This window comes from Lontra canadensis, unplaced genomic scaffold (assembly GCF_010015895.1).
Source record: "Lontra canadensis isolate GAN:19392208 unplaced genomic scaffold, GSC_riverotter_1.0 scaffold52, whole genome shotgun sequence".
NCBI classification, from domain to species: Eukaryota; Metazoa; Chordata; class Mammalia; order Carnivora; family Mustelidae; genus Lontra; species Lontra canadensis.
Window position 1 is genome coordinate 12,605,717 of NW_022631046.1, and position 72,089 is coordinate 12,677,805.

The following is a 72,089-nucleotide window of genomic DNA, read 5'->3' on the forward strand; positions in this document are numbered from 1 at the left end:
AGAAAAAGAAGAACCCAGAGCTCTTGATGACCTCAGTGAGCTACTAAATCCTCACATCACTTGGGATGGAAGAGAGACTTTCTTCTGTATACACTTTGGTACTTACCGAATTTCATATTTTGTGCACGAATCACCTATGAAAGGTAGCAGAACATGCCACCCCAAAATATGCCACCTTGGCATAAGAATTATTTTGGAAAAATAATTTGGAAAGCAGCAGGTTTTCCTTCCTAAAAGCAGGAGATAAAACTCACATGTGAAAAGTATCCTCCTTACACCAAAAGGAAAGAACTATGCTTATCACCAGAGATGGGGTTTCAAGGCTGAGAGAATTCTGTACAAACAGATCTTGTTGAAATAACTCTTATCTTCCTCTAGCCTCCCCATATATTTTGGTTTCTTGTCCAAAATTGGCTCTCTTTGTTCAAACTGATAATACAAGTATTTAGGTTTTGCCACTTCTTTGAGCCTTCATTTTCCTACGGGGGGGGGGGGCAGGGAGCCACACACACATTTTGTAAAAACTAGATGTTTTTCTCCTGTTAGTCTGTTTTATGTCAGATTAATTCTCAGACCCAGTATAGATCCCTAAGAGAACAGAGGTAAAGTTTTGCCTTCTCAACAGCCATTCAAATAAAGCTTAAAGCCTGGGATCTTGTCAGTTCATAAATATTTAAAACAAAAATATTATTTGCCTATATTGTTTTGCTTTGTGAGGTTTTTTGTTTTTATTGTTTTATTTCTTCAGTGGAAATGTAATTTTTTAAAAACACACAGTTTGATGAAAAATGCAGTATGAATAATTTACAATAGAAAAGGACTTTCAGGGTTGCCTGGCTGGCTCAGAAGAGCACGTGACTCTTGATCTGAGCATTGTGAGTTTGAGCCCCATGTGGGGTGCAGAGATTACTTACATACATGCATGTATACATACATACATAAACAAACAAAAAGGACTTTCAGTATCAACTCTTGTAGTATTGTGATAAACCTAAAAGCGGCAGAAATCATTATCAGGAGTCAAGCTAAAGTCTAAGTATCCAGACCTCTTTCACCTAATGTGTCGGCAATTACTCCAAAGTATTGACTTGCTAGAATTACAGAACTAAATTTGGCTTTCTTAGGTTCAGAAACCAGAAACCTAAGCTGACTACTTTCAGAATAGACTTACTATTAGATCTCTTTTAAATATGCAGATACTGATTTTAAGTGTTTTCTAAAAAATCAATAGCCACACCTATAGTTTCAAAGAGTAAACCTGCCAAGCTTTTTGACGTGTGATATCTTCCTCTAAAATGCCAGACGTTCTCGTCTCCAGGCATCATCATAGGCGGGGAGTGCTGTGTGAAAATGGCCGTGATCTTCGTGGGTCATGTCTAGTTATACCTCACTGGGACACCAGAGGGCGCGCGGAGGGCCGGCTCTTGTTTTTCTTTAAATCCTGAATCAAAATCCTTGTCGAGCACAACAAAAGACTGGGAACGCAGGGGCCGGAAGACAAAGGGACAAGGAAAAAAGGCTGCACACCCAGTTTTACTGACGTTGAAGTTCGCTTCCTCATCCCTTCACGTCCCTACCTTAAGGAAGTAAAACAATTTAAACTGCAAAATGAAATCTTCAACTAACAAGGAAAATCAGAGTAGAATAGGTTTTTATTATAGTTCTAGGGAAGACTATATCACAGGTGTGCATTTACGCTGTTTGCTTTGCTTGGTATTAGTAACCTTTTTTTTAAAATGTTACTGTTTTTCTGGGTTCAAGAATAATATATGCCCAGGGTAGAAAATTTGGAAAATAGAGAAAAGCAAAAAGAATAGGGATCATCAACACACTTTCACCCAGATATAACTACTTTTAATATTTGCACATATTTTTTTCCGGACTTCTTTCAGCATTTATAAATGCAGGGGCTCCTGCCTGTCTCAGTCCAAGGAGCAGGAGGCTCTTGATCTTGGGGGTGGGTGGGAGGTTGTGAGTTTGAGCCCCAGCTTATGTGCAAGGATTACTTAAATAAATAAACTTTTAAAAAAAGATTTAAAAATATTTATAAATGCATAGAAAAATAGTATTCTGCATACTATTTTGTGCTAGTTTTGTTCTCATTTACTGTATTATCAATTTCATTTTTACCAATAAATTCTGATAACCTTGCTAATCACAGGAGTGACTCACAAATAGAAGAAATTTCAAAAGTGTTAGAGGCAGGTTTTTTCCTAAGATGGCAACTTCAATGCCAGACCTGAGTATTTAAGGCAGGAATTTGTTTCTTTGCATTTAGAAGAAGAAAGAGCTAAAGACAAAGTAAAGAAGTAGACACTATTTCATCCCAGCCCAAATAAGGTGAATGAATTTGCCCTTCCTGTGTCTGAAAACTGACCCCAAAACTGATCTCAAAGGGTTAGGAGAGAGTGTGGGTCAACAGGACCCAGTGGTCCTCCCAGTGGGGCCAGTGCTTGCCCCAAGGCCAGACAGATCAGCAAGTGTCATTATTAATACCAGCAAACCAGAGCAGGTGGTCTGCAAGGCACAAAAAGTCAGGAACAGGAAATCAATGACCCTGAAGCTTGTAGCCAATGCCAGCACGTGCCTTCCTCAAAGGAAAAGAAGCTGAGAACAGCCCAAGAAGAGTTATCCACAGGAAAGGTGATGCCAAGATCTGATGCCCTGGATTCCCTTGCATCACTGCAACAAATAAAGGGAAAACGGGTGACATTCTCCACCCTGAGGATTAGGGAAGTCACTGGAGCCCTCTGGGCCTCAGTTTCCTTACCTGTATAAATGAAAGGGTTGAAAAGATCTGTAAGGTTCCTGCCATCTCCTCAAAGTCTGTGATTTTTAACTATCCCCAACTGTGCATTATAATGAGCAGTGATGACATTTCCTGCCTCCCGCAACCCTATCCCAACAGCAGCAGGCCTTCGACTAGGCGTTTCCGAAATCCCACATACTCTTTCACAAGCTCTGAGCCTTTGTTAGTGCTTCCGTGTCTTCGAGAAGTGCTGGAAAGTCTTTTCCCTTCTCTTTCAAACCTCATCATCATCTTTTAAAGATCCAGCTGAAAGTGATTTTCTTTGAAACCCACCCCTCCCCCTGCCCCCGCAGACCCAGTCTTTCCTTTTTTGGAATCCCAGAGTAGTTTACACTACTATGCATAACTTTGTTTCTTTCTTTGACCTTAACCTTCTTGTGCCTCAGTTTCATCATCTGTAAAAGGGGAAGAATTACTGTACCAAATTTACAGGATTGTAACAAACAGTAAATAGTTTTCTTTTTCTTATGTAAAACACTTAAAACAGAGCCTATTCATGGTAGGCTCTCAGGAAGCATGGACCATGTTCCCACCAAGCATTTAACAAACTATCAGCAAGAAGGTCCACCTCCCCCATGGAAACTAAGTTTTTCGAGGGCAGGAAGTGAATATTACTCATATCTTTGTCCCCATTGTCTATCTCCATACCTGGCACAAATACTAGATCAACAAAGTTGGGGTTTTTGTTGTAGTTTGTTGTTTTGGGGGGTTGTTAATGAGAAGGAAAAGACTACAGTGTTGATTGGACTGGGTGGGGGGGAGATTTGCCTCTCAGTTTTAACCCTGGATTATTTAGATAATTAGGCTGGGAGATGGTGAAGTATGAGCATCCTCAACAGAAACTTTTTTTCCTTTAATAATCTAAACTTGTGGGGCACCTGGGTGGTTCAGTGGGTCAAGAGTCCTGGGATCAAGTCCTGCATCGGGCTCTCCGCTCAGCGGGGAGCCTGCTTCCTCCTCCTCTCTCTCTCTCTCTGCCTACTTGTGATCTCTGTCAAATAAATAAGTAAAATCTTTAAAAAAATAATAATACTAATAATAATCTAAACTTGTACCCACCTAAGTCTGTCTTCCAGGCCCAAATCATAAACATTCACCTTTATATTGAATTTTAATGTTTATGGAGGGTTCGTTTCATATTTGCATAGAAGTGTTGCATTTTAATAAATGTAAATCATGTTTCTGTGAATGAATGATTCTAGAATCCAAAAACTACCAGGAGCAATTTAGACTCTTCTATATTTATGGAGGAGGAGGAAAGGGAAAAGAGAATGTTGAGTAGTGAGCTGGCCCAAGCTCTTGTTTACACTGTGTTCAAAGGTTAAGTTGAGGAAGTGAAAATAATACAGAAAAAAAAGGAAGAAACACAAGGTCATTATGCTCTGATAAAATAAAAAATTCTTTACTCTTCACTATAGGAAACAAACTGAGGGCTGCTGGAGGGGAGGTGGGTGAGTGAATGGAGTAACAGGGTGATGGGTATTAAGGAGGGCACGTGATGTGATGAGCCCTGGGTGTTACATGCAACTGATGAATTATTGAGCTCTACATCTGAAACTAATGAGGTACTTACTATATGTTGGCTAATTGAATTTAAATTCAAAAAAAAAAAAAAAGCTATACAAGTTAAAATTTTTAAAAAAATTTTTTAAATTTTAAGAGAGGAGTGCCTGGGTGGCTCAGTGGATTAAGCCTCTGCCTTAGGCTCATGTCATGATCTCAGGGTCCTGGGATCGAGCCCCACATCGGGCTCTCTGCTCAGCAGGGAGCCTGCTTCCCCCCCTCTCTCTCTGCCTGCCTCTCCGCCTGCTTGTGATCTCTCTCTCTGTCAAATAAATAAATAAAATCTTTATTAAAAAAAATTCTTTAAGAGAGTGAAAAAAAACAGGCACAGCTTGAGAGAAAATGCATCTCCCAAGATATATCATATATGCGTTGATATATCCTAAGGTATATATCAGATTTTTTAAAAACAAGTAATCAGAATATACAAAAAAAACTTTCAAAATTCAGTAAGAAAACCACCCAATTGAAAAATACGCTCATTAAATAAACCCATGAAAATATGCTCAACATCATTATTCATTAGGGAAAGACCTATTCACCACACAGAGATTCTACTACACACCTATCAGAATGACTCAAACAAAAACTACTTACAATCTCAAGTGCTAGCAAAGATGGGGAACAACAAGAATGCTCATGTATGGTCAGTGGGAATGCAAAATATTCCAGTTAGTTTGGTAGTTTCTTATAAAGGCAAACTTACGCGCATGCCAAGACCCAACTAGCCTACTCCTAGGTATTGACCCAAGAGAAATAAAGATACAAAAACCTGTGTACTGTTAAAACACAAAACTCAACTGAATAAATGTGAAGACTTAATTGACTTTATTCAATGATTCATAAATCAGGCAGCATCCCATCTTCCAAGTAGAAAGGAGCTGCAGGGAACTGTACCAAATAGAATTTTATAGGCAGAAACAGGAAGATTGCTAGCAAAAGGAAAGATTGTTTCAGGCAAGTTCACCTTTCCCTTAAGGGGCAGAGCAGGTGGTCTTATCATCCAGATTACCTCACAAGTGTGGACGAGGGAATTCCAGACTGATTGGTTTAAAATTTCACTCCTCCAGTGCCTGGGTGGCTCAGTCAGATTGAGCAGCTGCCTTTGGCTCAGGTCATGATCTCAGGGTCCTGGAATCAAGTCCCACATCGGGCTCTCCGCTCAGCAGGGAGCCAGCTTCACCCTCTCCCTCTGCCTGCCGCCCTGCCTGCTTGTGCTCTCTAACTCTCTGTCAAATAAATAAATAATCTTTTTTTAATTAAAAAATAAATAAAATAAAATTTCACTCCTCTCAGAGAGGCTGAAACTGCAAACAGGTCTTGGTGGAGTGTAGCAAAGTGACTCTGTTTTGGTCCTCTGTTTCTTTTTAACAACACTAATGTTTATAATAGCTGTATTTATAATAGTCAAAAACTGGAAACAACTCAAACGTCCATCAGCTATTGAGTGGATAAACATCCATACGGTGGTACACTAATCAGCAATAGGGAAAAAAAAAATCTCGCTGGTATAGGAAACGCTGAAAAGCATCACGCTAACTGAAAGATGCCATATTCAAAAGAATACAAACTGTACCTTTCCATTAATTTGATATTCTGGACATGGAAATCACATCAGTGGTGCCTGGGGCTGGAAGGAAGGGATTGACTGCAAAGGAACTTAAGGAAAGTTTGTGGTGGGAGTGAAAGGAGTGATGGAAATAGTCTATAACTTGATTGTGGTCAAAACTGATAGAACAGTACACCTAAAAAAGAATTAATTTTACTAGATATAAATTATACTTCAGGGGCACCTGGGGGGCTCAATCCGTTAAGTGCCTGCCTTTGGGTCAGGTCATGATCTCAGAGTCCAGAGATCAAGCCCTGTGTCAGGCGCCCTGCTCAGTGGGGAGTTGCTACTCCCTCTCCTTCTACCTGCTTGTGTTCTCTCTTTCTCTCTCTCTCAGATATATAAATAAAATCTTTTTTAAAAAAGTTATTCCTCAATAAACCTAAAAATAGTAAATAAACAAAAAATACATTTATTTTTAAATGAACAAGAGGCCAAGAAAAGGTTAACACAGCTTGAGAGATCCTGCATCGCCCACCCTACTGCCATGGGCCTTTCACCGTCATCTCTCCCATGGTCCTCCTCAGGATCCCCATCCACTTCCACCCTCTTTCAACCCCTCTACTCACCACACTTCCTCAGTTCCTATAACCTCTGCACATACAACTCTATCTACCAAGAAAGCTCTTCCTTCTGAATCTTCTTCTTAGTAACTGTCACGATTGTAATTTTACTTTCTTGTTGTTATTATTCTTTGGTTAATGATATGTGTCTCCTTCGCTTAAATGAAAGTTCCTTGAGATCAGGGTCTTTGTTCTTCCCAGCACCTCCAGCACAGAGCACAATGCATGGCTTATACAATGAGTACTCAACAGTAATGTTCAACCCCCTACTCCATGTCTCAACCTTAACACAACCCAAACTGAAATGCTGATTATCACCCCCCCGCCCCCCGCAAATACTGCTCCACATGCAGAGCTGCCATGTTGTACACTTCCAAGGAGGGCCAACCACAGCATTTGTGTGAGTGGTGCCCTGCCTCCTCCCCAGTGTGCTCTTGTTGGGGGCCAAGGCGAGGCTGCCCCAAAATGGGCCACGTTGACATTAATATTATTTTGAGTTAAAAAGCAATCCAAACCGAGCTGATTCAGAAAAAGCTCATGAGCCAATCCACAGCTGCCTAAAAGAATTGAGATATAAGTAACTACATTACAATATGAGCTAAGTATGGTAGATAGGAAGAAACCTAGCAAGGCCTATTTGGTTAAAGTCCTCTCTTTGTCCCATTGTTTCTGAATAGCCCAGCACACACTCCTTTACAAAGTATTCACTCTTTTTCATTCTTCCTGAAGAACACAGGCCTTCCCTTTGAAGACCAAGACCCTTACCCCTTCTCAGTTCCTAATGACATATATGCCTCATTTTGCCTGTCTTTGGAATTTCCATGTCTGAATGGATTCCCTGTATCTATGTTATTAAATTTTTTTTCCTATTAATATGTCTCATGTCAATTTTTTCCTTTTTTTTAAGAGGGTTGGGGAGGAGCAGAGGGAGAGAGAATCTTAAGCAGGCTCCATGCCCAGCACAGAGCCCAACGTAGGGCTCAATCTCACAACCCTGAAATCTGTCTCATGTCAATTTGATTCTCAGTCCAGCAAAAAGGACCTTCAAGGGGACAGGAATTCTTGCTCCCTTCACAGAAACTATCAATATCGATGATGCCGTCTGAAGTTGTGCACTACTCTTCTCCACTTCAGTTGATAGCAACTTTACGCTTCCAGTCGCTTAAGCCAAAAAATTTGGAAGCATCTTTCATTTCTCTTTTACTCTTACACCTCTCATTCATGCTGTCAGGGAGTTCTGTCAGGAAAGCTCTACCTTCAAAATATCTGAGCACCTCTCACATTCTCCACAACTCTCAGGCTGGCCTGAACCACCTCACCTCCTACGTGGGTTATTACAATAGACCTCATTGATCTCCCTGCTTCTGCTTTTGGCCCTCTATAGTCTATTCTCAACCCAGTAACCCAAAACTCTAAAACATAAATTAGACCAGGTCACCTCTCTGCTCAAAACCCTACAGCAGCTCATTTCCCCTCAGAACAAAAACCAAAGTCTTGGGGCACTTGGGTGGCTCCGCCAGTTGGACAGCTGCCTTCAGCTTGGGTCATGATCCCAGGGTCCTGGGTTTGAGCCTCATGTTGGGCTCTCTGCTCAGTGGAAAGCCTGCTTCTCCCTCTCCCTCTACCTGCTTGTGCTCTCTCTATCTCTCTATCAAATAAATAAATAAAATCTTAAAAAAAAAAAAAGGTCAAAGTCTTTACAATAACCTCTAAAGCCCCACAAATCTTCTAGATAACATATGACCACAGCTTCAAGTCTGTTCAAATGCTACCTTATTAAAATGAGGCCTCTTCGACCATTGTATTTAATTTGCTACTCTCTAAAGCCCCTTATAATGCTACTTTTTTCTATTTCCACTCTTGTCACCATCTGGCATATTCATATATTATATCCCTTGTTTTTTGTCTACCTTCCTTCTATTAGAATATAAGCTCCACAAGAACAAAATGTATCCATTAAAACCTCCCCATGTGTCTAAACCAATGTCTGGCACATTGCAGGTTCAATAGTGAATGAATAACTACAGTGCCTAAGCAATTAGAGACTAGTAAATATTAATACAGGAACGAGTGTGACACAGTATGTTAATACTAGTGATAAAGAATTTTCTCTCCATAACGCATGATTTGTTAATGTACAAGTATGTGGAACTATACAGCAGGGTGAATTCTGTACAGATTTGCAGTGGAGGCTTGGGTGACTCCTGGCCTCTCACCACATCCTATCTGTGTGACTCTACAAGATTCTCTTTCTCCTCCTGTAAAATAGGGATAAAACATCTGCCCTAGTAACCTCCCAGGACTGTGGAGAAGATGAAATGAATGTGAATGGTTCTGCAAGCTGTGATAAGCTAGACAACCAATTACTTAGGTAGAGCAAGATTTGAAACTTTCAATAACGTTGATTGTCACCATGCTATTCACCTCCAAAAAGAGTTCTGTGCCCTCTCTACTGCCAGCCAGATTTTAACCTTTACTTTCACCCAGTGCTGGCAGTGAGGAATCTCTGAGCTCCCTTACCCTCTTCAGGTTAATTATCCTCTCTTCCTTTCCATTTTAGGAAAATGGGCAGCAGGTGGTGTTTCCTGCTCCATGATCTCTGCTGACTCAGGCTTCTTCATTTCCCTAGGGAGGAAAAAAAACCCACATAGAAACACATGTATGAACACTGGCATAGCTTTACCACAGCTTAGGTGGAGAGGACGATGTCTCTTCTGAGGGACGAGGATCAAGCTTCCCCAGTGGGAGTGGGGGAGGGTAAAGACAAGCTGTGTTAAATTAATTTGGGTTCCAACTGCTGTTGGAATTTTGCCAACAGAGACACCTGGGACAAATTCTTTAACTCTTACAAGGAAAAAGAAATCATCATAGTCATCACAGAGCCTTTTAGACTTCATAAGAGTTACTACACAGAAGTAGAAGGAGGCCACAGGACATGGAGTTTTACTGAGGCTTTTGGTGCATTTAAGAGTGAAAATATATGCCAAAACAGGCCTCAAAAATTGCCGTTTTTTAAAGTCTGCATTAAATAATCCCTTTCATCAGATGGAAAACACCATGTAACCCATGATCCCTCCAAATTGTGTTAATTCATTACACTACAAGGAATGGATTCCATAAATTCAAGTTCGACAATGAAAACTTTGAATCATGTCAGTTTGTGACTACAAATTTGCTTATTTAGAGTTAATGTCAAAAGTTAATGTGGGGGGGTCATCCTTGGAACAGGTTTGATCCTGTTTATGAAGAAGCTAACAATGGTACAAATTATTCTATTAGCACACCTCTTTAACCTTCTGTTTAATTAATGGCACATCCTTATTGAGTTATTTAAGTGTATTATTATTTTGCCACTTATGTGTTTATCATTTTCAAGCAAACTGTAGACGCCTCAGGAAAGAGACCTAAATACAGGGGGAAAAAAATCAGCCAACGGAATTGCATTTGGCCAGAGCTGGTCCAATGCATGAGCCCCTTTGTGTCATAAAAGCTTAAGAATTGTTTGAAGAGGCACTGTATTGTGGGACAACCCTGACTGCCCTGGACATCTGGCAACCATATGATACCCTTGAACTTCGACTTCAGAATGAAAATAAGAACTTGCGAAGGTAAAGTTCTGCTTCAAGTCACATCCCCTTGGTCACTATTAAATTAAAAACCTCCCTTCAGAAACCTAAATCATCTGGAAAGCAAAAAGCTCCGGAAAACAATTTTCATTAATTCATCACTACTCAAACTGGAAGAGCATTTTGTTTCACTTATTCTAAATAATTTACCCTTTCCACCTAGGACAAGTCGAAGTGCCCAGAGGGGATAGTGAGAGGAGGAGCGGTCCAAGTGCTCGCATTTTCCACACTTCCGGGTGGTAAGCGGAAAGGAAATGAGCCGGGGAAGGGGGATTTTTTTTTTCTACATTTGAAGGGCTGTTTGGAAGAACACGGAAGCGAATCCTCGTTAGTATAGTGGTTAGTATCCCCGCCTGTCACGCGGGAGACCGGGGTTCAATTCCCCGACGGGGAGATGGTTGCTCACCTTTTACTAATTCAATTGCTCTTTTCCTTATAATTCAACTCCATGGCATCAGACCTGCTGACAAATACAATATGCAGATGTGTGTTTTTACCACGGGTGCCTCTCAAGCTTAATGCTTACCTTGAAATAAAAGACTTCCCTGACATTAAAAGCTCCGTATTGTTGGTGGAAGAGAAAGGGAACCACACACTCCTCCACGCTAGCTACCAGAGGCGAGCTGGCACAGGCGTGCGCCTGCGCAGCGACGCCCGCCAAATTCCAACTTGAGGTCATGAACTTGGCGCCGAACCCGAAGGGGGGGAGGGGAGAGAGAAGGCGGAGTTTCCGCCCCAAAAGGGGCGGCTAAGAACGGAAATTGATGTGGAAGAGGAAGGAGCAGTTTCCCTTGACCCTGGGGACCCGACTGAAAGGGAAACTCAGTTCTCCCGCCTTCGCTGGTCCCGTCTCAAGTTAAGTGGAGGGCTGGCGATCAGTAAAATTTGGGCGCTAAAGTGATCAGTCTCCAGCTTCAACGTGTACCGGGTGGAGGGGCAAGGAAAGAATTGAAAAGAGATGCATGTCCGGAAGAAACGTCATGTTACTTGAGTCCTAAGAAACTGCGCGAGCCAGAGCCCAGCAGGACCTCGTGGCGCAACGGTAGCGCGTCTGACTCCAGATCAGAAGGCTGCGTGTTCGAATCACGTCGGGGTCAAGGGCTTTTATAAGCTTTTTGAAAAAAAAAAAACACTGGCTTCTTGAGATCCAGGAGCATTCCCGCCGTTTTTCGAAAATGCTTTAATTTTAAGATTAAATCTTACTTTTTCAAATGTAATCCTAGTAATCCTTAGGGTGCGAAAAGATAAGGCTGACTTTATATCGCATTCTTAACGCTGATCGTTTTGTACTGTTTGGATTTATAAATTGAGTTTTTTGTCATTTAATGTTCGTAATACATAGAAATGTGGACTATTACTACTGTGCACTAGTGGGCATATCAGTCCAACCCTCCTTCAGAAGAAATATGCAAGTTGTTTTCCCAAAAATGGTGTTAGACCCTTTTGAAAGCAAGGACAATAGAGTAAAATTTCTAACTTTGAATATTGCTGCACTTTACACATCTTAGCCTGTGTGCCAATAAGCAATCTTACAACGTGTGATTAGTATCCCACTTTTACAGTCCCTATTCCTCTGATAAACAGAGGAATAGGGACCTGCCAAAGGTCACTCAAGTTTCCAAACAAGGTAACTTACTATATCCTTGTCTTTACTAAGTTTTAGAATAAAGGTGGGGAAATTGTTGAAAAAACGTGCTAGAAGCCTTTGGGCCTAAGTGATATTATCAATGCCCCTTTGTATTTTCACCAGTTCCTATGAGTGGGGACAAGTCAGCCATCACTTTCAATTAATCTCTTTAATAGGGAGCAAAGCTTAGTCAACCTTTGTGAGCTCCAGAACTCTTAGTACTGAATATTCCCTGACAAGCATGTGTCAAACACTTGTACAAAAAATGAATAGCAAGGGGCACCTGGGTGGCTCAGTGGGTTAAACCTCTGCCTTCGGCTCAGGTCATGATCCCGGGGTCCTGGGATTGAGCCCCACATGGGGCTCTCTGCTTAGCGGGGAGCCGGCTTCCTCCTCTCTCTCTCTCTGCCTGCCTCTCTGCCTACTTGTGATCTCCATCTGTCAAATAAATAAATAAAATCTTTAAAAAAAAAATGAATAGCAAGATGATGAGAAATATTTTTAGATCTTTATTGGTCATGTTCCATAAAAGTCCCTGAGTGTTTCTGCTCCGTGTTTTGAAAATATCAAGTACTAATTTCTTATGATTTAACCTAATACAGCAGTATAGCTAGACATCATATTTTCACTTTGTGTAGTTTGTTCTTCTTTCTCCTCTTTGGATAGATTGGGATTAGACCATTTCAGCAGATATGAACTACCAACTATGATGAGCCTAATACTGTGCTCAGCACTGAGGGATACACTGAGTAACCAAATACTGTAATATGTTGGGCTAAGTGCCATGAAAGTAACATGAACAGAATGGTATGTAGATGCTAAAATAGGAACATTAACTCTGCCTTGGGTAGCTCAAGAAGGCCTCATAAAGGAGGCTCTTCAAAAATAAAAGTTTGCTATGTTACTTTAAGGCAGTAGATATATATGAATGTCTTCCATGAGTCAAGCACTGTCACTTAATATCCCTGGGGTCTGATTTATTCAATTACAAAAGTAGTTCATATTAGTTTGCTAGAGCTGCCATAACAAAAGACGGCAGACTGGGAGGCTTAAACAAGAAATTTATTTTCTCATAGTTCTGAAGCTTAGAAGTTCAAGATCCAAGTGATAGCAGGGTTAGTTTCTTCTGAGACCTGTCCTTGGCTTATAGGTGGCCACCTTCTCACTGTATCCTAACATGGTCATTCCTCTGGATGTGCACATCCCTGCTGATGTCCAAGTTTCCTTTTATAAGGAAACCAGTCAGTTTGGATTAGGGCCCACTCTAATGGCCTCATTTTAACTTAATTATCTCTTAAAAGCCCTTATCTCCAAATATAGTCACATTTTGAAATACTGGGGGATAGGGCTTCAACATATGAATTGTGAAGGGTCACAATTCTGCCCTAACAGAAATTATATTCCTTCTCCCCTGGCAACCTTTACACGTATAGAATGTATCTGTAAAAATACTCACTTTATCTTAGGTTGGACCAAATATGTTATCTCATTTGTACAAAATCATACTCTTATGAGGTAGAGCAGGTAATGTTACCTTATTAATCATTTTGTGATAGCAGACCTAGCAAACTAATACAGCGTCTTTGGAGAACTGCTAGTACTCCAGCATGGCTGGAGAGGAAAAGAGAGAAATCTATTAAGGTAAAACAGGAATCAAATCAGTCAGGACCTTCTAACTAATTTGGATTTTATTTGAAAGGCAATATAAATACTATTCAAGACTATGACAAGATCGGCTCTGGCTTTACAAAGAAAGTTTTTTGTTTTTTTGTTTTTTTTTTAAAAAAGGCCTAAAGCTGTTGTTTCCAGGCCAGTACCCTCTGTGAACAAGTTAGATATGCACATGTTCAGGCCCCACACCATACCTACAGACTCAGAAAAGTATGGGGATGGGGCCTAACAATCAGAGTTTTAACCAGCCTTCCAAGTGATTTTGATGCCAGCTAAAGTTTGAGAACCACTGGCCTATAGAGCAAAGCCAGACTGGAGGTCCCACTTACCTGTCAGGGTTGTTAAGAGAATCAAATAAGGCACAGCATAGGGAATATTGTTATGATATTATAACAGCATTGTATGATGACAGATGTTAGCTACACTTGTGTTGAGCATAAAAGAAGTTGAGTCAATATGTTGTACACCTGAAACTAATGTTAACATTGTGTCAACTATACTCAAAAAAACTTTAAAAAAAGAATCAAATGAGACATACATAAAAATGTTGTAAGGCAGTATATATATATATATATACATGTCATCATTTATACTGCTGTAGCTCTAAAACTGTTACTTCACAGGTTCCAGCTTTTTTCCAAGTTTGGACATCTGTACTTTCCTAGAATAGCCCATTTGCTGACTTGCTATAACTCTGAAACAACTTGAAATCCAACACTTCATTTTATCTTCTACAACCAATATATAGGAATGATGTCAGGAAAGAGGCTCTGAAATATAGATCCATATTTGAATTCCCACTTAATAGATCTGTGATTTTGTTCTTTTCCTCTAAAAACGTTCCAGGCATTTATTCTTCCAGGTAGATTTATCCACTAGTACAGAATGCTCTGACTATTTATTTCACCTGTTTAATAAACTAGCTTTCTCTTTTGAGATTATTTTTAATCAGTTACCGAAGACTGATGAGCTGATAAAATGGACGCTTTGGAAATATAAAACCGAAAGACTGAATTCTGATAAGCCAACTGATTTCCTAATTTCTCACACTCATTCCAAAAGAAAAGTAGTTATGTTTATAAAAGCAAGTGTTCATCATAGAAATTTTGATAAATACAGAAAAAATAAGAAAGAAAACAAAAATTACTTGTTCCCCATCACCTAAACAAAATTACTACACTTTGGTCTATAACTAGTCTTTTTTATTTGTATATATTTTTTAAAAAACAAATATCCATACACACTGTTCTTTATAGAACTGAGATCTTACTCCAATATGGCTCTCTTTTTGTTTTCTTATTTTTTACTTAATGCTGTACTGTGAATACACTTTCATATTCTTAAAAAAAAAAAAAAGTCAAGAACATGACTTTTATGACCATGTAGTATTTGGTCATCTGCTTTTGTTTGAGGTGACACCTTTAAATTCACAACCAAGCTCTATGCAAAATGGAATAATGAAAAACCTACAGACTTGGTCTGTCAGCTGTACGTTAATAACATTTAAAACTTCAAAAAGGAAAATGAAGGCAGTTATCCAAGTGATTTATGGGAAAAAAAGTTTCAGAACAGTTTTCTGACAAAGTCATTCCATTGATTTATTTTTTTAAGCTGTGGTTTCACATAAGATTATCTTTCCATTGTCTCCCAAGGTTTTAGGTATCAATGCTGCAACATTTTAAAGAGTTTAAAAAAAAAAAAAAAAAAAACCTAATACCTGTTTCAACATAAAAGGTAATTTTTAAAAATTTTATTTGTATGAATATAATAAAATATTAAGTCTTTTTTTTCAATTAAGAAATTTCACAGGGCAGTAAAGCATGTGCCTCTTGATCTCAGGGTCATGAATGAGTTCAAGTGCTATGTTGGGCATGGAACCTACTTAAAACTTAAAAAAAAAAAAAAAGATCTAAGAAATTTCACAGGCATTGATCAAAGAATCAAGTCCTTGAACAGGAGAGAAGGATAAGATCCAGAGTACAAGGGGTGGAGTTCTTTCTGATAGGAGTTCTCTCTTTTCCATTGAAACAAAAAAGATGCAAGAGCAAATGATCACAGAGATGATCTTCTGAAGTTGAGGCATTCCCTGCAGATGGTTTCCAGTTTTTCAAGTATGATCCAAGTTCACCAGCTAAAAATGGGGATAGGTGGGGAGAAAAGGTTGTAAAAGATTTGAGTAGAGAAGCCAAGGTATGAATGGTTAATCCAGCGAATGAATACTTTTGCCAGACAGTATAAAGTGCTCCCACGAGGTCTGAGGTCATGAATTAAAACCAGTCAGCCCCGTCGTATGATTTTTCTATAGCAGTCTTTGCTACTTGGATGCAGCAATGAAATGGAAAAGTTTGTTTCAGTAGGGTTCAGTCTAAACATGACTAAGTAAGAGTCTACCTTGAGGTCCCTCCAAGTAAGAAAGATACAGACATTGGGGTAAGAGAGTTGAAAATGTCTGCAAAAGAACAATTACAAGGATTAATCGAGGAACCTAAGTTGGGTAAGTTGGAAGTGTTTATGATGTCAGAAGCATAGTAATAGTTTTTTTTTTTTTAAGTGTTGGGCTTAATAGAATGGGGGTAGTAATAGGTCAGTGAGAGTATAATGAGTTGAGGAAAAAGGCTAGTGATTGACAACTATGATGCTTGAAATTGAGATTTAGAAGGCAAAACAGTTATTGATTGCAAGGTTCTAAGCTACCACTTGCAGTGGATGGATGATACGGAACAGAGGAACAAGTTGCTGGAGATGAAGAGGTTAAAATTCTACAAGGCAAAGTGCTGAGGGTGCCTGGCTGGCTCAGTTGGAAGAACACGTGACTTTTGATCTCACAGGTTATGAGTTTGAGCTTCATGTTGGGTGTAGAGATTATTTAAATAAACTTTAAGGGGTGCCTGGGTGGCTCAGTCGATTAAGCATCTGCCTTCAGCTCAGGTCATGATCCTAGGATCCTGGGATGGAGCCCTGCATCAAGCCCCACATGGGGCTCCTTGCTTGGTGGAAGCCTGCTTCTCCTTCTCCCACTCCCCCTCCTTGTATTCCCTCTCCCTTGCTGTGTCTCTCTCTGCTGGTGTTGTGCGGGCCATCTATAAGAATGTTAAATTCAGGGGCACCTGGGTGGCCTCTGCCTTCGGCTCAGGTCATGATCCCACTACATCAGGCTCTCTGCCCTGAGGAGAGCCTGCTTCCTCCTCTCTCTCTGCCTGCCTCTCTGCCTACTTGTGATCTCTGTCTGTCAAATAAATAAATAAAATTAAAACAACAACAACAACAACAAAAGAATGTTAAATTCACAGAGAAGATAGTGATGGCGGGAAAAGCTAGAGCAAAGAAAAACAGCCTATAATATCTGAGGGAGAGTGGCCAAAAGGTTGATAGATGATCAAGATGTTAAAGGTGATTTAGCAAGATGATATGAACTTCAAACATTTCTGAACAAGGAAAGAAGAAAAATAGTTTTGTAGTAGTAATCAGGATCAAAGAAGCCACCCAAATTCTGTAGCCCAACCTCTTGGCCTTAAGGTACACAGAGTATGGGGAATAAATAACTCCTACTTAGGAGCTCTACAGCAGAGTTAAAAGCAAAAATTACCTTCGTCCCTAAAAATTAATAGTGCTAGGGATATAGCTGGGTGCATCTAGGACAATTGCAAGTCTGAATTTGATAAGTCATGACTTAGTGGATGATGTAGAAAGGCGATCTGTCTGATAGCTTATGACATCATCCATGTCTCCTGGGAAGCATAGAATCTGCAAGTAAGCTCCAGTTGATAGTGTCTAAGAATAAGAAAAGGAGAGGTAATTAATGAAAGGGAATGAAATGTTTTTGCTCAAGGAATATTCGTTTCAAGCATCTAGAATACAGTTCTTTGTGAATTATATTGTTTTTACTGTTGGCCTGTAAGGCATAGCACTTGTCTATTTATTTTAAAGATTTTATTTATTTGAGAGAGATAAAGGGGAGGGGGGTGGGGAGAAGTAGAGGGAGAGGGATAAGCAGACTCCATGGTGAGCTCAGACCGCCCTACATGGGGCTCAATCTCACAACCCTGAGATCATGGCCTGAGCTGAAATCAGAAGTTGGATGCTTAACAAACTGAGCCACCCAGGTGCCCCATACTGCATCTATTTAAAACAACTTGCAAAAACAAACACCTTGCAAACTCAACAGGTGACTGATTTCTTTTAGCTTGTGGTTAAAAAGTAGGATGAAGTATTATCTCTAAGGATTAAACAGCCTGGAACACGGAAAAATATCTGGTGCAAGGAACCTATGAAAAAAGTGACTGCACTATCCTTGGGTAATTCTGTGACTTCATCATTGTATTCTAATGACATCAAATTTAGGTAGAATATTATAATACCTCAGGTATCAGTGATGCCTCCCTCTCTAAGGATCCATTTCAAGGACCAAACTCCTCAGGTATCCTCAGACCATGGGGCAGCTGTCAGAGCCGGGAGACCCTTCTATGTACCCAATCTGGTCAGATCATATATAGCCCTGGTAACTCTGACCCTTTAGATACAGCAGCAAAAACCACCTCTTAAAAACTGTTAGTATAATCAGGCCGGAGCTAAATTCTTCAAATAGCAAGTTAACGATTTAGCAGGATAATTTACTAATCCAAATAGGGTAGACGAGACCCATCAACTGGGGTCTTGCCAAGATTATGCAGACTGGGACTATCCCACGTGCATTAATTACATTTGTGGTGCAAAATCCTGGTCCTTTGCCTCTCAGCTCAGTCACCCTATGAAGATAAAAGCAATTGCCTATGTACCCAGGGAAGCTGTGGGGAGAAAAATGAGGTAACTTTCACAAGGCACCCTAAGAATGTACTAAAAAATTTGCTACTTAAAATACAATTTTTAATTTGTATTTTATTATCACTAGCTAATTACTATTGCTGAAATATATGGAATACTGAGAGTTCTAGAAAATAATTTAAATAAATAATTGCCCCTAGGGAAAGAATCCATCATTAAACAGCATCTCAGTTTGAACAAAATATAATGACTTAATTCATGGGGAACATTTTTAACGAAGGTACTTTAAAAAAATTTCCTCAAACAACAATGCAGAAATCAGATAAACATTTTTTAAAAATTAAGCAGCTTATAAAACAGCTTGGAGGTCAGAATTTGGGGGAAATGATTAAAGTACCCTAAATGCAAGGTCAGTTTTTCTTTCGTGGAGGAAAGCATCTTGGAACACGTACATTCGTAAGAAACACATATATTTGTCATCACTGGTATTTGTTTTCAGGAAGACATTTTAATCTCACGAAATTCCTGATACTTTTCAATTTGTATCAGTAATATGGGCTTGATTAGGGTTCCCGGCCTGATTATAGGTCACCAGTCTCTGCTATGATTGAAATCTAGGTATGCACCATCTCAGTTATCTTACGTTGCCCATTAAGGCATTCCTAACTGTTTTTGCTTCATCCTGTTTTATTATTTAACATTAGGTTTGATGAAGTTATGGTAAGATACTTATGAGTGTAAGAATCTAACCCAGAGATGCTCTCAACAAAAATGCAGTTAGCTGTGCCCCAGTGTTCAAAATTTAGAAACGTCCCGACCTGTAGGGTAAGAAACGAATGAAATATTTGACGATACAATTTGTCACAGATTCAGGAACATTTTAAAGTGCCCAGTCGTTGAGGTCTGGCTTTTCCCGAATTTCAGAAACAAAAGAAGCACCTGCAAGCAGAGAGGGATTTTACTGCTTGCCCTCCCCTTTCCTCCCCCCAGGTAAACCAAATCAAGGTAGCGGAGTGCCAATAAGCACGCCTTGCTCCTTTTCTTTCCCTTCGGGGCGAGCGTTTGGGGAAGGAAAGGCTGCGGTCATTCTTCGGTAAATCAGTGTCCTACGGTTGAGAAAGGCCCAGTCCAGGGTCCTCGCAGCTGGCGTGAAAGTCGGGCCATTGGAAGGCAATCGACCCTAGAGAGAAAAGCTCCTTCTCAAGCAGGGCGGGGCGCGGGGGGGGAAAGAAACCGCACACACAGTAGTACGACTTGTCCCTTATCGGCATCTTAGGGGAAGGGTGGAGAAAAGGGAAATAGAAACAGACCAGGCGCCGGAGCTCCCGCCCCAGCGGCTTTTAAACTGCGTTTCTACAACCTCTCGCACCGTGCAGCGGCTAATGGAACCCGCGCGAGGGATCCTACCAATCACCGCCCGGCTTCCTCCCACCGCGGGCCAATGGCGGCGCGCGTTCTTGGGGCGTGGGTGAAACAGGCTGATCTCTCCTTGCTTGTGTAGTGTGTGGGCTGGGGTTGGTGGAGGTTCCTATCTTGGCCGCACTTGGTCCGCACTTGTGCTCGGGGGGCTTTTGTGTCCGGCTTTTGCTTTGCTTTGTGTGTGCGAGTTTTTGCTTTGCTCCGCGGCGCTCCTCCCGGGCAGGAGTCGTAGGGCTCGGAGGCGGCAGCGCGGTCCCCCCGGGCAAAGAGCGAGCGCGCCGGCTTGAGCTGCGGGTGTGAGGTCTGCAGGGAAGGGGATTCGCCGCGGAGATGCCGGAGTTCCTGGAAGACCCCTCGGTCCTGACGAAAGAGAAGTTGAAGAGTGAGTTGGTCGCCAACAATGTGACGCTCCCGGTCGGGGAGCAGCGCAAAGACGTATACGTGCAGCTCTATCTGCAGCACCTCACGGCGCGCAACCGGCCGCCGCTCGGCGCCGGCGCCAACAGCAAGGGGCCCCCGGACTTCTCCAGCGACGAGGAGCGCGAGCCCACCCCGGTCCTCGGCTCCGGGGCTACGGTCTCAGGCCGCAGCCGGGCCGCCGTCGGCAGGGTAAGGACGCCCAGCCGGAGCCACAAAGGCGGGCGGTTGGCGGTTGTCGCCCCTACCCCCGCCTCCCCGCGCGCGCTCGCAGCCCTTCCTCCTTGGCGCCCCCTCTTGCCTCCTCGGCGGCGGGGCTGTCCCCGCGCGGGACCTAGAGGCTGGCCTGTGGGTCTGCAGACGCAGGATTCAGCTTGCAGCTCTGGAAGGGGAGGCCGCTGGAGGGAAGAGGCGGGAAGTTGGGGCCGCAGGACTAGCGGTTGTGTGTGTGGAAGGTGTGAAGTCGGCGTTTGCTGTTCTGTGGCGCGCGGATAGCTCGGTGTCCCTCGACCGTCGGGAGTGGGTATTTCGGCCGGGACTTCCGTGCCCGATTCGAAAGCCCTTTGGGGAGGGTCAGCCTAAAACTGCAGTAGGTTACGTTCGAGCGTTTTCCCGCTTTATTAACTGAAATGACTAGTAACTGAGTCTCAGAGCGCTCCCTGGAGGGCAATTTGTGACATACTAATTTCTAACCAAAATTTGAAATAAAGAAATTCCCGCCTTTTTATGGTTTTGCATATGGAGGGCTTTTTGAACCGTTTATGTTTTTCTCGTTAAGTGTTCCAGCAACAGGCTATGTTTTGGCGGGGCAGTGTTGTTCTAAATTAAAATGAGCTCTTAAAAAATAACATCGTTAAGCGGTTATCTTAGGCGCCTAGAATATTTGGAAATTCTAGAGGGCTTGGGTTTTTGCTTTTCTTTTCTTTTTTTTTTAACTTTTTGGTAAATTTTGCATAAGAAAAGGAAAGATTTCGGAAGCCGGAGTTGCTCATTTCTTGGCATTCTGATGTATCAGTGATTGTAATTTGGATTATCTAATCCCGGTTAAATCTCAGACTGGTTTTACCAAATGCATATTCTGTTTGAGAATAGTTTGGGTTTTGTTCTGTGGGTTTTTATATGCTGTTTTGTTGGCGTGAACTGCGTACTTCTCAGATTTCAAATCATGACAGATCGTAGTTAAAATTGGTGATTGGAGTAATCAATCACGTTGCTTTGTAAGGCTTTGAATGTGGAGTTTATAGTTGTTGAGTTTCATAACGCAGAAGTACTGCGTTCTTCAAAGTTGTGTTGTTTAGTTTTTAAGAAATCTGTGTGATGTGTTTTTCTGGACTACCAGGTGGAAGTGAAAGAAAGATGTAATGTAGATTTAACTGAAAATCTTAATCTGAGCTTTAGAGAAATTGAAAATCTTAATGTTAGTTCAGTGCCTGGCAACTGGGAGTGTCAAATATTTATTCGTTGAATGAAAAACCAACTGCACCTTATTGCTTCCTATGTCTTAGTGGATTTGAAGAAAGCCAGTTTACTTCTCCATAATAAAGAGAAATTTAAGAGATTCTTAAAGACAAAGTAAAGCATATTGATTATCTGCTTTTTCCCAGGCCCCATGGAAAAAAATATTCAAATGATTTTAGTAAAGATTTTGGTGGAAATGAAATCTTTTCCATTTAAATCAGCACACTAAAAAAAAAGTTCTTCTGTAGAACCCTATATTGTATTCTGTGTAAACGTATTCTTGAACCGTGGAAGTACTTGGTTGTATTTATAATAGGATTGTTCTTAATTTGATTCGTTTTCAGCAGAAACCTCTATCTTGGTTTTGATGCTTTTCCTTCAAAAACTTTTAAAGAGTGCGTCCCAACTAATATAACATTGTATGTTAAGTATACTTCAGTTTAAAAAAAAAAAAGTATGTCACAATCTGCTCTGTGTTTTGGAGGTGTAAAAATTTGAGTTCAGTTATCCAGCATTTTTTAATTCCTACCAAGTGTTCATAACTACTGGAGATTGATTTCTGCAGACCCTACCCACTACCATAATTATATAATTTGTTGGGTTTTTTGTATGCTAATTGATTGTGTTTGTTACTCACAAATTTCATCTCAAATTTCCCATGGTATCAGAGTTGGTCAGCACCACTCAAGTAAGTTCTGGGTGAAAGGAATTAATATTTTAAGAGAATGTACAATCTCCAGTGGCATGTTACGCCGTTTATATCTCATTTAATGTTTTAATCCATATAAAGAAAAACTATCTCATAGCTATATATTCAAGTCTTATCTGCCTTGAGTTTTTAAAACTCAAATACCAGGTTCAATGGTGTGAACAACTTGAGAAAGTAGTGGTAGTTGGGTGGTAGCATCATTTTCTGTTTTAAAGCAAATTAAGTAAAAGTGACTTTGAATTTAGGAATATGATAGACTTTATCAGGCATAGGAAAAATAATCTTGTATTTGCAGGAAAAGAGCCTTAGGGTATTTATAATACTCGATAAAATCATTCTCTGTACTCTTATGTGTACAGTATTTTATGTTGTGGCCATTGTTAGCCCCACATGTAAAACAATGTAGTCACATTTCTTAAAGAATATAATCTAGCAGAAAGTCAAATTATGTTTGAGAGTTATAGATAAGGCAGATTTTTTTAAGTGGTAAATTTTTAGCATTTTATTTATTTGACAGAGAAAGATCATAAGTAGGCAGAGAGGCAGGCAGAGAGAGAGGAGGAAGCAGGCTCCCTAAACAGAGAGCCCGACGGTACTCGATCCCAGGACCCTGAGATCATGACCCAAGCCGAAGGCAGAGGCTTAACCCACTGAGCCACCCAGGCACCCCAATTTTTAGCATTTTATTTTATTTTTTTAAGGATTTTATTTATTTATTTCACAGAGATCACAAGTAGGCAGAGAGAGAGGAGTGGGGGGCGTGGAGCAGGTTCCCCGCTGAGCAGAAAGCCTGAGATGCGGGGCTTGATCCTGGGACCCTGAGATCATGACCTGAGCAGAAGGCAGAGGCTTTAACCCACTGAGCCACCCAGGTGCCCCAATTTTTAGCATTTTAAAACAAACCAAACATTACTGTGACTTGGCCAAGGACTGAGGATATACCTTCTATTTAAACATGGCTTTATGAAGAGTATTTTTGATTGAAGGAGAAATTTTCCATTAGCCATGGCCACCGTCTTTTAGATTCATTTGGTGTGATATGACAAATATTTGCATGTTCAAATTTTTGGTTTTGGTTTTCAGTTTTGTTTCTGAGCTTTTTATTTTATGCATCTTGATTATGCCAGTGTTTTTAGGTGTTGAAATTACTTAGATTGTTGACACAAAAATAAACAATCACAAAGTTGGCAATCTGCCTTATTGTTCCAAGGTACAAAGCACAGGTATAGCTATTTGGAATCCAGTGGAGCATAGCATTCTTGAATGGTCTGATCTAGCGGATCATGAATTTTTAACAGGAAATATTTAAAGACATGGAATAGAACAGTAAAAAGTATGCTAGCGATGGTGAGTGTTAATTAAATCATAAATTGACTGCCATAGTCTTCAGTAAGGTGTTAAGTGTAGACTTTTGAATTAGAGTGTTCTAGAGTGGGGATTAAAATCCCAGGCCTGCCTCCTATTCGGATGACCTTGAACAATGAGATGCTCAGTTTTCATTTGGAAAATAAGAATAATCTAGTAACTACTAGTAGCTACTTAATTGAGGATTATTAAAGGTTGCATTTGTTAAGGTATCTAGTGCTCAGCGGTTGATACTATTACGTGTGATTTCTGAATTTTTTTGTGTTTATTTAGCTCCAGAGCAATACAATGTTACCATAATATTTTTTTCAGAATTGGATGAGGTAAATTTGTGAAAGTGATACAGGCCTAAAGTCTATCCAAATGTTTTTGTATTGCTGGAGTTAGCTGTGCCTTTTTGAACTTCAGTTTCCTCTCCTAAAACGGAGATGTTAGTGTGTATCTCATAGGATTTTTAGGATTCTGTGTAAATTAATACATTTAGGAAGTTATCCAGAACACAACTTGGTATATAGTAAGTGCTCAGTAGAATCTGTTTTATAATGATTATCGTTGTGCTTCATCTTGCTACTAATGGTGGAAATTTAAAAATAAGAGTAGCTGGGGACACCTGCTGGCTCAGTCAGTAGAGCATGCAACTCTTAACTAATCTTGGGGTACTGAGTTTAAGCCCTGCATTGGTCGTGGAGCCTGAAGTTTTAAAAAAGTAATGAAATAAATAATAGCTCATAGGTGATATTATCAAATAACTGTTGGATTTTTAAAGTTGAAAAAGACATTAGAGATCATCTGGTAGTTGGGAAGAAACTGGAGAACAGTGCCTGGCATGTAGTAGGTACCTGGTATTTTTGACTGAATGAAACTAAGATTATGTGATTTACTCAAAGGAACAAAAACTCTGGATGCAGAAATCAGTACAAATAACGGTTCCTTCTTCCTGATTGAAACTGCTGGCTTGATAATTATGTATAAGACACTAAACTGTCTCCCAGTTGGTATTCCTATTAAATTTGATATTTCATAAAAATAGCAATACAGGGGCGCCTGGGTGGCTCAGTGTGTTGGGCCTCTGCTTTTGGCTCAGGTCATGATCCCAGGGTCCTTGGATCTGCCCCGCAGTTGGGCTCTCTGCTCATTGGGGAGCCTGCTTCCCCCTCTCTCGCTGCCTGCCTCTCTGCCTATTTGTGATCTCTCTCTGTCAAATAAATAAATAAAATCTTTTTTTAAAAATAGCATTACATTTCTGGAACTTTTCTGCCTGCAAATTAAAGATAAAAATCAGTTGTTAATTCCCTCTTTATTTGACATACCTTATGCTAGTTTATTCCCCTCCGAAGATTTTGTACAGCTGTAATCTTTCATTATGTTTTAAGAAAATAGAAGACTGTTGGATTCTGCTTTGATTTGATAAGGCTTTGTTATTTATTTTTTTAAATATTATTAATTTTTATTTATGTATGTGAGAGAGAGAGTGGGGGTGGCCAGAGGGAGAGAATCTGAAGCAGACAACCCACTGAGCTTGGAGCCGATGCGGGGCTCTTTCACACAACTCGTGAGATCATGACCTGAGCTGAAATCAAGAGTCAGACGCTTAACCCGCTGAGCCACCCAGGTGCCCCAAGCCTTTTGTTATTTCTTAATAAGAAATGGATTTTTAAAAATAAGTGACTTATTTCTCCCTCACTAGATGACACTTTCATTCACTCAGCAAAACATCTGTCAGATACCTACTCTTCTTTCAGGCAGTCTTTTTTTTTAAATTTTAGATGCTTGGGATACAATATGAATATGACAGTGCCTCTTCTTTCTTTATTTCTTTTTTTCTTTCTTTTTTTTAAATTTTCATTTTGTATATTTTATAGACATATAATATATTTCTATCCCCAGGGGTACAGGTCTGTGAATCGCCAGGTTTACACACTTCACAGCACTCACCATAGCACATACGCTCCCCAGTGTCCATAACCCCACCCCCCTCTCCCAAGCCCCCTCCCCCCAGCAACCCTCAGTTTGTTTTGTGTGTGCCTCTTCTTTCTGCTACCCTCTTAAATGTTGCATCCAAAACACCTGAGATAACACGTTAAAATACAGATTCTCGGGCCCAAGGTTAGGCCTGAGACCTAACTCAGGACTCAGACTGGGGTAAGACTTTTTAAAATAGGGGCTAACTTTTCCAAAAGTTTTAAAGTTCTGATAATAAACCAAACTTAGGCACTATTGCTCAAGGAATTTACCTTCTGGAGAAGATAAATAAAGTATGTTTACAAGTAGTGGTGTGTGGTGAGTGCCAAAGGAAGAGATTTCTTGAAAACCTCAGGCTGTTGTAAGAAATTAAAATTCTTGGATGTTTTCTTGATAATAAAATGTGAAAATTCTTAAGGTGGGAGGGATTATCTACCAGTAATCTGTTTTTGATTGATTTTTCTTTTATTTAAAGTATATATGTTTTATATATTTATATAAGGGAGCTTTTGTTCCCAACCTTCCCACAATTTTTGGAAAATTCAAGTAGGTCATCAACACAGGATTTGGTCTATTTGATATTTTAAAAAGTCTTTAAAGAATTCAGGGCTATGATAGATAGAGCTCTTAGACTCTTGGAAGCTATTTTGACATTAACGTGTAAGTTGCTTACAGATTTGAGCCTGATCCTATCAGTGCAATGTGTATTAAAGCCTTCTGAAGGTACCCTTTCATAGCCATTTTTTAGTTATATAAGATTTCTCTTGGTAAGATTTCTCTTATTGGCAGTTATCTTTAAAAACTAATTTCTCATAATCTTGCTTTATATAAAATACTTCAAATTTGTATTTGGCTGATTTCCCCCCCTCAGAATTATTAAAAGTAAACAGTCTGTGCAACTATTGTTTTCACCATTTTGCGTAAATATTTCTAGGATTCAATATTGACTCATTTGCCTTAAATAACAATTTGCCTAAATTGACTTTGATATTTGTGACCATTATTTAAAAAGCCATTTTTTTTTGTTCAGTTCTCTGAGGCTTTCTGGGGTTACTGAGGCATTTTGTAAGGCTCTCTGCCACAACCCTAGAAGGCGCCCATACTTCTGCTCTCTTCTCTTGGTTAGCCTTGGAAGTTACTTATGTAGTTTAGATAGTTCTTCCAGTACAGACTGCCATTGCTTAAGTTGAAATTTCTCTCAAAGCTTGTTCCATGTTCTTTCGCCTTTTCTATGTAAAACAGCCACATAGAAGTAAGTGTGGTGACAAAGCTGTGTCAGGAGGTGATAGCCATAAAGTTTGACTTCCTTCATAGGTCAAAAACTGGGCACTAAAGTCACTGTTTTTCAGTATTCATTTGGGCTTCTTAAATTCTGATATGCTTGTTTAAAGGACATCATTTTTAAATATAACTAAGACTTACATTTATGGTAAAGTCTTACTTTCATAGAATAATTTAAACTTTTAAGGATTTTTGAAAGAGGTCAGTAGTAAATTGTATTTCTGATTATCTGGGTGAAAATGTTTAATACCAGTCTGTTTACTCTTGAATTTTTATGCTATCATCTTCTCTATAGATAGGCTAGCCCAAACTGACCATTTTAATAGTAATATTTTAAAAGTATGAGTTATTTATTATAATATCTTCAAATAACGAGTTGCTTTTAATTTAATTATATTGCTAAGGCCTGATAAAGCTATAAATCAACAGAGGGTATGTTTGCAGGTTTATCATATACAGTCTTAATTATATAGTAGTATAGTAAAAAGAACATTTTTTTAACTCTGTGCAAATAATAACTGGACTTTCTTTACAGAAAGCCACAAAGAAAACTGATAGACCCAGACTAGAAGATAAAGATGATCTAGATGTAACAGAGCTCACTAATGAAGATCTTCTGGATCAGCTTGTGAAATATGGAGTGAATCCTGGTCCTATTGTGGGTAAGTTGGTAAAATTTCCTTTTCTGTGAGTGCCCTACATTGTTTTCTTGTCTTGTCTAGCAGTTAGAGTTTGGGTTCTAAGGAACAATGTGTCGTTAATTATTTATGTGGCCAGGACACAAGTTCCTTGACTATAAATGAGGAAAATAAAATGAGAAAAATGAATTTAGATAATCTCCAAGATTATCTCTGTTGTTGAAATTGTTTCATAATGGTGCTCATGTCACAAGTACCTGGTGAGACATAGGGATCTTACATGACAACTGAGGAAAATATGAGGTGACATAGTGGGCCAGGTTCATCCAAATCAGTAAATTGGTGACAGACTTATTAATATAACCCAAGTTAATCAATTCCTAGCATAGTACCCATTTTTAGTTATCATTAAAAGTACCATTTTTAAAGTCTTGTTTTGATTAGAAATCAAGAATGGTCCCTTAAAGAACAAACTAAAAAAAGAAGACTTGAAACTAAATACACTGCATTTCTATCATTTGGTTACTATTGGTGATTTTTGCCTTAATTTTGGAGGGTCTTGACAATAACCTCAAGATGAGAAATGTCTGTTTTGGTATTCTGAATTGTGTAAAATTTTAAACACTGGACAAATCATAAGAGACTCAACCATAGGAAATTGAGGTTGCTAGAGGAGAAGGAGGTGGAGGGATGAGGTAACTGGGTAAGGGGCATTAAGGAGGGCACATAATGTAATGAGCACTGGGTATTATGTAAGATTGATGATCACAGACCTTTACCTCTGAAACTAATGATATACTATATGCCAATTAATTTAAAAAAATTTTTTAAAGATTATTTATTTGACAGAAAGAGAGATCACAAGTAGACAGGCAGGCAGGTGCCAGAGGAGTGAAATTTTAAACCAATTAGTCTGGAATTTCCTTGTCCACACTTGTGAGGTAATATGGATAAGACCACCTGCTCTGCCCCTTAAGGGGAAGGTGAACTTGCCTGAAACAATCTTTTCTTTTGCTAGCAATCTTCCTGTTTCTGCCTATAAAATTCTATTCGGTACAGTTCCTTGCAGCTCCTTTCTACTTGGAAGATGGGATGCTGCCCAATTTATGAATCATTGAATAAAGTCAATTAAGTCTTCAAATTTATTCAGTTGAGTTTTGTGTTTTAATAGTATACAGGTTTTTGTATCTTCATTTCTCTTGGGTCAGTACCTAGGAGTAGACTAGCTGGGTCTTGGCATGCCTGCGTGTAAGTTTGCCTTTATAAGAAACAACCAAACTGACTGGAATATTTTGCATTCCCACTGACCATACATGAGCATTCTTGTTGTACCCCATCTTTGCTAGCACTTGAGATTGAGTTTTTGAGTCATTCTGTTACGTGTGTAGTAGGATCTCTGTGTGGTGAATAGGTCTTTCCCTAATGAATAATGATGTTGAGCATATTTTCACGGGTTTATTTAAAGATCTTAATATTTTGCGTATTTTTCAATTGGGTGGTTTTCTTACTGAATTTTGAAAGGGTTTTTTTGTATATTCTGATTACTTGTTTTTAAAAATCTGATATATATCCTGGGATATATTAATACATATATGATATCTCTTGGGAGATGCATTTTCTCTCAAGCTGTACCTGTTTTTTTTCACTCTCTTAAAGAATTTTTTTTTAATAAAGATTTTATTTATTTATTTGACAGAGAGAGAGATCACAAGCAGGCAGAGAGGCAGGCAGAGATAGAGGGGGAAGCAGGCTCCCTGTTGAGCAGAGAGTCCAATGCAGGGCTCCATCCCAGGACTCTGAGACCATGACCTGAGCCAAAAGCAGAGGCTTAACCCACTGAGCCACCCAGGTGCCCCCAAATTAAATAAAATTTTTAAAAATTTGAACACTGGCAATTTGGGGATTTGTTTTTGTTTTTTTTCTATAGGTGAAGTTGCAAACAAAAATTTAGAATGTTATCTTTCATTTTATTTAGCATAGTACTTCCAAATAGCTGGAAATAAGCCTATGAATATAATTACCAACAGACATTTGATGCACTTTTTAATTTTTCATTTAAAATTCCAAAAGGGAGATGCTACAAAAATGTATATTATATATCAATATATATTAAGTTACGTGGTAGCATACCAGCTGTTCATTTTTTCCCAACCTTTTTGGGGTATAATTGACAAGTTACATATTTTAGTATGTATAACTTGATGTTTTCGTAGTCTATATTGTGAAGCGATCTCTGTGATCAAGCCAGTTAATATATCTGTCACCTCACAGTTTTAGTTTGTGTATGGATGTGTGATGAGAGAGCACTTAAGGTATACTTCTGCAGATTTCCAGTATATATAGGCCATTCTAGATATTAGATTTCCAGAACTTAATTCATCTTGCAGAAATTTTGTACCTTTTTACCAACATCCTACACTTCCCCCTCCATCTTACAACTTTGTGTAACATTTTGAGATGTGTTGTTTCTAAAATATGTGTATTTATCATCATTGTATTCATCTTATAGAAACCAGGGAGACATGCAGCTAGTGTAAAATAGAAAATAAAAGCTATTTTTGGTTTAAATTGTCATTGATGCTGAAATGTGTTAAAAATGTGTTTATAATCCATTTTATTTTGCTATCTAATCGGTATGTAATTTCTGCTTGTGGCACACATTTTCCATAAAAGGTTATTTTAATCACAAAGTAGTTTTATCTAAAATGATTTAATGCCTTAAATATATATAATTTTTTTAAAGATTTTATTTATTTAAGAAAGAGGGCACGAGTAGGGGTGGGGGGAAAGGGTGGTGGGAGAGAGAGAAGCAGGCTTTCCACTGAGCAGGGAGCCTGATGTGGGGCTCAATCCCAGGACCCAAGGATTGGGACCCGAGCCAAAGGCATACACCCAACCCACTGAGCAACCCAGGTGCCCCCAAAATTTTTACAGTGTTATATGAAAATATATTCAACTAAAAAATTATTTATATGCTTTTTCTTTTCCCATAACTGAGTGGCTCTTTTTAGGCATATTAAACTCTGAGAGTCATGGGGTTTTAATCATAGTATTCAGAGGAATACGGTTTATAAAAGTGATTTTTTTCTACAAGGCAAATACTATTCATAGTACTGGGGAAAAATACACAGAGTCCAAGACTTTTCAGTCAAAAATACTTGGTCATACATGGCTCTTTAGTAGGTGATCTATAGTAAGATTTATTATCAATCTACTATGTATTTCATGTTACTAAAAGAAACATTGTTGTAATCATGTATTAAAATCTCAGAAAAACACCTATTTTAGAAAAGAATCCTTTATATAGTTTTTAAAGCACTTACATGTAGGAAAGGAAAGAGTGAATGTAACATTTTAATGTTGCTAAAGACAATGAGTAGGATCTTAAACAAGACAATACAAATGCTAAACCAAGTTCTGCCTTAATACAGGAACAACCAGGAAACTATATGAGAAAAAACTGTTGAAACTGAGGGAACAGGGAACAGAGTCAAGATCATCTACTCCTCTGCCAGCAATTTCTTCATCAGCAGAAAATACAAGACAGAATGGAAGTAATGACTCTGACAGATACAGTGACAACGAAGAAGGTAAAATTTTAAATGATGTTAGTCAAGTATATGTAATTTTTTTCAGACTCATAAGGTACAGTAACCATGAAGAAGATAAAATTTTAAATATTACCAAGTTACATGTAATTTCTGTTCATATCATCAGTAATCCTCTAAGTAATTTCATTTGAGTACCTTTTGAGAATTCTAAGAAACAGAAATGTACAAATGTCTGATTTTTTTTGGTCACCTAAAATTGCCAGGTACCTTTTTTCTTCAAATTTCATTTTTCTAAAAGAATAAAGTATTAAAAATAAAGATGAAGTTCCCCCACTTACCCTAAGTATTATTAACACAGAAGCAACCACTGTTGTTAGTTTGGTGCTAATCTTTCCAATCCATTTTTAAATACCTTTTTTTTTTTTAAAGTAGGCTCCCATGCCTAGTCTGGAGCCCATTATGGGCTTGAATTCACAATCCTGAGATCAACCCTTGAGCTGAGATGAAGAGTCGGATACTTGACCGACTGAGCCACACAGGCGCCCCAAATACTTTTTTATATGCATCTAAAACATAATATTATTTCGAACTTTTAAAAAAAATTATATAAATAGCATGCCAAATCTTTTCACTTGCTTTTGAGATCTCATCCTACTGATAGATTACATATGTGTCCAGTTTATTATAATTAATATACAGTGGTAGTATTTATAATATGGCATATATTCTGTTCTCTGTTAATATTTAAATTTATAGTTTTGCTAGATAATGTGATTTCAGGGCACCTATGAAGCAAATATTTTGACGTATTTTTAGTGGACTGTTACAAGAAAATTTGACCATAATATTTAAGTATTTTTTGAAAATAGTACGTGAAATTAATGACCTTTCTATAATAAGAACAACTTGATACTTTTTAATTTTTAATTTCATATAACTTGTCAGTTTCATGATTATTTAATTTGATTCAAATTACTTATATCTTCATAAGTACTGCCTGCCAGGGCACAGTGTGTCGATTGGTTGTTCAGAATATGAAATATAGTCTTTTCCTTCAACAGCACTATGTTAGCAAGGAGGCAAAGAATAAAATTAGCTTGAACACAAGTAATGCTTAAACTTCCTGCCTCTTTTGCCTCTACAGGAAAGAAGAAAGAACACAAGAAAGTGAAGTCCACTAGGGATTTTGTTCCTTTTTCTGAACTTCCAACTACTCCCTCTGGTGGATTTTTTCAGGGTATTTCTTTTCCTGAAATCTCCACCCGTCCTCCTTTGGGCAGGACTGAACTACAGGCAGCTAAGAAAGTTCATACTTCTAAGGGAGACCCACCTAGGGAACCTCTTATTGCCACAACCTTGCCTGGCAGGGAACAATTGCAGAAGTTAGCCTCTGGAGGGAATTTGTTTACTTCCTCCAAGTCTAGCCATGATAGATGTTTAGAGAAAAGTTCTTCGGCATCTTCTCAGCATGAACTCGCTGCCATGTTGGTCTCTGCTGCAGCTTCTCCTTCACTGATTAAAGAAACCACCACTACTTGCTATAAAGATATAGTAGAAAACATTTACCATGGAGAGAAAAGTGGAATTCAACCATTGTGTACTGAGAGGTCCCGTGTTTCAGATCAGTCAGTTCTCTCCAGTGAAAGGAAAGCACTAGAAGAGTCTGAGAGATCACAAGTAATTTCTCCACCACTTGCTCAGGCAATCAGAGATTATGTCAATTCTTTGTTGGTCCAGGGTGGGGTAGGTAGTTTGCCTGGGACTTCAAACTCTACAGCCCCACTGGATGTAGAAAACAGATGGAAGAGAATTGATCGATCTAATTATCAAGACACTGAGTCCCTGTCTCCTCCACGAAAATTCCCTCGGCTCAGTGAAAAGTCAGTAGAGGAAAAGGATTCAGGTTCCTTTGTGACATTTCAAAATACACCTGGATCTGAACTGATGTCATCTTTTGCCAAAACTGTTGTCTCTCACTCACTCACTACCTTAGGCGTAGAGGTGTCTAAGCAGTCACATGACAAAATAGATGCCCCAGAACTATCTTTTCCCTTCCATGAATCTATTTTAAAGGTAATTGAAGAGGAGTGGCAGCAAATTGACAGACAACTGCCTTCATTGGCATGCAAGTATCCAATTTCCTCCAGAGAGGCAACACAGATATTATCAGTTCCAAAAGTAGATGATGAAATACGGGAGTTTATTTCTGAAGCCACTCCACCAGTAGGTATTCAGGCAGCTTCCACGGACTCTTGTGATAAACAGTTAGACTTAGTACTTTGTAGAACATACGAAGCTGCAGCATCAGCATTGCAGATTGCAACCCATACTGCCTTCGTAGTTAGGGCTCTACAGGCAGACATTAGTCAGGCTGCACAAATTCTTAGCTCAGATCCTAGTCATTTGCACCAAGCACTTGGGATTCTGAGCAAAACATATGATGCAGCCTCATTTCTTTGTGAAGCTGCATTTGATGAAGTAAAGATGGCTGCCCATAGCATGGGATCTTCCACTTTAGGTCGCCGCTATCTCTGGCTGAAGGATTGTAAAATTAATCCAGCTTCGAAGAATAAGCTGGTGGTTACTCCCTTTAAAGGTGGGACATTATTTGGAGGAGAAGTGTATAAAGTAACTAAAAAGCGTGGAAATAAACGCTAATAAAGTTAAGAATAAAAACACCTATTTGATCTTTGATACGGGGAACTTAGCAGCTTCCCTAAGAATGTCAAGTGTTTTTATGCCAAGATTTTGAAGATCTTTTTAGACTCCAGATTGGGCTATTTTCGAAGTCAAGCTTCTGCCCATCAAATTACAGTTTCAGACTATTTGCCTGCGTAGAACTGCCTTTATTTTTTCAGTTGCACAGATAGGAAAAGCCTGATAGAAACAATTTAAAGATTTCTGGGTCACATTTTTGCCTCATACAGTTCATTCTCTCCTATTAAGATTTTATAATTCTCCAAGATATAGAAAACGCTAATAGCTAGAATATAAGTGGAGTCTTCACTGATTTAAATATTACTATATATTTTTTCACTTTCTGGAACTTGTCTACATTTTTTTCTTTTATTCTCACTTTTGTTTTTCCTTCTGTATTCCTTCATAATATTCTAGATCAATGAAATTCAAAGTGCCAGTCTGTAGACAGTTACTGATCCACTGATAAATATGCACCAGAATTTGGATCTAGAGACACTTTTTAGTTGAATGACAGTGTTTATTTTTGTGGGAAATTTTTATTGATAAAACAGAGTGCCAGTTTACGTTCTGGTGCAAGTGTCTCATTTCTTTAAGGACTGGTAACAAACAGTTCATGGACCACACCTTACAAAATACTGCTTTAAACCATGTAATTGTGGAATGGTGCATTCTAACTATCACTGTAGTGTGTCAGATGAACTAGACACTGGAAAAGTGGGGCCTTTTTTTTTTTTTTTTTAAATTCAGGTTATGTTGTGGTTCATGGATGGTTAGATTTAATCTAAATTCTAAAAGCAGATTTAAGCTATTTTTTAAAAATTCCTAAGAAACACTATATTCCGTTGTGTAAAGCAGTATATTGTGTTTTCATTTCTATGATTGTAAGATGAGTCTAACTATAGAGACATTTAATAATCAAATTTCTTTGTATTTTTATGGAAAATAGTAGTGTTAAGTATCAGCAAAGTTCAGTCCCTTTGGTACTCCTGGCAATTATTATATTTTTACTATACATGTCCATCTTTGCATCTTCCTGGGAGTAATTTTATTTGTCATTTGTCTTCTGGAATGTACATGTATACATGTACCTACTAAGTGCTATGTGACTTTTTCTAATGTATTACTGTAGAATGCTTCTGCAAATTCAATAAAGTTGTAATTTGAACAGTTTCGTGTGGTCTCCAGAAACATGTTGTATGTGTGTTTTATTCTTGGAGTTGCAACAAGTTAGGTATTTGTTCTTGAACATTTCCTTTCCATTTCTTCATTGAAACTTGCTTGAGATTCCAATGGTATAGTTTAAAATACTCTACTTATTGTTGTGAGGTTTTTCTTCTGTTAAAGACCATGTTTTTATTGGCTGTTGGAATTTAAATTTGAAAGGAATTAATCTATAACCAGATACTTTATTTGTTTAATCAATTTCTGCTCAATTACTATTGGGTTCTTTAGAAATAAGATTTCTTATTCTTAGATTTTGAATTAATAAAACATAAGGTTTATAATGCTAAAGGTTGTCACAAACTTAAATATATCAATAGATAGATTAATAGACATTTGGGGAGGTGGGGGTGGGGTTGATTCATTAATCCTAAGTAAAACTGAATTATTTGAACTAACATAGTAAAAATTACTAGTTGGGGGAAAATTGCAAGTAGACTCTGGACTGACTAGTACTAGACTAGATAGTAAAACTTAACTGTACTGACTACTTTTTAGCACCAGCGCATCAAGTTCATGAAAAGCTAAGCTTTTTAAGAATTAACTCTATTTCTATCTTTGGTAGGAAAGTACTCTAACTTAAATTTTTGGTAATACAAGTTTTAGTAGTCACAACAGACATTAATTTTGCTATACTATGATAAATGATGACAAAAATGTGGGACTCAACTGAAACTTTTATAAGTCTTTAAAAATCTAGCTCTTCAGGGGTGTGTGGCAGGCTCAGTCGGTAGAACATAGGACTCTTGGGATCATGAATTCAAGCCCCATGTTGGGTTTAGAGATTACTTTAAAAAAAAAAAAAAACTAGCTCTTCAAATGGTGATAAAAATGAAGGCTAGGAGAATGGGATATTGAAGACTATAAAAAGATATATTTGAGTTCGTTAGCATCATGGTGAAATGCTAATTAATATATATGCACTGGCTTCTCTTCAAATAAATGTTACTTTTATTATGGAGTGACCTGTGAGTATTACTCTCTGTAATCAGGATTCTTTATTACCTTCTTCGTTGTACCCAGTTTTTTTATAATCACATCAAAACAGAAGTGAGGACTTTTAAACTGCACTGAAGTATCAAAGTCACTGCAATTACTTTTTTTAGAGGCTTAATACCATACAGTTGTTTTCAGTCTTAAAGTTCCCTATAGCTTTTTTCTTCCATATTTCAAATTTTAATGACCTTTGTTTATGTAGTAGTAATGCACTATATGAACAAAAGAATATTAGCAACTGTGTGTTTTAATAGCCTTCTCCTTTATCCAAGTAGTTTTTTTGTGAAAAGTCTCTATGGGCAGTTTGAATTCACTTTATGTTTTAGGCTATTAGTCCCAGAAAAAGGGAAGAATAGGAAGAAACAGTGAACAGATGAAGGAGTAGGGGAGATGAACAAAACTGGAATAAAATAAAAATGGAAAAGTAAAGTTTTTAAAGACAAATTGCAGTTGAATAGTCATGGTCTGTTGAGGTAATAACCAATAGGCAAACTTGTTTTACGTAAGAATGCCTAAAACCAAGGTTCCAGAATAATGTTAGGATGACATTGTAATTTATTGTATATTTCAGAGAGTAATGTTTCTCCGATGTTATTTCCAGACTCTAAAATAGAGCTCAAGCTTGAGAAGAGAGAACCACTAAAGGGCAGAGCAAAGACTCCAGTAACACTCAAGCAAAGAAGAGTTGAACACAATCAGGTATCTTTAGTTTTATGATCACTGTGTTCAGGTATAAGTAATCTGACAACACTAATTTACTTGTGTCCTAGCCTTTGGTTAAATAAACTCCAGCGCACTCAATGAAGTGTTCATTCCATTGTTCATTAAATGGCATTAGAAATCTAAGCTTCATGTTTTTTGTCAGTAGTGTAGCCTGTGCTTACTGCAAAAGCAAGTGTTTAATAAATGTCTCATTTGTGTTTGATTTTGTGCTGAGCATGGTTCAAAGCCAGTCATATACTGCCTTTTAAGGGATATATTTTAAACGGTGGAAATAAATGCCTAAGCTTTTTTTTTTTTTTAAGGAAAGGAAGGATTTTATATTTAATCTTTGTCTAGGTTTCTAACTTTGCTTTTACTTTTGCTTGTCTTCTGTGGCTTTTCCCTCAACTCTGAAGCTAGTCTGTTCCTAAGACCACACTTTTCTTTCCTTATCTGAGGTGAAAATTTATCTTTTTCACTGTAGGTGAGGCAAGATACAATTTTTCAAAAGGAAAATGTAGGAAACTAAGTGAGAACTAATAAGCACAGGTATAAATGAACTAATTTACAGAGAACAAATTATTGACTAATCTAGCATTGATTTGGCTGACCTTTACAAGATAGCTATCCCAGGAGTCCTTTTCCTTACCCTTATTTTGTCTAGCTGGAAAGATTTGTCTAGTTGGTTATTTATCTTTTCCATCTTCTCTTTGTCATTTTAAAGCCACACATCCTCAGAGGAAGTTCTTGATTTCTTAAGCCATGTCTGTCTGGGTTCGATGACTTGATAAGTTGAATTTCAGAATTCTTTGTTAGAAATAATCTTGGTGATTATGGAGAATGTATAGAGCACTCAGAGATTTTGTTTAATATAGAACCAAATACTGGAATAAAGATATTGCCCTTTTATTTAGTAGGGAAGAGCTCCAGGGTCATGCTGAAGAATAAGGAAATAATAGAGCAAGAGAAACTAAGAAAATCTAGTGAGGGACGATGAAAATAGACAAGTATGGAGAATTTTTGTCCACGGTATGAAGGCAGGATGGTATAGTGCCATCAAGAATGCTGGACTGATCAGGTAATAGGTTAAAAGCCGGGATGAAGGATGGTATTATAGATGGTTTAATTGAGTTGGGGAATCCAAACTGAAGGAAAGGATAAATAGATTTAGGAGATGATTATGGCCCTAACAAAATTTAAAAACATCAAGAAAATTGGAGGGAAGAGTTTAATGACCCTCTAGTCACAGAGCCTCACAAGTTTTAACATTTTATGGTTTTATTTCATCTTCACCTGTACCTTCCAGTTTTTTTAATTCCTTTTGGTATTGCTATTTTGCTTTTTTGCTGGAATATATTAAAGTGAATCTCTGACATCATTTCACACATTAAAATGTCAGTATTTCAGTATATATCTCAAAAAGATAGCTGTTTCATACATATATATATAACAACAATGCCACTATCACACCTAATAAAATTAATAATTCTTTCATGTCTAATCTATTCAGATTTCTCCAGTTTCAGAAATACCTCTTATGATTAAATTACTCAAATCAGGATCCAAGTAAGCTACACATACTGTTTGGTATTTGTTTTGTTTTGTTTTTATCTCGTAAGCTTATAGTTGTCTCCACTGCAAGTTTTCCCTCTATTAATTTGGTGAAGAAACCAGGTCAGTTCTCTCCAGAATTTCCCACATTCTGGATTTGGCAGATTGCTTCGTCAAGTGTTGTTTAATCTCTTATTCTATAACTGCTTTCTGGAGACTGGAGTTAGACCTGTAGTAGAGCTGTGTAGTTAGTAGACCTTTCTGTGATGATAGAAGTGTTCTTTATATCTCCTGTCCATTGTGGTAGCCATTAGCCACATGTGGCTATTGAATACTTGAAATGTGGCTTGTGTGGTAGAGAAGCTATAACTTTAATGTTACTTAAATTTAAATAGCTACATATGGCTAGTAGTTACCATGTTGAACAGCATAGATCTAGAGAACTAGTTAGATTCAGGTTCAGTTTCTTTGACACAAATACTTCATAAATGGTGTTCTGGTTTTCATATTGCACCATTTCAGGAGGCAAATGATGCTAAGTTAGGTTCAGGTGTTGAAAGCATGATCCATCCATTTTAAAGTCCCATATCACCCTTTCATTTAATGGTTATGACTGTCATTTATGATTATTGCCTAGATCTACTATTTTGGTTGTAAGGTAATGATTTTTCTCATTCTCTTACTCCATTACATCTGTAACTGGAATTCTTTTATAAAGAACTTTTCCCTCATGACCTGCATAGTTATCTTCAAATAAAATTCACACAGGAGAGCCAGCATAATTTGCCAGCTTTCAAATTAAAGCCTAGTCACTTTGAAAGGTGATCAATAAAATCATTTTTAACTAGTATGGTTTTTATCTATTTCATTTATGACCAGCTATGCTCATCATTCTTTTTCCATGTTCAAACTGTGCCATCTTCAGCCATTAGGTTCCTCTCGTTCTGTGTTGGTTCCTGTGTCATTTTATTGACCCTGTTTGTCTTTGATAGTTTCTTGTTTTCTGCCTCAGTAAGATGTCCCAGGCTCATGTCTGGTGCCTGCCTTTTACCAAATCAGCCCTTTTTCCAAAGAACCCTAATCCTTTTCATTGCAAGTATTATTTGGAGGCTACCTACAATCTGCATGGTAGGTTGTTCATTTCTGCTGGGTTGTCATTGCTTCTAGGCATTTTTACTAAGTAGAGCTAGGAGTACTTATTTTTTAGAAAGAGAAAATAAATCATGAGTTCATCAAATTTATGAATGCAAGCTATCTAACTTCTGGGTGTTTTGCCTATATCTCTTATGCTGAGTGTCTTGGTTCTTAAAATAATGTGATTTATGTAGTTACCACTATATAGATGTTTCAACATAATACAGTGCTCTTGATCATAAGGCTGCTAAATGGCAGTTTTGATGGGGGGGCGGGGTTACAGTTTTTGTCTTTTGAGCATAAAATTAAAATACTGTGCTTCAAATCACTTGAATGAATTTTCTTTCATAACTTTTTAAATATTGAATATATAGTTTTATTTAGGCAAAATAAGATGGAGTCAGAAATTTGGCTTTTATCTTTGTTCCTTCCATTTATAGGCAACTTTCTGTTATGTTGGGGTTAATTTCTTTTTGAAAACAATAAGTAAATGCATAGATTTATACACTTATTTTTGCTCCCCTCCTTACATAAAAGGCAGTAAACTTTGCACATTTCTACCTTTCTGGTAATCTAAACATGGAGGTCACTCTGTATCAGAATACAGTCTAGCCATCTTCCTCATTGCTCTGTACCACTGAATGTCATTGCATTTTATGGATGTACTGTATTTTATTCAGCTGTTTTCCTTCTAGTGGGTATTTGGATTATTTTCAGTTATACTGTTTAGGTAATGCAAAGATGAATTGATGCACAACGGTTTGCATGTATCTTTTCATATTTTAGCCAATTTATCTTGAGGAAATCTAGAATTGAAATTACTGGGTAATTTTGCTAGATGTTCTACAAATCCCCTGCATAAGAGTTGAAGCATTTTGCATTCCCACCAGCAATGTATGAGTGTACCTTTCTCTAATGGAGGGATAGGACACTGTTTTGAGAAAAAAATTAATATGAGTTAACCAGATTACTAAACTGGTAGTTCTTCAGAGTAAAGTGGCTTTTAATTATACTGTTTCTTTTTATAACTTAGTTTTGTGTAAACATTTTGTTCAGAGCTTATATTTTTACTGACAGATCTATAGCTACCTTTTAATAGCCCAGCTCCTGCATTCTCTTGTGCCGCAACTGCCTACAGTCTTTTTTACCTGGAAGCTTATTGAAAGGCAATGTGAGAAGGTTTTTGTTTCTTTCTCCTGTTGGCTTCCTGATAATTTAAGAGGAGTTGCTGCAGAACATCTTGCTGCAGTTAGTTTTTGATACAGAGTATATAGCAATCACATGAACTAATTTTACATAACAATGAATTTCTTTTCAGTCAGTAATTTTCACTTGTTTGTAATGGACTCTGGTAGAAGAAATCTTCAGAATATCTTTTCTGGTGTGTGAAGAGGTGTCAATTAGTTTTCTGTGAAGATGATTAATTCTAAATAGGTAAAAATAGTGAAAGAACTAATAAAACTAGTTGACAGTCCTCAACCAAAGAATTTAATATACTTGGACAAAAGGAAATATAAATGATTTATAGTAAAAAGTTGCTTTCCCCACCCCTTCCCAGGTATTCCCACAGGCAACCAATGTATTTCTTGTGTTTCCTTCCATAGAAGAAAATAAAAGAATCTTTAAATGGAACTTATTTTAATGTCAAAGACGAGTAATATAAATATAAACATGTTATTTTTTATCAACCATAATAGTTTCAGTAGATGTTGGTAAAATTTTTGGTGAAGAGCTCATTTCAGTTCAAAATATAACATGGAAAATCGTGGAATTTGGTAGAAAACCCAATTTTAAGGAAGTGATACTTCCCCTCATCCCCACCTTCATGGACAAAGATAAAATATCTGGTCTTTATATTTTCTCAGTTTTATTGGCCCTTTCAAGAAATGTAGGGGTGCCTGGGTGACTCTGATCCCAGAGTCCTGGGATCAACCCCTCATTGGGCTCCCCACTCCGTAGGGGGCCTGCTTCTCCCTCTCCCTCTGCCAGTCCCCCTGCTTGTGCTCTCTTGCTTTCGCTCACTTTCTCAAATAAATAAATCATTTAATAAAAAAAAAGGAAATGTAGTTTTTAGGGGCGCCTTGGTGGCTCAGTCAGTTGGGCGTCTGTCTTCAGCTCAGGTCCTGATATCAGGGTCTTCCTCAGTGGGGAGTCTGTATCTCCCTTTCCCTCCGCCCCCTCCCTGACTTGTGCGAGCTCACGCTCTCTCTCTCTCTCTCTCTCTGTGTCTTTCAAATAAACAAAATCTTGGGGCACCTGGGTGGCTCAGTGGGTTAATCCTCTGCCTTCTGATCCCAGAGTCCTGGGATCAAGCCCTATATCGGGCTCCCTGCTCAGCAAGGAACATGCTCCCTCGCTCTCTGCCTGCCTCTCTGCCTGCTTGTGACCTCTCTCTCTCTCTCTCTGTCTCAAATAAATTTAAAAAAAAAAATGTAGTTTTTAATTCTTTGAAGAGTTTCAAAATACTTAGTATCTACTAATAATACCAGATAGGCTGTCAAACCAGAATATTTTTAAAATAGTGCTTTTAATTAATTTTACTGGCACTGAGCAATTGACTATGAAAGAGGAAACAGAATTGAATGTAGTTTTAAGAAGATACTTGACTTTGAGATGCATCACAATTCAGTTACAAGATCTTAAACCAGGTGTTCTCAATGCTGGCTGCACATTAGAATCCCCTCAGGAGTTATAAAAATTAACTATTCCCAAGGCCCTTCTAGAAGAGATTCTGACTTAATTGGACCAAAGTAGGGTTTGGGGCATTTGATATTTCTCAGAAGCTCCCAGTTGATAATTGTGCTGCCAGGATTGAGAATCTCAGATTAAAACTATTTATTGTTCCTATATAATTTAACAGATTGGACTGACCTTAGATTTGCATTCGGCAGATATTTCCTAATGGATAGCAGGAAAAGGAACCCAGAGTTTCCAACTGCGAGTTAAAGAGAAACTCTTACATGTTAAATCCCAAATATAGATAAATACAAAATTAGGAATGAGACTATGTTTGTAACTTGTGGGGTGCTGGTAGTAATGTTGCCATGAAATAAGCATTCTTATTGGATAAGCGCTCTTGTCCCAGGATAAGAGTGAAATACATCTGTCTTTAAAATTAATAGGCACTCACTTGAATATAAAAAATCAGTTACTTAGATAAAATACTAGCTTGAAAGCAGAAGCGACAATATACACACACTCTAGTACAATACTGATCATTGGTGGATGGTCTCTGGTTAATTTATCTGGTAATAGTGGCTTCAGAGTTGAATAAATTGCTACTTGGAATGCAGAATCTCAGGCCATACCCCAGAGCTGCTAAATTAGAATCTGCATTTTAACAAAAGCTCCACGTGATTAATATGCATATTATAGTTTGAGAAGTATTAGTCTAGTGGTTTTTAAGCTATTATGTAAGGACTACTAAATTATTTTTTAAGTAAAGAAAAATCAGTTCCCTTCTCGGAGACAGGAGTCTGGGACTGGAAGATACCAGTGACCCATCACTAATGCTTTCTTTCTGTAGTCAGGAGTGGGTAATCACTTGAGTTTGGCATTGGTGTTATAGGCTTGCCAGTTTGTGAAAGAGGTGACCACCAGATTTTTGTTGCTCAATGTTGTCAGTGACATCTGGGAACTTTTAAGTTCAGATAGCTGTGTGTAGATTATAATTTAAACTGAACCTATTTAAATAATCCTACTTGGAAAGGATAATGTTTAATTTGTGCTAACAATTATAAAATTTTATTTTGTTTTTAAAGGAAACTGCCTTGTTACAATAAATGACTTTTTTATAAGTCATGATCAGCCTGCTTTTTGTTTAGATAGCCAAAGAGATGCAGTTGTGATACGAGAGCCAAATAGCAAGTCACAAAAGGAGCTGGTGATAAATTAAGTGCTTTTTTTCTTCTTGCTTTTGTTACAATTTGTGAGCTCCTATGTGTTTTACCATAGTTTAAGTGTCTTCCGATGCCTGCATATTGGTTCAGTCAGTACATTTTAGAAATATTTTGAGGGCATAGCATTGTTTGCAAAAGATGGCATTTAGAGATTTTTTTATGACTTCTCAGTGCACTAGCTAATGGCCATTATTAAGGTGTTTGATGTTAGAATCTGACTTTTTTAATGTGTCGATGCTTGAATAGAGCTATTCTCAAGCTGGAATAACTGAGACTGAATGGACAAGTGGATCTTCAAAAGGCGGACCTCTGCAGGCATTAACTAGGGAATCTACAAGAGGGTCGAGAAGAACTCCAAGAAAAAGGGTGATGCAAGGCTTATTGCTTAGAATTGGGTTTTCAGATTGGTAGGGTTTTAGTGATTATTTTATATTTATTGTTTTTGTTTTGTTTTCAAACTAACAGGTGGAAACTTCAGAACATTTTCGTATAGATGGTGCAATAATTTCAGAGAGTACTCCCATAGCTGAAACTATAATGGCTTCAAGCAACGAAACCTTAGTAAATATGTTTCATAAACTATACAAGTGGTATTCTTTGTAAATTACCCTTTATTTAGAATTGGGGAGGTGGTAAATTTCAGCAAATCTCAAACTTGTGTTTTAAACAATTATATTTTTAAACTCACTTTCCCATATAATTCTGAATTTTAGAATTTTTTAGTATAGCCACGATATATACATACATAAATTTGTACAAGAATCTTACCTCTAAGTATTATAAGGAAACTTTTTTGCTAAAATATTTAGAGTGCTAAGGCTTCATATGAGAAGCACTGAATATGTTCATTTCTAGGTTCTTTTGCCTAAATTTTTATTAAGGGAAAGTTTTCAAATGTTACAGAAATAGAGTATCTTTTTTTTCTTTTTACATGTCTTTGTTGTGTTTGGATAATTCTGAGTCTGAATAATTTGAATCTTGGCAGGTTGTCAATAGGGTGACTGGAAATTTCAAGCACGCAGCTCCTATTCTGCCAATCACTGAATTCTCAGACATACCCAGAAGAACACCAAAGAAACCATTGACAAGAGCTGAAGTAAATGCATAAAATTTAGATCGATGCTACCATTGATCTTTTAAAAAGGAGATTTTTTTATATTTGTTTTTTTTGCAGTGGGAGGGAGCAGAGCTTTCTTAACTGGGTGGGGTATGTTTGTGTGTGTGTGTGTGTGTTTAAAGACACTTTTATTAGTGACAATCAAAAGTAACTAATATAGTATGATAAGCTAATACTATCCGCTTGCTACTGTATGCCTCTTAAGTTCCACTTTTCAAGGGAATATTCATTTATGTGCTGCTTCTAATATGTTCTCTTTGTTATTGATGTGGGTTGAAAGTGTTACTGGGCTGTTGGGAAGGCTATACTATCTTTCACTGAAAGGTCAAATAATGGGACTTTAAAGTGATTTTGTATAATGCTTGAATTGATTAACTCCTTATAATTAAGCTTTAAAGTACTAACTGCATGATGCATTATAATTTTAATGAATTTTTACCAAAGGTTGTTTTGATCCGGGCTAATGGTAAACAGCAAAACAATCAGGTTGTTTAAAAAATCATTTTACGGCTTTTTAAGTTAGGAAGATTGAATTGACTATGTTAATTTGATATCCTCCATATTTGATCATTTATTTTATTAAAAATTCTTAACAGAAGAAACGGTGTACTCTTAATAATGAGAAGCATGGGAAAATCCAGTGGGGGAACTTAATGCTGCCATATTAGCTATACTGAATTTTAGTTTTGTGGGGTTTGTTTTTGTTTTTGTTTTTGTTTTTTCTTAAACTTGGTTGAATGTTTGGTAATCCTCCATTACCACGTTAACATATCTCCACATTGAAAAAATTTGAAGAGAGAGCTTTGGAAGTTTATTGATACTTAGGTAATGATGAATTTAGAAAGGGCAGCTGGGGCAGACTTGAATGCACTCTGTTCTCTGAAACTTTTTTTAAATTATGTTTTAATTGCACATTTACACTAAATGTTAACTTGTGGTTGTTTGTTTCTTATTAGGTGGGAGAAAAAACAGAGGAAAGAAGAATAGAAAGGGATATTCTTAAGGAAATGTTTCCCTTTGAAGCATCTACACCAACAGGAATTAGGTATTCAGATACATTAAAACAAGAATTAGTGTATTCTGCTAGGGCATTTTTATTTATTTACTTTTAATTGAAGTGTGGTTAGCATATAATGGGAATTTTAATTTTTAATTCTTCACACGTTATTTATTGTACCTGTGTCCTCGGAATTAAACTGTTCTTTTGAGATCAGTTTAATTCTTAAGTCACTAGTTCATATTCTTGAAAGTTCAGTCAGATTCAAAGTTAATTTGGATAAGCTGAAATATTATAAATTATTTGCCTACTATCTAATTCTGATTTTTCATAGTAAGGAAGAAATACTTGTTTTCCTTAAAGGTTTCCCTTTTCTAATTGAAAAGACTTTAAGTAAGCTAAATTGTTTCCTGACTAAAAGAATCACAGCCAAACTACCTTATTTTTCTTCTATATCCTGAATATATTGGCCCTGAAAAGAAGTCAAGTTTAGTGAATATTTACCAATGTTCTGAAAGTTATTTTTTAATAGAGTGAACATCCAGCATTTTAAATGAAATATGTATAGAGATTTTAAATAGGCTGACCTCACTGTTTACAGGTGACAATTTTCTACTATTGTCTCAAGAATGTGTTTGAAATTAGGAGTGGTAATGACATTTTATATTTTATATTATACATCTAAATCATGACTTTTATCTAAATTTATTTTTTCTTCTTCCTGTTTTCACTCCCAACAGTGCTAGTTGCCGCAGACCAATCAAAGGGGCTGCAGGCCGGCCATTAGAACTCAGTGATTTCAGGATGGAGGAATCTTTTTCATCTAAATATATTCCTAAGTATGTTCCCTTGGCAGATGTCAAGTCAGAAAAGACAAAAAAGGGACGCTCTATTCCCATGTGGATAAAAATTTTGCTGTTTGTTGTTGTGGCCATTTTTTTGTTTTTGGTCTATCAAGCTATGGAAACCAACCAAGGAAATCCCTTCACTAATTTTCTTCATAATGACTCTGGAAAATCCATCTGAATGAAATCTCTTTGGCACACTCAATTTGGTCTCCTATTTTTTCTAATAACTATATTAAAAAAATTTGTGTATACTTGTTGACTTGAGAACTAAAAATAATGTGATTTCACCTCAATTAAAGTAGTATTCCATTGAAAAGCAAACAGGTTATATAAATGGACTTCATTTAAATGTTTTGGACTTTGGATTAGTAGGAGATCACTTCGTGCCATATGAATAATCTTTTTTAGCTCTGGAACTTTTTTGTAGGCTTTATTTTTTTAATGTGGACATTTATTTCACTTTTGAGAAAAATGTATATTGTTTTTGTGTATTTGGGAAACAAGAAGGGCAAAACATGGTAGTATAATGTGAAGCTACACATTTAAATACTTCAAATTCTTACAGAAAAGATTTTAAGAATTATTCTCTGCTGTATAAAAACTTGAGAGATATGTGAAACATGAAATTTGGTAAGAAAAAGAATAACTTGGGTTGTACTTTTTGTAACTGCCACAGGTTTGATGTGTTTATGGGGGAACATACAGCAATAATCTCTTCTGTAACTTTTATTAATAGTAATATGATTGTAGTCCTATTGTACTCACTTTTTAAAAGATTTCTAGTATCATGAATGTCCTACTTCAGTAAGACCCATTTAAATGCTGTTGATATCTTAGCAGGGATCTTTAGTGCAACATACACATGTTTTAGAGAATTGTTAGCTGGCTGTACATGTTTTTAGAAACGGTTTAGCTAGCTATAAGGCTGTAATTGGAAACTTGTACTTTTTATTTACAGCAAAACATTTATTCTCTCAATCCAATTTGCTACCAAAATATTTTTTAGATAAATAAGTGTGTGTCTGTTTAGAAGTTAGAAACTTTAAAACACTGGTCTGAGGTTCCATTTTGATTCATTTTTGCATTGCCTTCTGTTACCAAAAACAAAATTTGCCAGGTTTTTTCTTTGCCCTACATTTTCCAACAGAATTTGATTTAAAAGTACAAAAAGGGTTTCCTTTAAAATTACAGAGTAAAGTTTTCTTAGATACAAAGTAGTTAATACATAAATTTTTAAACTCTGAATATGAAGTGGGCATTATGATTTTTGTGTACTCTTGAAATGGTTAACTTATCTTTGTGGTTGATTTATTTTTTAGCTAAAACTTACCTCATGTATAACTTGGTTAAGTAACGTTGTAGGTAATTGAAATTTTAGTAGAATCAAGTAAAACAGAAATTTGAACTTACTCATTTGAATTTCAACTTTACAGTCATTGACCATAAAGCACACTAAAAATATAAGTTATTTTAAATATCATCTGAAATAAAAAAAATACTTTTTAAAAAGAAAACTTAATATGTATATTTAGGCCAGCACACAATTTTGATTTCATTAGCTGTATCCTGATGTTTAGCTTTGAAATGTTTTGTAGACATTTTTTACTTACTTTGCAATTGATCAGAAACTTTTGTAGGTCTGGTCCCATGAGAGAGTGGGAAATTTACTCCTAGATCAGAAATGCTTGCCTCTCTGAGTAAAAGTGTTTCTTTGAGATGAGCCACAGAGGGGGCACATTTTACTCTTTTCTGCAGTACAGTAATAGCAATACACTTTTTCCTTGTTTCTAAATTTTACTTCCCATAGTTTTCTATCTTTTCTTTTCGATTAGAAATTGTGAGAAGATTCATTTATTGTTTAAAAATATGGGAAAATAAATTGAACTTGTATGTATGTAAGATCAGTTCTCTAATAGAAAGGTATGGTCCAAAATAGTAAAAGAAGGACCACATAAAACATGTAGTCTTATTTTTTTTCCCTTTTAATGTGTACGTGGTCTTTTGTCTGTGTCTGTTTTATTCCACTAGAATAAATGTGTCCTTGATGTAAATGCAAAGCATTTCTTCCTGATTAAATTGTAGATGTAGACTTTACAATATAATTCAATAATAAAAATGTAATTAATCTCTAGTTTTGTCATTGTAATAAATGCTTTTCAGACAACACAAACAGTAAGATACCTGATAATATTTCTTAGGTGATTTTTATGGATTTTGGGGCTTTAATTCTAATTTCAGTTTTCTCCTTTATGTTTTGCTTCTAATCATTTCATAATCAACTCCTCATTTGTTCATGGATAAGCAGTGTATAGCCATTATACTCACCATCTTAGGGAAGCTTTCAAAGGCACCTTTCCCACTCTACAATACAGTAATATAGTAAATATAATATACTTTTTTCAGTCTCCCTTTCCTTTTTTTCCCCTGGTTGTACTGTCTTAGTACTTACATCTGACACTCATTGTTAGTCTTGCTTTGAGATTAAGCAAAGATGTTGCCAAGGTATATTATCATGGAGCTGTGTTCATAACATGAAAGTGCTTTTCTCTTTCCATCATTCATGTGTTCCCCAAAGAAGTTGAGAGTTTATTTAAATTAGTGACTCTTAAAGCAATATATATCCTATAATTAATTAGAAAGCACATAGCATCAAAGACATACTGTGCTTTTTTTTTTTTTTTTTAAGATTTTATTTATCCATTTGACAGAGATCACAAGTGGGCAGAGAGGCAGGCAGAGAGAGGAAGGGAAGCAGGCTCCCCGCTGAGCAGAAAGCCCGACTCGGGGCTCTATCCCAGGACCCCTGGGACATGACCCGAGCCCAAGGCAGAGGCCTTAAACCACCGAGCCACCCAGGCGTCCCAAGACTTACCATGCTTATTGCATGCTTACCATGTGCTAGATACTGCTTTATGCCCTTGACATGTATTCACTTACTTAATCCTTGTGAATGAAGTAGGTATTTTCTTACTGTCTCATTACAGATGAAGAAATTCATGCTCAGAGGGGTTAAGAAACTTGTTGAAGTTTGCACAGCTGGGAATTGATGGGTCTGGTTACATATGTATGATATGGCAGAAGAGACATGAAAGAACCAACATCCCACATGTATACTGTGTATCCATTTTCTTGTACCGCCTTGCTCCTTACACAGTTCTGGTGCCTCTAAGTTCCTAATTTCATTGGGGGTTCCTTTTTTTTTTCTTTTTTTTAAGATTTTATTTTATTTATTTGTCAGAGAGAAAGAGCGAGTGAGCACAAGCAGGGAGAGCAGCAGGAAAAGGGAGAAGCAAGCTCCCCACTGAGCTGGGAGCCTGATGTGGGACTCGATCCCAGGACCCTGGAATCATGACCTGAGATGAAGGCAGCCGCTTAACTGAGCCACCCAGGTGTCCCAAATTAGGGGTTCTTTAAGATCCACTTCTAGTTTTAATCTTTCTCTGTAGCCATTTAAGTTTTTTGTTTGTTTTTTAATAAATTTGAAACTACATTTTATAAATTAGTGTGTACATGTTACTTTGATATATTTAATTATTGTAATATGATTGCTGTTGTGATTTATCACATTATACAATTAATGGTGTAATGTCGTTTATACTAAAGACCAAGCATTCTTCAAAATAATGGGATCTCTTTTCAAAGTTCAAATTTTGTTGAAAGTTATGTTTAGTTTGGCATCATAGTCATAGTACATTAAAATACATTGATCAGTATCACCCTATCCTATCATGAATTATATACCAACTTTTTTGGATAGCGTCCTTTTTTATTTAAATTCAACTAATTAGGGGCACATGGGTGGCTCAGTGGGTTAAAGCCTCTGCCTTCTGCTCAGGTCATGATCCCAGGGTCCTGGGATGGAGCCCCGCATTGGGCTCTCTGCTCAGCGGGGAGCCTGCCTCCCTTCCTCTCTCTGCCTGCCTCTCTGCCTACTTGTGATCTCTGTCAAATAAATAAATAAAATCTTTAAAAAAAAAATTCAACTAATTAACATAATAGTGTAGTATTAGTTTCAGAGGTAGAGTTCAGTGATTCATCCGTTGCATAGAACACCCAGTGCTCATTCCATCAAGTGCCCCCCTTAATGCCCATCATCCAGTTACCCCATCCCCACAACCCCCTCCCCTCCAGCAACCCTCGGGTTTTTTTCCTATGCTTAAGAGTCTCTTATGGTTTATCTCTGATTACATCTTGTTTTATTTTTCCCAGGTTTTTTTTTTTTAAGATTTTATTTATTTGACAGAGATCACAAGTAGGCAGAGAGGAAGGGAAGCAGGCTCCCCGCTGAGCAGAGAGCCCAATGCAGGGCTCGATCCCAGGACTCTGGAATCATGACCTGAGCCAAAGGCAGAGGCTTTAACCCACTGAGCCACCCAGGCGCCCCTGTTTCTTTTACTAACCAGAATCATGCTGTATGTATCTTTGATGGGCTTGTTGAGATGTTCTCAGCGTAGCACACTCCTTTTATCCATTATATATTCCGGAGAATCAGTGTCACTGTTTGGGTTGCTTCATTCTGCTGTTACAGTTATGCCCACTTTTTTGCACAAACTGACTTGGACATTGAGCAGGTGGCAGGCCATGCATGCTGACTTGGGCAGGAGAGTGACTGGAGAGTGAATTTGGGACAGACAGGTCCATGGTATCATCTGTGATACAGGGCTGGTTTTGCTTTTAACTTTTGTTTTTCTGGGGAACTCTCTCCTAGATGAAAGCCTTCCTGGATAGAGTATTCTTAGCTGTAGATTTTTTTCCTTTTAGCAGTTCGAATTTATCATGCCACTTCCTTCTGGCCTGCAGAGTTTCTGCTGTAAACCCCAATGATAGCAGTATGGGGTTTCCCTTGTATGTCACTGCTTTCCTTTCTCTTGCAGCTTTAAAAATTCTCTCTTTTGTCCATTTTACTTAGTTTGTGTCTTGGTGCAGACCTCTTTGGATTGGTTTTGTTGAGGGCTCTCTCTGCCTCTTGGATCTAGATTTCTCTTTCATTCTCCAGATTCAGGAAGTTTTTAGCTGTTATTTCTTCAGATAAATCATCTGCCCCCTTTTTTTTTGCTCTTCTGGGATCCCTGTCATGCAACTGTTACGTTTGACAGTGTCGCTGAGTTCCCTGGGTCTATTCTCATTTAGCATATTTTTTCCCCTCTCACCTGCTCAGCTTGATTACTTTCCATTACTCTGTCCTCCATGTGGCTGATCCATTCTTCTACTTTCTCTTTTTTGCTGTTTATTCTGGGTGGTCTATTTTTATTTCCATTTAGTGAGTCTAACATCTCTAATTGGTCCTATGGAGGGCCTGCACTCTTTTCTCAAGTCCAGTGAGTATCTTTATGAGCATTACTTTAAATTCTTTGTCAGACGTATTTATCATCTCTATTTCTCTTAGGTCTCTTGTTCTGATTTTGTTCTGTTCTTTCATTTGGAAAATATTCCTCTGTCTCCTCATTCTCTTTCTTGCTGTGTCTATTTCTGTGTTAGGAAAGTCAGTTATGTCTACCACACTTGGAAGTAATGGCTTTATAAAGAAGAGGTCCTGGAATACAGTGTCTCCTTTTCACCAGAAAATGGTCCTTCAGGGGTATCTCCTATGTGTTTTGCTATGGGGGTGTCCTACTGTTGTGGCAGAGCTGTGTTTGCCTTGAGTCCAGCCTGCGATGGCTCTCTGCCTGTTGTGGGCAGAGTCTGGTGCTTGTGGTGTTAGTGGGCTTGTCAAGGGTTGCCTTGGGCTTGAGTTGAGTCAGACCAGGTGTTTGCCAGAGCTGAAGTAGCACCAAACTGCAGGCATTTTTCATGTGTGTTCCCCTGAGAAGCTTTTGTTGATGATCAAGCTTTTTTTGAAGCTGCAGTCAGCTAGCTGCCCGCCCCTGGCCCACTGCTGGGGTCGTAGTCAGACTGGTGTGTGGTTATCTTCCCTTCTCCCTAGAGCAGGACTCACTGTGGAGTAGTGCTGGTCCTTGTCTGGGCTCTTGCACACTGCCAAGCTTGTGGTACCTCTTTGATGGGATCTTGCCAAGAGCGATCGGGGGCGGGGGGGGGGGGTGGATCTGCTTTGCTGTGGCCTCTTGTCTATGTCAGGCTGCAGAGAGTCTATTCTTCCAGTGTCCCCGTTGCTTTCTGGGTTATTTATGCCAATGTGGGTGTTCTCTAGGTGGCCACGAGGCAAGAGGTGAGCCCAGGGTCCTCCTACTCCACCATCTTCTATATACCAACTTTTAAATGCATAAATACTAACACTTTTTCTCCTTAAATTTAAAACAATGATTTCAGGGGCTCCTGGCTGGTTCGCTCAGTGGAACATGTGACTCTTGGTATTGGGGCTGTGAACTAGAGTCCCATATTGGGTGTAGAGATTTACTATAAATAGATAAACTTTTAAAAAAAATGAAACTGGAGCACCTGGGTGCCTGAGTTGTTAAGCATCTGCCTTCGGTTCAGGTCATGATCCCAGTGTTCTAGAATTGAGCCCCACATCAGGCTCCCTGCTCAGCAGAAAGCCTGCTTCTCTCTCTCTCCCACTTCCCCTGCTTGTGTTCCCTCTCTTGATGTGTCTCTGTCAAATAAATAAAATCTTTAAAAAAAAAAAAAAGATTTCAAAATAACTCTTGTGATTATGTTAATTTCCTTAAATATGTTATTTTCTGATTTTCAAATATATCTTATTTGCACATCCTGTTTTTTCCTCTTTAAGTTTCATTTTCTTTTTAATTATAGTATAGTTAACATGGTGTATATTAGTTTCAGGTCTACAGTATAGTGATTCAACAATCCTATATATTACTCCATGTTCATTAAGATAAGTGTACTCTTAATCCCTTTTACCTGTTTGACTCATCCCTAACCCACCTTCCCTCTAGGAACCATCGTTTTTCATAGTTAAGTGTCTCTTTTTTGGTTTGTCTTTTCATAGTTCACTTTTTTTTCCCCTTAAATTCCACATATAAATAAAATATGGTATTGGGGTTTTTTTAAAGATTTTATTTATTTATTTGACAGAGATCACAGTTAGGCAGAGAGGCAGGCAGACAGAGAGAGAGAGAGAGAGAGGGAGAGGAGGAAGCAGGCTCCCCGCTAGCAGAGAGCCGGATAAGGGGCTCGATCCCCGGACTCTGGGATCATGACCCGAGCTGAAGGCAGAGGCTTTAACCCACTGAGCCACCCAGGCGCCCCTGGTATTGTTTTTTTAAATAGGCTCCACACCTAGCATGCAGCCTGTGCAGGTCTTGATCTCACGGTTGTGAGATCAAGATCTGAGCCAAGATCAGGAGTCAGACATCTATCTGACTGAGCCACCCAGGCACCCACATGTGATATTTGTCTTTGATTGACTTATTTCACTTAGCGTTATACTCTAGATCCATCCATATTGTTGCAAATGGCAAGATTTTGTTCTTTCCTATAACTGCATAGTATTCCATTTTGTGTATGCATACACCACATTTTTTTATCCATTCATTTATCAACAGACAGTTGGATTGTTTCCATAACTTGACTGTTGTAAGGAATGCTTCAATAAACTTAGGGGTGCGTATATCCTTTCAAATTAGTGTTTTCATATTCTTTGGGTCAATACCCAGTAGTGGAATTACTGGATCATAGTGTAGTTCTGTTTTTAATTTTTGGAGGAATTTCTGTACTGTTCTCCACAGTGGCTATACCCGTTGCATTCCCACCAACAGTGCGTGAGGGTTCCTTTTTCTCCACATCCTTGCCAATACTTCTTGAGTTTTTTATTTTCACCATTCTGGCAGGTGTGAGGTGATATCTCATTGTGGTTTTGATTTGCATTTCCCTGATGATGAGTGATGATCTTCATGTGTCTGTTGGCCATCTGTAGGTCTCCTTTGGAAAGGTCTCTGTTCATGTCTTTGGCCCACTTAATAATTGGTGTGTGTCTGTGTGTGTGTGTGTTCAGTTGCATAAGTTCTTTATATATTTTGGGTACTAACCCTTTATTGGATATGTCATTAACACATATCTTCTCTCTCATGGGACTCCTGGGTGGCTCAGTCAGTTAAGCGGCTCCCTTCGGCTCATGATCTCAGAGTTCTGGGATCGAGTCCTGCATTGGGCTCCTTGCTCGGTGGAGAGCCTGCTTCTCTCTTTCCTTCTGCCTGCCACTCTGCCTGCTTGTGCTCTCTCTCTCTGTGTCAAATAAATAAATACAATCTTTAAATATATATATATATTTTTTTCTCCCATTCAGTAGATTGTCTTCTGTTGATTTGTTTCCTTTGCTGTGCAGAAGCTTTCTTTTTTTTTCCTAATGTACTCCCAATAGTTTATTTTTGCTTTTGTTTCCCCTGCCTCAGGAGATATTCTAGAAAATAATGTTGCTATGGCTAATGTCAGAGAAATTACTGCCTGTGCTCTCTTCTAGGATTTTTATGGTTTTAGTTCTTACATTTAGGTCCTTAATCCATTTTGAGTTTATTTTGTGTACAGTGTAAGAAAGTGGTCCAGTTTTATTCTTTTCTATGTTGCTGTCCAGTTTCCCCAGCACCATTTGTTGAAGAGACTTTTTTTCCTATTGCATATTTTTACCTTTTTTATTGAGGATTTTGTTTCTTAATATGTTTCTTAATCTGTTTTCCATCTTCATACTGTTTTTTCAAATATATTGTCTTTGACATCTCACTTCTCTCCCATTCTGTCATTGTGGTAAACATTTTTTTTTTTTTTGTGGTAAACATTTTTAAAACCCTTTTCAGTAAGAGTCTCAACAGGAAGAGGCTATGTAGTCAGGCTGTCACCTTGAATTAGCAGTCCCAGACTACTTTTCAGAATTCATGTAAAATCCTCCCACCAATGATTTAGGAAGGAAGTAGAGAAGACCCTGAGTCTTGAGTGCAGGGCGACTGCAACAGATTGATTCCATTGTGTTCTGGTATAGAATCATCAGTTTAGCTGATATTTGATGGCATTTATGCTATATTCATAGTGTTTTGAAATTGCTTGTAAAATTTTACCACCCACCTGAACAAATACTTATTTGGTGCATCTATGCCAGGTATAATTTTTTTCAGTGCAGGATGCAGTTTTAGAAATATATTTGAACTTGTCTTGGGCATTCTTATGAGAAGTAGTTTTAAAAAATAAAATTATTCCATTAAGTAACAACAGTATAGGTTTTTCAGCAGTTTAAATATTGTTGCCAGTTTTCTTTACCTTGAGATAAATTCATAATGTTTAACCCTTGTAAGTCAAAGAACCAAACATTTGTCAGATCTTGTTGGGAATAAGTTATGAAAATACAATTCTAATCAAACTCTAATATCCTAGACCACTATGGACTTTGTAGTTGAGAATTTAACATGGTGCTCTTGTGGTAGTGCATAATTTGAAACTGAGGCAGTGTAAAGTATACCTATGTTTATTTGTGCTAGTAACAGAAATTATAGTTTATCACAGCTTTGGTTTAATTAGAAGAAATAAGTGATCCGTTGGTATGTAATCAAGACTTAATTTAATTATGGCCGTTTCTATGGGTCAGAAATAAGGGAGTGACTTGCCTGTTTGTGTGATTGTGACTAATGGTCTCGTAAACTGCCAGGCAGGGCTGCAGTATCATCTAAAAGCTTGACTAGGGCAGAATCTTAATGAAGCTCACAGTATAGTTGGTATGCCTTTGAGGTTCCTTACTGAGTTCCTCCAACTGTTGAGGAGAGACAAAGGCATACTAACTATAAGCAGTGGTTTGAGAGTTGGCGATTTGTTAAGGGAGGATTTGGGTTTGTGCCTAAAATGAGACCATACAGCCCCACACAGTTCAAGAAACAATATTACCAATCCCCCAGAATCCTCTTCCTTCTAGTTTCTGCCCCTCCACAACTCACTACCTGGTGTAATCACTGCCCTAACAAAACACATTTTCTTTTGTTGCTTCATAAATAAAGTCATACATTTCATATACTCCTTTGAGTGGCTTTCACTTAATATTGTAAAATTAATCCATATAATTACATGTAGTGGTAGATTGTTTATTGTCATTGCTATATTTTTAGTATAGTTTATTTTTATGTTTAATTTTTTTATATAGAGATTTTATTTACTTGAGAGACAGCACACAAGCTGGGGGAGGGGTAGAGGGAGAGGAAGAAGCAGACTTCCCACTGAACAGGGAGCCCAATGTGGGATTTGATCCCAGGACCTAGGATCATGACCTGAGCCAAAGGTAGACGCTTAGCTGACTGAGCCACCCAGGTGCCCCTATTTCCTTTTAACTTCCAGTGGGCATTTGGGTTGTTCCAGAGTTTTGGCTATTAACCAGAAATGCTACAAACATTTCTTTGTGTCTTTTGGTGGGTATATATGTGCATTTCTGTCTGCTGGGTTATAAGGTCTGCTTATGTACCAAGTGACAACTTTTATACTGATTTATAGTTCTTAAATGTTCTGGATACTAGCCCTTTGGCAGTCTACCAGATTCTAATCAGGAGGCAGAAATGACACCAGTTATTTGAACAGAAATAATTTAAAGAATTAATTAACCGGGGACCTGGCTGGCTCATTTGGGTAGAGCATGTGACCCTTGCTCTTGGGGTTGTGAGTTTGAGCCCCATGTTGGTGATAGAGATTAAAAAAAAAATCATTAACCAGTCAAAGTTATTAACTAGATAACTGACAGAATAACATAAGAATTATGCTGTAATGTGGCTATAGCTATTGAAGCAGAAATATATGAGTCACTGCATAATTTGTTCATGTAGTTCTATCCATGAAAGGATGATTTTTTTTTAATATAAGAAATAGTCGGTGATATTGTAATAGTGTTGTCTGATGACAGATGGTAGCTACACTTGAGCTATCATAGCATAGATACAGACTTGGGTTGGACACTTGAAACTAATGTAACCTTGTCAACTACAAAAAAAATCCCTAGAAGAAAGTTCCCCAGTGGAATTTGAGATACAGAAAAAGAACTTTCTCACCCAAGCATCAACGGAACCACATAGTATTGTGTTCAGCACATCACAAAACCTTTTAGCAATTCTGTTAGAACGGTTGTAAGTATTCACAAATACAGACCCAGATATGCAGTGTATTTTTGTTTCTCAACTTCAGTTGGCTTGTCCTACACCCCCATTATGCTATTTCAGTAAAAACAAACTAAGCACTGCCAAGTTTAAAAAAACAAAAACAAAACAAAACAAAACAAAAATTTCTATATAGGAAGAACCCCTAATTCCTACAATGCACAAAAAATTAATTTGAGGTGGATCATTGACCTAAATGTGAAAACTAAATCAAGCTTCTAGAAGAAAACAGAAATATCTTTTTTTTTTTTAAGATTTTATTAATTTGAGAGCATGAGCAGGGTGGCAGGCAGAGGGAGAGGGATAAGCAAACTCCCCACTGAGCAGGGAGCCAGATGTGGGGCTCGATCCCAGGACCCTGAGATCATGACCTATGCTGAAAGCAGACGCTTAACCAACTGAACCACCCATTTGTCCCAAAACCTCCAAATGTTAAATGACTGAAATATTTTATAGTGTATTTTGTGACTACAGTGCATTTGAGCTAGAAATCAATGAAGAACAGTATTATTGAGAAAACCTTTTATTGGGAATTAAACACTGTACTTTGAAATAACTGTTGAATCAAAGAAGGATACAATAGAAATTGGAAAATATTTTGACCTGAATGATAACTAAAGATACAACTATGAAAATTCGTGAGGTATAATCAGTAATTAGAGCAAACATCATACTGTAGTAAAATTTTAAAATCTTTCTATTTAAAATCAAGAGTAAGACAATGTCCTCCATCAGCATTTTTATTCAACATTGTACTGGAGTTCTTTTTTTTTTTTTTTTTTTAAGATTTTATTTATTTATTTGACAGATCCCAAGTAGGCAGGGAGGGAGGGAGCAGGCTCCCAGTTGAGCAGAGAGACCTATGCGGGGCTCCATCCCAGGACTCAGATCCTGACCTGAGTTGAAGGCAGAGGCTCAACCTACTAGGCCACCCAGGCGCCCCTGTACTGGAGTTCTTAACAGGAAGACAGAAAAAATAAAAAGGAAAAGCTGGAAAGGAATAAATAAAATTATTATTCACAGATGACATGACTGTATATGTAGAAAAACCAAAATAAGAACCTATAGCTAAACAATTAGAACTAATAGGTTTATTTATTTAGCAAGGCCTCGGAATATAAGGACATTGCATTGAGGTCAATTATGTTGCTGTATATCAATAACAACAACAACAAATAGACAATGAAATTCTGAAAAATGCCACTTAAAATACTACAAAAAAACAAGCACATGGAAGTAAATCTAACAAATAATGTGAGAGACCTTTCACTGAAAACTACTAATTTTAAAAGAAATTAAAGGAAATCCAAATGAACAACATAAAGATGTTAATTTTTCCTCAACTCACAGATTCAGTGTAATTCCAATCAAAATCCCAGCAGACTTTTGATTAAAAAATTGACACAAAATTTTGATTGAGCTGATTCTGATATTTAGATGGCAATGCATAGAGTTAAAAATAGCTATGGCAATTTTAAAGAAGAACAAAGCTGAACAGTAACACTGCCAAATAGCTTGACCTATTACAAAGCTGTGGAAATTTAGTGTGGTCTTGTTCCAACAATGGACAAATAAAACAATGGAACAGCACAGAAAGTTCACAGATAGGTTGAATAGAGTCACCTGATAGATGACAAAGACTATGTTTCTCTGTAGTGCAAAAACAATGGTCTTAGTATGGATCAATTGAATATTCACATGAAAAAAAAAATCCCTACCTCGCAAACATAAAAATTCCAGATGGATTATCCTAAAAATTGGAAAGATCTGGCAATAAAGAATTTTTTAAAATAGGAAATATAATATAGGAAAATAGTATCTCTTTGAACTTGAAGAAAGGTAAAGCTTTCTTAAGATGAAAATCAATGCACATTAACAAAATAATTGATAAATTGAACTATCTAGTAAAATTAAAAACTTTGTTCACCAAAAGACATCATTTAAGGAGAGTACAAAGGCAAGGCAAAGATACTTTGCCTTGAAGATATTTGCTATATATGTGTGTCTGATAAAGGGATTGTATTTGGAATAAGTGAAGAATTTCTAAAAATCTATATTTTAAAAAAGCAACTGGGGCACACGAGCAACTCAGTGAGTTAAGTGGCCGACTCTTAATTTTGGCTCAGGTCATGATCTCATGGTCCTCTGTGACAGAGATTGAGCCTCTGTAAGACTCCATGCTGGGCATGGAGCCTTCTTAAGATTCTCTCTCAAAAACAAACAAAAAAAAAAAAAAATGAAAGCAACTAGTAGAAAAATGGGCAAAAGAGTCATTTCACAAAGGAATATGCTCAAATTTCCTGTGTATATGTGTATATATTTCCTGTGTATATGTGGACTTTAACCATAAACAAACAAAAAAACCATACCTTTTACTACATTAAAATTAAGACCTTCATTTAGGGGCGCCTGGGTTGCTCAGTGGGTTAAGCCTCTGCCTTTGACTCTGGTTGTGATCTCAGGGTCCTGGGGTTGAGCCCTGGGCTCTCTGCTCAGCGGGGAGCCTGCTTTCCCCTCTCTCTCTCTGTCTGCCTCTCTGCCTACTTGTCAATAAATAAATAAATGTCAAATAAATAAATAAAATCTTTTAAAAATATTTTTTAAATAAAATAAAATTAAGACCTTCATTTCATCAAGAGACCTCATAAAGAGAGAAAACACAGAACATGAGAGAAAATATTTACAACATATATAGGTGGCAAACGATGATCCAGAACATAAAGAATTCCTACAAATAAATGACAGTCTTTTGCCAAAAATGAGCAAAAGTCTTTAACACATCACAGATAAACAAAAGGTGTTTGGCGTCATTGTAAGTAATTAGGCTCATGTAAAGCAAAACCACAGATAGTGTTCCACATTCACCAACCTGCCAAAAATTAGTGTTACACCAAAAAAGCATGTGGAGTATAATGGGAATATCCATGAGCTACTGGTGAGACTTGTAAATTGGGACAACTTTGAAAAACAAGACATAGATGTTGAATATAAGTGTAGCCTAAGAATGAGTAATACTACTCAAATATATACCCTGGATAGACTCTTACACTTGAGCATCAAGATGCATGTGGGGGTGCCTGGCTGACTCAGTCAGTAGAGTATGCAACTTTTGATCTCAGGACTGTGAGTTCGACTCTGGTGGGCATAGGGATTACTTTAAAAAAAGAAAAAGACGCACGTAAAGAAGGTTTTTATACAGTACTGGTAATAATTCCAAAAGAGGGACTACTGGGTGGCTCAGTTGGGTAAGCATCTGCATTCAGCTCAGGTCATGATCCTGGGGTCCTGACTTTGAGCTCTGCATTGGGCTCCTTGCTCAGCGAGGAGCCTGCTTCTCTCTGCCTGCTGCTCCCCCTGCTTGTTCTCTCTCTCTGACAAATCAATAAAATATTAAAAAAGTAATTACCAAAAGAACTTAATAAGCTATCCATCAGTAGTAAAACAGATGGGTAAATTGTGGTATATTTGTACACTGGAATATTATAATGTATGAATTATAGCTAGGCAGCATGGAAGAATTTTACGATGTTGAGCAAAAAATGCAAGGTAAAAATAATATAATACAAATTAGAGTTCCAAAACGGGCAAAATTACATTGTTTAAGGACATATAGTTAAGTAGTAAAACTTTAATGAGAGGAAAATAATTTTCAGGGAAGGCTGAATACGGGTAACCTCCTGTGAATGGAGGGGATTGTGATCCAGGAAGAACACAGAGTAAGGAAGTAACTGGAGGGTAGTGTTGCATTTCTTGACCAGGGTGTGGTTTTATGGTCATGAAATTGTACATTTATTATATGTACCTTCCTTATGATATAGCTCATATTCTTTTAAGTCCAAAAAGCTTCCCAAAATCAGCTAAAAAGTGGTTGAGATTATCAATGTAAGAAAGTGATTTTAATAATTATAAATGATATATACTTGGTTTTTCAAGTCAGACCCTGAATAGCCAATAAAGTCTTGAAAAGAACAAAGTTGGACTTGTTTCAAAATGTATTACAAAACTACAGTAATTAAAACAGTGTGGTACTCACATAAGACAGACATATTGACCAGTGGAATAGAATAGAGCCCAAAAAAGAATCCTTACACATATGGTTAAATGATTATCAACAAGGTTGCCAAGACCCCTCAATGGTGAAAATCGTCAATAAACAGAGTTTGGAAAACTGGATATCCATTTGCAGGATAATCAAGTTGGACCCTTATATTATACACGAAAATTAGCTCAAAGACTTAAATACAAAATTTAAAACTAAAAACCCTAGAAGAGAACTTAGGAGTAAGCCTTCATGACATTGGATTTGGCAATGATTTCATGGAAATGACACTAAAACCATAGGCAACAAAGGCAAAAATACACAAGTGGGTCTAAATCAAGCTTTAAAACTTCTGTGCATCAAAGGATACAATCAACAGAGAAAAAATGCCAACCTACGGAATGGGAGAAAATATTTGCAAATCATACATCTAATAAGTTAGTATCCAATATATATATTTTTAAAACTCCTACAACTCAACAGCAACAAAAAACCCCAAGTAGCCCAATTTAAAAATGAGCAAAGGTCTTGAATAGATAGTACTCCAAAGAAGATAGACAAATGGCCAAGAAGCATAGGAAAATTGTTCAATATCACTGCTCATCACAGAAATGCAAATCTAATGAGATAACAGCTCACACCCATCATCAGGACAAACACTATCAAAAAAAAAAAAAAAACCCACTGTGCAAAACAAGTGTTGGCACAGATGTGGAGAAAAAGGAACCTTCGTGCATTGTTGGTGGGAATGCAAACTGGTATAGCATTGTGGAAGACAGTATGTAGGTTCCTCAAAAATTTTAAAAATAAAACTATCATATGATCCAGTATCACACAACTGTGTATTTAGCTAAAAAGTACAAAAACACTAATTTGAAGGGATACATGCACCCCATGTTTATAGCAGCATTATTTACAGTAGCCAAGATATGGAAGCAGCTCAAGTGTCCATTGATTAATGAATGGATAAAGAAGATGTGGTATATACACATGATGGAATATTATGCAGCCATAAAAAACACTGAAATCTTGCCATTTGCAACAACATGGATGGATCTAGAGAGAATAGTGCTAAGTGAAATAATCAGAGAACCAGCAATTCGACACTTATGTATATAATCTGATTACATCTTGCACATATGCACCAGGAATTGTACAAGAATTTTCATGACAGTAAAAATCCTAGACAGTAAATCATGACAGTAAAAAACAAATTCCATGGGGTGCCTGCATGGTAAGCTTCAGCCTTCAGCTTAGGCTATGATTCCAGGACCTTGGGATCGAGCCCCGCATTGGGCTCTCTGCTCAGCAGGGAACCTGCTTCTCCTTCTCCCTCTGCCCATCCCCCCATCTGCTTGTACTCACTCTCTCACTCTCGCTCTGTCTCTCTCAAATAAATAAATAAAATATTTAAAAAATAAAAAATTAAGTGCCCACTCATTATTTAAAAAAAGAAAAACAAAAAATTTGCAACCTAACAATAGATGGGAAAGTCCTTAATTGATAAAGATTACCTATCAAAAACCTATAGTGATATATTACACTTAACAATAAAACAATATACTATTGCTTTACTAAAAAAAAAAAAATAGGAATTTAAAAATAGTTGCTAAATAATTATTTTAGGAACTAAATAAGAATGCTTATTTTCATCACTACTTGTTCATCTCTAGGAAGCAGATTAAATCCTCATTTTGACACTGAGGAAACTAAAGTGCAAGTGGATTAAGTATTTTCAAAAGGCCACAAAGCTATAATCAAGATGGAAGTTTTGAACACAAAGCTGACCAAAGAGTTTATATTTTTACTTGTGATAACAAAGGAATGTCAAACCAGACACAACCAAGTAACTCCAAACATTCAGACTCAACTCCTTAGTTAGGTAAGGATTTTATGGATAGCTTTGATTAATAAAATGAGAGCTGTCATAATCAGATAACAGAATAAGTCCAATTTTTTCTTTGGTGATGGGACCAGAAGGGCTGTAATTGAGGTTTATTCAGTTAAATTGGCTTGGTGACCTAACACTAAAGTATTTGTTTCTAGGGTATCATAGTAACAGTGACACTTAAGACCATTCCAAATCAATATAACAGGAAAAAGTTATATGGCATTGTCAGTAAATAGTCACTTTATGGATTGTTTAGTTTTTGTAAATGAGTCATTTTGAAGCTATTTGGATCTTTTTATCACACTAGATATGTACCGTGAGAACCCCAAACAATACCACATTTTATACTTGAATCTAAGGATTAATAAGCAGACTTTGGTTAGGCTGTTTACTTAAGGATTTTAAAAATAGTGGCTAGCCGTATGTCCACAAGATACTATCTCAGAAATACCCAGGTATAAGCAATCTTACAAGAAGGGTCCACTAGATGTCACTGTAGAACTCACTGTTCTTGTAATACGGGTTCCCTTCCTCCCCCCAACTACCACCCCATCCAAAAGTAGAGTATTCCTATGAAACCTTTCATAAACCAATATGATATAAAGTGAAGAAGCACTCAGCATTTTGTAAAAGCAAAAATTCTTTTTGGATTTCTTTTGGTTAGTGAAAAACAAGTAGTAACATAGTCTTCTGTGAAAGTAAAGTGGCCTAAAGCAAACTTTCCAGTAGCAGGGAATACCTATATTTCTTACTGTGGGAGAACTTTACTAAATAGAATCTTGTCACTTGTAAATAACAGTTAAAATGTTGAGTCGCGAGGGGTTCTTGGCCAGCTCAGTTGGTAGAGCATGCAACTCTTAATTTCTGGGTTGTAAGTTCGAGCCCCACGTTAGGTATGGAGATTACTTAAAAATAAGATCTTAAAAAAAAAAAATGTTGAGTTGCTATCATTGCATGCTGGATCAAAAATGGTATTAGAGAATTCCTGGCTAGTTCAGTCCATAGAGTGTGCAAGTCTTGATCTTGGGGTCGAGAGTTCAAGCCCTACATCCTGCATGGAGTTTACTTGAGATTTCTTTTTTTTTTCTTCCTAAGCTATTAGACTCCAGGAGTGCCTGGGTGACTCAGTCAGTTGGGTGTCCAGCCCTTGATCTCAGCTCAGATCTTGATCCCAGTGTCATGAATTCGAGCCCCATGTTGGGCTCCACGCAGAGCATGGAGTCTACTTAAAAAAAAGAAAAAAGCTATTAGATTCCAATCATTATGTTCATGTCATTACACTAAAATGAGCATAAAAGTAGAGTAATAGAAAGTCAGTAAATAGGAAAAAAGCAACCTTCATTTTGACTTACTATTTCCAATATAATATAATTTGTTTATCAAGGTTTTTAAGTAATTTAGGTTAATTTACCCTCCAACTGACAACATAATTTTTTAAAAGATTTTATTTATTTTACTTGAGAGGGGGGAGAGAGCAAAAGCAGGGGAGCAGCAAAGGGAAGGAGAAGCAGGCTCCCTACAACCAGGGAGCCCGAGGCAGGACTCCATCCCAGGACCCCAGATCATGACCTGAGCCAAAGGCAGACACTTCACTGACTGAGCCACCCAAGTGCCCCAATATTTCATTTATTTTTTTGAAAGAGAGATAGAGAGAGCACGCACAGAAGAGAGTGAAAGGGAGATGTAGACTCCCCGCTGAGCAGGAAGCCCCAGGTAGGGTGGATCCCAGGCCCCTGAAATCATGACCTGAGCCGAAATCAAGAGTGGACATTCAACCGATGGAGCCTCCCAGGCATCCCAACACCTCAGTCTTTATAGAATGTCCATACTGCCTCACTCTCGGTAAAAGGATGAACATTTACTGAAATCACTCCTAGCGATCTAGAAAATCTTAAAAACAGGACAGTGTTGAAAAAAGGACAGTGAAAATTTTTTTGTGGACTTAACTGCTGACTTTTTAAAAAATGTAATACAATATAAAAACATCAAGGTTAATTGTAGGACACATAGTCTATTTTAAGCCATGAATCTGTAGCTGCAAATGGCTATAATAAATGAAAGGAAAGAATGTAACTAGTCTATGGTGATCCTTGAACTTGAAATTGAAACCATATCTTCAACACATTTCTCTAAGACAGGCTTCGCAGCATGCAAACTGTTCAGTAAATATTTATGGAACACTTTGTGTGCACACCTGGCATCTAGGCGCTGAGAATCCACATACAAGGGCAAAACAGACCCTTGTATGAGCTTCTAGATAATGGAAAGGAGGGAAATGCTTTCTCAACCTTAGCAAATGGAACTAACTTAGTTCTACAGTTCAGAATGCCCAAAATAAGTAGGATTCAAGAAGAAATGACAATTCCAGAACCAGAGAATGAAAAGAACAAGTGAGTCAGGACTATCTTGCATCAGAAAGCAAGGATGTGCTCAAAAAATGATGGAACATGTTAAAAGAACACAAAAGCCAGGTTGCAGGGGCTCTCTGAGCTAATTTGAACATCAAAATAACAGTAACATATTATAACCAGAACAGAAACAGAATCCAGAGTCTACACTGAAACAAACAAATAAGAAAGAGAGAAGGAGAAAACATTAAGGGGTGCCTGGGTGTCTCAGTCAGCTAAGTGTCTTGCTCTTGATTTCTGCCCAGGTCATGATCTCAGGGTCACAAGATCGAGTCCCACATCAGGCCCCACGCTCAGCGTGGAGTCACTTGAGTCTCTCTCCTCTGTTCCTCTTCCCACTTGCATTCTCTCTCCCCCTCTCTCTCTTTCTCTCTTTCTCTCTCTCTCTTTCTCTCATAAATAAATCTCTAAGAAAATGTTAAGAGGGGGGCTTGGGGAGCTCAGTCAATTAAGCACCTGCCTTCAGCTCAGGCCATGATCCCAGCATCCTGGGATCAAGTCCCGCATTGGACTCCTGCTTGGCAGGGAGCCTGCTTCTCTCTCTCCCTCTGCCTGCCACTCCCCTTGCTTGTGCTCTCTCTGTGTCAAATGAATAAATAAAATCTTTTGAAAAAACTAAAAAATGTTAAGAAATAAGGATTTAGAAAATTTCCATCTTGCAACCATCATCGTAGTCATTGGCTACAATGGCAAGAATCATCAGTGGATATAAATACAAGTAGGTACAAGATTTTTCAGAAACAGGGTATTTAGTCTCAAAAGTATTTCCCCACAAATTGCTTGCCAATTACAAAGGGAAAATAAGATCTTTACAGTGAAGAAACAATAGACTACCCTAAACCCTCAGTTTAAAGTTAACCTCACCAGTAATGGTGTGAATTAACAAAAATGCCTCCTCAGGGAGGCACTGAGAAGCGCATTATCACTTACATAGTCATCTTTACCTAAAAGCACAGCTTCAGTCTAATCATGAGAAAACATCAGACAAACCGAAATTGTAGGACATTTTACAAATTAGCTGACCTGGACTCCACAAAAATGTCAGTGGCATGAAAGACTGAGAAAGACAAAAACTTCTAGAGCAAAGAAACCAGAAAGACAGCACCACTCAACTTAGCGTGCCATCCTGGACTGGATACAAGCCTGAGAAAAGGCATTGCTATGAAAGGACATGATGGAGGGCACCTGGGTGGCTCAGTGGGTTAAGCCTCTGCCTTCGGCTCAGGTCATGATCTCAGGGTCCTGGAATCAAGCCCCACATTGGGCTCCCTGCTCAGCAGGGAGCCTGCTTCCTTTCCTCTCTCTCTGCCTCCCTTTCTGCCTACTTATGATCTCTCTTTCTGTCCAATAAATAAATAAAATCTTTAAAAAAAATAAAAGGACATGATTGGAATCACTGGTAAGTTTTGAATGTGGATTATAGATTCAACTAACAATGTTAAATTTTCTGATTTTTTTTAAGTCAATTTTGAGGATTTTATTTATTTATTTGACAGAGACAGAGATCACAAGTAGGCAGAGAGGCAGGCAGAGAGAGAGGGAGAGGCAGGCTCCCTGCTGAGCAGAGAGCCCTATGCGGGGCTCAATCCCAGGACCCTGAGATCATGACCTGAGCCGAAGGCAGCGGCTTTAACCCACTGAGCCACCCAGGCGCCCCTAAATTTTCTGATTTTGATAATTGTACAGTGCTCATGTAAGATAATATCTTTGTTCTTAAGAAATACATTCTGGGGTGCCTGGGTGGCTCAGATGGTTAAGTATCTGCCTTCGGCCCAGGTCATGATCCTGAGGTCCTGTGGTTGAGCCCCGCATCGGGCTCCTTGCTCAGCGGGGAGCCTGCTTCTGCCTCACCCTCTGACTGCTTCTCCCTCTCCCTCTGCCTGCCACTCCCTCTGCTTGTGTTCTCTCCCAATCTCTGGCAAATAAATTAATGAAATCTAAAAAAAGAAAGAAAAATACATTCTGAAGTATTTAGGGGTAAAACATCGTTAAGTCTGCAACTTACTCTGGAAAGGTTCAAATTAGCGATGCCTGGGTAGCTTAGTCAGTTAAGCATCTGCCTTTAGCTCGGGTCATGATCCTAGGTGTTGAAATCAAGTCCCATGTCAGACTCTTTGCTCAGCCAGGAGCCTGTTTCTCCTTCTGCCCTTCTCCCTGCTTGTGCTCTCTCTTTCTGACAAATAAAATCTTTTTAAAAAATGGTTCGGGGCGCCTGGGTGGCTCAGTGGGTTAAAGCCTCTGCCTTCAGCTCAGGTCATGATCCCAGGGTCCTGGGATCGAGCCCCGCATCAGGCTCCCTGCTCAGCGGGGAACCTGCTTCCACCTCTCTCTCTGCCTGCCTCTCTGCCTACTTGTGATCTCTGTCTGTCAAATAAATAAATAAAAAATCTTAAAAAAAAAAGGTTCAAATTTTATAAATGAATGGATGGACAGATGCATAGGTCAATAGATGGATGGGTAGATTTAAGAGAAACTTATAATGGTTGCAGCAAAATGTTAAAAAAAAATACTGGTAAATCTGGATGAAGTATATATGAGAATTCTTTATTCTTACATCTTTTAAATTTGAAGTTATTTCACACTTCTATTTTATTTAAAGATTTTATTTATTTATTTATTTGAGAGACAGTGTGAGCGAGCGAGAGAGAGATAAAGAGAGGATGCATGAGGGGCGCCTGGGTGGCTCAGTGGGTTAAAGCCTCTGCCTTCGGCTCAGGTCATGATCCCAGGGTCCTGGGATCAAGGCCCGCATTGGGCTCTCTGTTCAGCAGGGAGCCTGCTTCCTCCTCTCTCTCTGCCTGCTTGTGATCTCCGTCTGTGAAATAAATAAATAAAATCTTAAAAAAAAAAAAAAAAAGAGAGGATGCACAAGCAGGGAGAGGGAGAAGCAGACTCCCCCCGTGGGGAGAGGAGCCCGATGCAGTGCTGGATCCCAGGACCTGGAGATCATGACCTGAGACAAAGACAGATGCTTTAACTGACTGAGCCACCCAGGCATCCCAAAAGTGGCTTTAAATAAATTAATCCAACACCTAATAATTTTTATAGATGACTACTGCATTTTACTAGTGTATATCGAAGGGCTATATGTAAGAGGTTTACTCATTGTTTCCTGGTCAACCTCCTTGTTACCTTCCTAGAAGGTTCATCAGGAAGCTACATAGTAGTCATCTAGATATAAACAGAATCTATTCAATAGTGTCTACAGGGGTTAAGAATGAGACTGTCGGGGCACCTGAGTGGCTCAGTGGGTTAGGCCTCTGCCTTCAGCTCAGGTCATGATCCCAGGGTCCTGGGATCAAGCCCCGCGTCGGGCTCTCTGCTCAGCAGGGAGCCTGCTTCCCCCCCTCTCTCTGCCTGCCTCTCTGCCTACTTGTGATCTCTGTCAAATAAATAAATAAAATCTTTAAAAAAAAAAAAGAAAAAAAGAATGAGACTGTCACTGGTCCCTCAATATCCATATGCTCCTCTTCCTTTCTCAGTCCTCTGCATCTGGGTGGTGTCATGAGATTAATTTTCATTCAAGGAACATAAGTAGAAGGGATGTGTCACTTTCTCTCTGAGGCAGGCGAATGTGGGCATGCCTTCCCCTGTTCCTTCTCTTCCCCTTTGGCCAAACCTAGAGTGGTCATGTGTTCAGATGGCAGAACCATAAGAGAAAGCAGCTTGGATCCATGAGTCACCCCTGGGAGGAGAACTCTCTGGAGAACTACCTGATCAGCACTAAACTTTATACGTGCCAGAGGCAAACTTCATTGTGTTGTACTGATTAGACATTAATCCGCTAAATTGAAATACTCAGAGCTGCTTTCAATTCCTCTTTCTCTTCTCCCTCTCTTTTTTTCTTTTCTGTAGAAAATATCGATTGGTTTCTCTTCTCTGAATTATTGGTTTCTTTCCTAGCTAGGGCCAGTAGGATCTGTAAGGTTGATGCCAAGAAGGCAGCCAGCAGAACTGGAAAGTTGGTTACCTACAGGGGAATGAGCAAGTAAGGGACAATATATTGAAGATAATGAAAACCAATTTAATCTCTGTCAGAGAAAGTAGTTACAAATGTGAAAAGGAAAAAAAGCTAGAATGAGTCCTGTGGTATTCTGACTTGGAATTGGAGGTATTAGTTGAACTCGTGGTTTAATTTTTTATTTTTTAAATATTTTTATTGATTTATTTGACACAGAGGGATTACAAGTAGGCAGAGAGGCAGACAGAGAGACAGGGGGAAGCAAGCCCCCTGCTGAGCAGAGAGCCCAATGGGGGGCTCGATCCTAGGACCCTGAGACCATGACCTGAGCCGAAGGCAGAGGCTTAACCCACTGAGCCACCCAGGTGCCCCTGAACTCATGGTTTTAAAAGAAGAGAGAGAGAGAAATGTGTGTGTGTATGTATATATACTTGAGAGAGCCTAAAAGCAATAATACCCCAGAGAATAAGCACATTTTTGCTCTCAGATCAAATGCTTTTCTCCCCTAAACAGAACCAGAGCTCTTTGGAGAAATGGCTTATTCCAGAGCTGGGGAAGAAAAAGTAGATGATGAGTCTGGGGGAAGTTGGGTGGGGGGATGGGTGAAATAGGTGATAGGGATTAAGGTGTATACTTGTCATGATGAGCACCAGGTATTGTATGGAAATGTATACACCTGAAACTAATATACACTGTTTTAACTAACTGGAATTTATATAAAAACTTAAAAATAATAGCAAAAAATGATAAATAAATAAATGAGATGAGTCTGGAACATTTGCTGTACCAGAAAGTAACAAAGTGCTCAAAAACTGATGGGAACTTATCAGAAGAATACAGGATCAGTTTAAAGAGGTTTCTACTGGCCAAATCTGTGTTAACATAAGCATCAAAAGAATGTTTTATTAGATTATAATTCATTGAATAAAATAGGAATCCATATGTGCATACTGATATAAATAAATGAAGAATGAACTAAATAAATGAAGAGAAAGTAAAGCACTTCCTTAGTGTAGAATAATAAATGTAGGACCGATAGAGTTAGAAAATCACCATCTGCCAATTATCTCATAATAATTGATTCAGGCAACAATCAATGATAGATGCAAATTACTTATTAGTTAAGATAAAAATAGTAACTTTACAATGAAAAACTTGGCGAACAACACCTTCATCAAGTGATCAAAATTCATCTCACCAGGGGCACCTGACTGGCTCAGCTGGTGGAGTGTGCAGTTCTTCATCTCAGAGTTGTGAGGGGCACCTGCGTGGTTCAGTTGGTCGAGCATCTGCGTTCGGCTCAGGTCATGATCTCGGGGTCCTGCGATCGAGTCCCACATTGGGCTCCTTGCTCAGCAGGAAGCCTGCTTTTCCTGCCCCTATCCCTGCTCCTGCTCTGTCAAATAAATTAAAAAAAAAAAACCTAAAAAAAAAAATCAAGCCCCACATTGGATGTAAAGATTATTTAAGGGATAACATCTTGGGTTTTTGGGGTTTTTTTAGATTTATTTATTTGGGATGCCTGGGTGGCTCAATTGGTTAAGCACCTGCCTTCAGCTCAAGTCATGAGCCTGGAGTCCCAGGATGGAGTGCTGTGTTAGGCTCCCTGCTCGGCAGGGAGTCTGCTTCTCCCTTTGACCCTCCCCTCTCTCGTGCTCTCTCTCAAACAAACAAAGTAAATAAATAAAAAAATAGATCTTTAAAGAAATAAAGATTTATTTATTTATTTGGGGTGGGGAGGCAGAGGGAGGAGAGAGAATCTCCAGCAGACTCCCTGCTGAGTGCAGAGCCTGAGGCAGGGCTTGATCCCACAACCTCAAGACCTGAACTGAGCTGAAATCAAGAGTCTTACACTTAACTGACTGAGCCATCCAGGTGCCCCAGAATAAAATTTTTTTTTTTTAAATTCACCTTACCAGTAATAGGACAAATCAGCATTATGCGCCTTCTGGTATGAGACTCTGAAACAAAAAAAACCAAAGGATCACTTCCATGATATTCCTACCTTAAATGCAAACTGTAGATCTAATCATGAGAAAACACCAGAGAAATCCAAATTGTCTATCTTGTACTTCAAAATAGGTGTCTGATACTCTTCAAAAATGTCTGGGTCATGAATGACAAAGGTAGGTAGAAAGCCTGTTCCCGATGGAAGAAGCTTAAAGAGACATGAAAATTACATGGAATGTCCTCTTGGACTGGATACTGGATTAGAAGAAAAAACATTTTTTGTTTGTTTTGATTTCTTTTTTATAGGCTATAAATGATGTTATTGGGAAATTTGGATATAGGATCTATGGATTGGATGGTAGTTTTATACCAATGCTCATATCCTGATTTTTGATGGCTGTGCTTTGTTTCTTAGGAAATACACACTGAAGTATTTAGGAGTAATGGGGCATCGTGTATTTTTTTTTAAGATTTTATTTATTTATTTGACAGACAGAGATCACAAGTAGGCAGAGAGGCAGGCAGACAGAGAGGGGGAAGCGGGCTCCCCGATGAGCAGAGAGCCCGATGCGGGGATCGATCCCAGAACCCTGGGATCATGACCTGAGCTGAA

At 38.0% G+C, this 72,089-nt stretch overlaps 1 protein-coding gene and 2 non-coding genes across 7 annotated transcripts; all 3 read left to right on the plus strand.

Moving 5' to 3' along the window:
* The first annotated feature begins 10,492 nt into the window (after positions 1–10,492).
* TRNAD-GUC lies at positions 10,493–10,564 on the plus strand. The gene has a single exon. It is a non-coding gene; the product is annotated as a tRNA-Asp (tRNA).
* A 631-nt stretch (positions 10,565–11,195) lies between these two features.
* TRNAW-CCA lies at positions 11,196–11,267 on the plus strand. The gene has a single exon. It is a non-coding gene; the product is annotated as a tRNA-Trp (tRNA).
* Positions 11,268–19,613: 8,346 nt separating this feature from the next.
* TMPO (thymopoietin) lies at positions 19,614–48,325 on the plus strand. 5 transcript variants are annotated; one of them, XM_032874289.1, is made up of 9 exons: positions 19,674–20,257; positions 27,376–27,502; positions 30,910–31,068; positions 36,548–36,645; positions 43,479–43,598; positions 43,698–43,793; positions 44,218–44,328; positions 45,306–45,394; positions 46,087–48,325. In XM_032874289.1, exons 1-9 carry the CDS (start codon positions 19,979–19,981, stop codon positions 46,370–46,372), a joined length of 1,365 nt encoding a protein of 454 aa, XP_032730180.1. In that variant the 5' UTR covers positions 19,674–19,978; the 3' UTR covers positions 46,373–48,325. The 5 variants fall into 5 exon arrangements, with proteins under 5 accessions (XP_032730178.1, XP_032730183.1, XP_032730181.1 ...); XM_032874290.1 differs by lacking the exon at positions 43,479–43,598 and having other exon boundaries at positions 19,669–20,257; XM_032874291.1 differs by lacking the exons at positions 43,479–43,598; positions 43,698–43,793 and having other exon boundaries at positions 19,673–20,257.
* The last annotated feature ends 23,764 nt before the right edge of the window (positions 48,326–72,089 follow it).

What these genes read in the sequence shown, in the direction of transcription:
- TMPO (XM_032874287.1), top strand. Translation starts at nt 19,979, where the DNA reads ATGCCGGAGTTCCTGGAAGACCCCTCGGTCCTGACGAAAGAGAAGTTG. An exon ending in GAATCCTGGTCCTATTGTGG is followed by an intron (nt 27,503 to 30,909) that starts GTAAGTTGGTAA and finishes GCCTTAATACAG; the next exon opens with GAACAACCAGGAAACTATAT. An exon ending in ATACAGTGACAACGAAGAAG is followed by an intron (nt 31,069 to 32,173) that starts GTAAAATTTTAA and finishes TTGCCTCTACAG; the next exon opens with GAAAGAAGAAAGAACACAAG.